At 40.0% G+C, this 71,831-nt stretch overlaps 5 protein-coding genes across 6 annotated transcripts; 3 read left to right on the top strand and 2 right to left on the bottom strand.

The window, feature by feature from the left end:
* Positions 1-25,792: 25,792 nt before the first annotated feature.
* On the bottom strand, positions 25,793-30,051 carry tmem53 (transmembrane protein 53). Its single transcript, XM_023272859.3, has 3 exons — positions 29,542-30,051; positions 29,247-29,350; positions 25,793-27,337 (listed from the first exon to the last, which is right to left on the bottom strand). The coding sequence occupies exons 1-3, from the start codon at positions 29,591-29,593 to the stop codon at positions 26,636-26,638; spliced, it is 858 nt and encodes a 285-aa protein (XP_023128627.1). The 5' UTR covers positions 29,594-30,051; the 3' UTR covers positions 25,793-26,635.
* Positions 30,052-31,571: 1,520 nt separating this feature from the next.
* On the bottom strand, positions 31,572-37,617 carry toe1 (target of EGR1, exonuclease). Its single transcript, XM_023272867.3, has 8 exons — positions 37,034-37,617; positions 36,861-36,901; positions 36,643-36,739; positions 36,326-36,484; positions 35,951-36,064; positions 35,094-35,242; positions 33,510-33,672; positions 31,572-33,303 (listed from the first exon to the last, which is right to left on the bottom strand). Exons 1-8 carry the CDS (start codon positions 37,145-37,147, stop codon positions 32,560-32,562), a joined length of 1,581 nt encoding a protein of 526 aa, XP_023128635.1. The 5' UTR covers positions 37,148-37,617; the 3' UTR covers positions 31,572-32,559.
* A 47-nt stretch (positions 37,618-37,664) lies between these two features.
* si:ch73-382f3.1 (uncharacterized protein LOC100151273 homolog) lies at positions 37,665-42,393 on the top strand. The gene is made up of 4 exons (XM_023272868.3): positions 37,665-38,043; positions 38,318-38,477; positions 39,523-39,698; positions 39,858-42,393. The coding sequence occupies exons 1-4, from the start codon at positions 37,894-37,896 to the stop codon at positions 40,239-40,241; spliced, it is 870 nt and encodes a 289-aa protein (XP_023128636.1). The 5' UTR covers positions 37,665-37,893; the 3' UTR covers positions 40,242-42,393.
* Positions 42,394-45,699: 3,306 nt separating this feature from the next.
* Positions 45,700-50,530, top strand: selenop2 (selenoprotein P2). The gene is made up of 5 exons (XM_023272882.2): positions 45,700-45,808; positions 46,647-46,881; positions 47,716-47,928; positions 48,802-48,910; positions 49,627-50,530. Exons 2-5 carry the CDS (start codon positions 46,664-46,666, stop codon positions 49,972-49,974), a joined length of 888 nt encoding a protein of 295 aa, XP_023128650.2. The 5' UTR covers positions 45,700-45,808; positions 46,647-46,663; the 3' UTR covers positions 49,975-50,530.
* Positions 50,531-50,669: 139 nt separating this feature from the next.
* Positions 50,670-61,749, top strand: elovl8a (ELOVL fatty acid elongase 8a). Of its 2 annotated transcripts, none has more exons than XM_035949370.2 (8): positions 50,670-50,967; positions 55,923-55,992; positions 56,116-56,303; positions 57,123-57,203; positions 57,586-57,642; positions 57,818-57,932; positions 58,064-58,191; positions 61,366-61,749. In XM_035949370.2, exons 1-8 carry the CDS (start codon positions 50,962-50,964, stop codon positions 61,534-61,536), a joined length of 816 nt encoding a protein of 271 aa, XP_035805263.2. In that variant the 5' UTR covers positions 50,670-50,961; the 3' UTR covers positions 61,537-61,749. The 2 variants fall into 2 exon arrangements, with proteins under 2 accessions (XP_035805263.2, XP_054870827.1); XM_055014852.1 differs by having other exon boundaries at positions 55,923-56,019.
* Positions 61,750-71,831: the final 10,082 nt, after the last annotated feature.

The raw sequence follows: 71,831 nt of genomic DNA, 5'->3' as shown, positions 1-71,831 counted from the left end.
TTAGGCTGAACTACATCTCACATCTATGAAGAATTCTACCTAGAATAAGTGCAACTACACATGCAGATGTTTGTTTTTGGTAAATGATGTGTCTTGCTGTAGGTAGCTGAATTGTACTGTGCTATGCGTTGAGCCAGGATCAACTTTTTTGCAGACGACACTGCCTTTTTTGTGTTAAAAGCGCCTTAAATGAATGATGAATTAATGATGAATGTCTGTTTCAAAATGACATTTTTAGCTATGCTGTGCAAACTCACAGACCTAGGGAGAGAAAAATAGAGTAAGTAGTAGAGAAGTCCATGCCAAGACACAAACCGCAGCTTTGATTAAGTTGGGCAGCTCTGATTTTCTCACCGCTGCTCCGATCAGTCTCTTCACTGACCAACCATTGACTTCCTGTACTCTGCTGCTGCTGCTGCTGGTGTTCAAACTATTCATCTCATCAACCCCGTCAACACACACACACACACACACACACACACACACACACACCACCACCACCACCATCTCCCTCTCTCCTTAATCAATACCCGTATTAATCATCCAAAATATCTGTGTGACAAACCAATTATTAATCTGCACTGTCAAGTCCAATACAGTGATAATGAATTTAGTGGGAATGCTGTGGACTCCATCCATTCATTAACTGCTGATGGCTGCTGTAATGACTGCTCAATGTCACCAGGATATTCTAGTGCTGTTGTCGAGACTGTGGCCTCACACATATTCAACACGTACAAACCTACATACACCCAAGGCATGTTTGCATAGAGTGAATATAGTTAGGCATTGAAGATCCACAACTAGAATTTAAAAGATTCATCCTTCAACATCTTCCCTCCAATCTTCCTCTGACTCAATCCTGTCGTCGTCGTCCTCCTCTCCTCCCTCTCTTCATATTGATGTCTTAGTTCCTCGCTCCAATAAGCGTCTAATCAACAGCAGAGGGGATCAGATCAGATCAGATCACAGCAGGATGATGGATCTGGGAATCATTTACTGAGGCTGGCCCATGCTTCTAAACCACAGGAATGTATTTTCAGGATGATAGCTTGATGAAATGATGACCTCTGCATTCCACGCCACCAGTCCACTGCTTGCACTAAATAAGAGCTGGAGAAACTTCAGGTTTGGGCTTCATTACCAAAGAAAAACATATTATTCATCGCTATTGACAAAATTACACACCCATAGCTTCAAATGGGATTCAACACTGTATGCTACTGATATGATATCACAATCATTTTATGTCCCTAACTTAAATTAATCATTATATGATTACTATAAACTTAAGAAACTGTAAACAGAACATCATTCTCAGACTTTTCTTTATCCCAACAGAGATTTTACCTTGTAATACTAGAAAAAAAACAAACATAATGGTCACTTTCTGTTCTGTCTCAGTAAACAATGCACAAAACTGACCCTCAATTGCAGGAAGTTAGTCAGTAAAGTTAAACAAACCATAACCTGGATTGATGCTTCATTCTTCAAGTATCTCTTCTTGTTTTCTAAAAGCCTCAACATATCCCAAAGCTACATGGTTGTGGACGCTTTGACACATAATGATAGAGGAAAATAATCTGTTGGTCCTCATATTAAACACAGATAAACACATGGCGGTCTTGCAGATATTTCTGAAAGGCTTGCCGTGATTTTGGAAGTGGTACAATCTTGTCTAAGCTTTGTCTAAATTGTCTAATGTGGAAGTAAAATCGATTATTAGCTTCTAGGTTGTCATTTATTATCTGTTTGTTCATTTTACATACATCTATCTTTGTTGTTGGGGACAGATTTCTGCTGGTAGAGTAACCTGGCAGCTCAGTTGTTGAAGAAGTGTCTAGAGTTCAGAAAGGTTAAGGTTTGATGCCATCCAGAGAAGATGTTTACACCGTGTAAAATATCCCCAACACTAACCTGGCAGGTTTTCTCTCTGTTTAACTGACAGGTTATTTTTGCATTTCCATGTACATTTACACATTTTTTTTCTAACTTGTAAATCAGCAGCTTGGACTCCCACTCCATTACCAAAAAGGCGTTTGAGTGTCCAGTATTTGCACAAGCAAAATAATGATGAATCATGTCATGCAGACTGCTTTGTGTGCGGGTCATCGTTCGGTATTTCTGCCCTCCATGTTGTCTGATGCCAGCTCCCCTCATCTCTCCCAGCAGCCACCACATTTGCATACAAATGAACATCTAAACGGGCTCAATGACATAATTGACTCGCAATTAGAAATTTTCTTGAGCTGGTCACTTTGCACTGGATGGACCGAGTGCACAAAATGAGGAACCACACACACACACACACACACACACACACACACACACACACACACACACACACACACACACACACACACACAGACACACACACACACACACACACACGCGCGCGCGCGCACATACACAGAAGGAGAGAAAAATGGCTGCTGTTTTGCATATTAATGAGAGTCATTAGCTGTCGCTTGGCAATGGCTGACAAGGGGACTTATTTATGCCCTGGCCCTCGATGCCTGACTGGGGGAAAGTGTCCACTTCAGCGACCAGCGCTAATTGTTTCTGAGCATGTTGTCCGGCTGATCATCATCATCATCATGGGAAATTAGGCCCGCTTCAAAAAGACGACTTGGCTGACGTTGAGCATGGCCTATTATGATAACTCTGTGTAAGCTTTTAACTTCTGGTGCACTACAAGAGCCAAGCTTTTAACTTGGGCCCATTAGGGGCCTTGTATCTTGCTGTTTCACTCCGTGTAACAACTATTGAATTCCAAAAAGCAGAAAGACGAGCCAAAATAGCAAGTGATTATGTTAATATTTTGATAGATGAAAGTGGGGAAGTTGTATTAGTTAGACTTTCATTGGAAAAACTGCTAATTTCTGTTCAGAAAGCAACTAGAATGAAAACAAATGTATTTACAGATTCTGTTTCAAAACAGATTACTACACAAAACCTCCCTAATAAACTCACTAAGCCCACCAGAATGAAATAATGTTGTGCATCTGTTGGTTGTGGGCATCCATGACAGCCAAACATAACTGTTCAATGCCAACTCAGCCACATTAACCAATAATCTGTCAGCCTCCAAATCTAGCTCTGCATATGCAATGACCAAGACCCAACATTTCTTTGAAGGCTAATTGTCATGGCCCTCATACAAAAGATTTTTCTTCATTGCTACTTGACATGAATGTTTCACTTCTAGTAATTGGTAGCAACCTGTCGATTAAACTGCAGCCATGCCTTAAAATATACCCTAATTTATCAAATATTTTCCTCTAACTGGGACCATATTCTTAAAAATAAACATTTTCCTATATTCAAAAAAAATGAGATTATAAACTAGTTTCGAAAATGTCTACTGATGTAACAGATCAAGTGAGAAGAGGAGTCATTTTCTTATAGATTTCTATACACTCACACGTCACTAAGCAACCGGGGGGTCGCCCCCTGCTGGCTGTCTGAAAGAATGCAGGTTACAGCACTTTTAAAACTTTTTAAAAGAACAAAATAAACATTTTCTGAGCTTTTCAGTAAGAGGAAATAAGCAGATGTTATTTTAAGAATTTTTAACAGACTCAGATTTATATTTTATAAGTCTGAAGAGCATTTTGCTGTGTTTTTAATTTGCAATCAAGTGGTGCTGAAATGATGAATTCATTCACAGATGAGTCAGTCAACCACATTTTTTGATAATGGAAAAATCTTTCAAAAATAATGAATCATCTAAAATGCCAAACATTCTCCAACTTGCAAATATGTTTTGGATTTTGCCTTGAAGATAAGTTTGTTTGGCAAATGTGTTTCCACTGAGCGCACCCTAAAATAAAGTAAATTAACTAATTGGTGAGACAAAATGCATGATCTGAACAATGTTAGTTTGGGTTCTTGGCATTTTCCTGTTTTATTCACACATCAAATGAGACACTGAGGCCCTTGGTGGTCTCGCAGATGCAGACAACATACAGAAACCTTCTTAGCTTGTCGTTGTGACTTTGTGCATTAGCTCATCTGTGTCTTGTTATCTGGCTGTTGCTCCACCATGTAGGCTTATAGGCTTCTTTACAGAAAAGGTCTCTCTCTTCTCCTCCGTCGCTCTCAGCTGGAGTGCCAGGCAAGCCACTCTGCAGCGATCCAGAGATGAGGAGTGTGACAACAAAGAGGTGGAGGACAAGGAGGTTTTAGTGCACACACACACACACACACACACACACACACACACACACACACTTGCAGCAGTGTGCAGTAGTAATGGCCTCGACAGCTTTAGCACCCCCATATTGTAAACAGAGGGGTGGTGACCGCCTCCCTGTGCTTGTTAACATCATCTCCGTCATTCAGCAGACGCGGCACTGTCAGCACCTCGCTGTGCCCCGACACAATCAACATTAAGCATGACACACACACACACACACACACACACACACACACTTGCACACACACTGACTATATGTACACTCATACAACAATACATTCAACTTTACACACACACACGCTTTCACCAGAAAATTTCATCCTGTGACAAATTTGCACACAAATATGCACACACATAAGGATTTACACACAGGTATAGATATATGTGCTAACACAGGCGCACACACACACACACACACACACACACACACACACACACACACACTACCGCATATCCTGGCAGCGCCCCATGCAATCAGCATTATCCATGTGAGCTCCTTAATGGGCACCTCGTAAAACAGACGACAGCTCTGCTACCGAGAACATCCACAGGGGGGGAGACAAACTACCTGCACTGACACACAAATGCTGAAGATACACAGGAACACAGTCACTAACATGAAAACGCTGCTTGCACACAAACAAATGTGAAGCTGATCGTTGAGTTGGCGAGTCTTTTCTGGTTTGTTCTCTTCCTGCATGAGCTGAAATGAAGAAGCACCTCAGCACTGTGCCGTATTTCTTGATTGGATAGGATAGGATGAAAAAGGATGCAGGATGATCAGTAACCAACTGGAAAATGAGTGGAAACACAGTTGTAGCAGCAACCAGGAGGTATAAAACAAATCAAAGTGCCACTAATTAGAGCCACGGTGGGCGTCATCCTAAAACAACAATAGAACACTACTTGTCCACTCTAGCTCTGAAAAACAGACGGGCAAGTGCTTCAGACTTGACACAAGAGTTAATCGTTTAAATCAGAGTTTCTGTGAAAGCTCAGACAGTGGATTATGACAACATCTATGGACAGTGCAAAAGAAAAAAAAACTTGCTTGTCGTTCAGTACAAAACTTTAAAAGTCTGAAACTTTTAGAGGTCACAAAAAGAAGTTTCATGTATAGTGGAAGCACTTTTTTTTTGGTCAGATGAGATCAAGATAAATTTGTTTGGCTCAGATTGGGTCCAGCATGTTTGGCAAGAACCAGGCCAGGACTGTCATAGTGAATGCATTATCCTGACAGTGAAGAGCAGATGTGGTAGTGTGAAGATATTGGGCTGGATGACTGCAAAAGTTGTTGGGGAGAAGAAATTTATAGCTATAAATGTGAATTTTCATGGTCTGTAACTTGCTATGTTAAGCGCTGTGACAAAACATGTTGTTAATTCACACAATTTAAATTAAATTTAAATTAAAATTGAATATGCCAGAAAAATGACTCACAGTCTGCAGAAGGTTGACAAAAGAGGAATACACCAGTATGATGATGAACCAAAGCACACTGCCAAAATCACACAACAAAAAGTGAAAACTTTGACCTGGACAAGTATGTCAACTTGTGGGGTATTTTAATCAGCTGAAAACCATTGTTACTAAAGAATGGCAGAACATCTTTCCCAAAGTTTGGGCAATAGTGGTATCCTACATGTGAAGGAGGATTCAGTCTGTCATCAAAAAAGGTGGAAATGAATCTCAGTAATGAGGGATTTTTGGTACATTCCTAATTTGAGGCCTGTATTTTAATATCAAAAATTAAATTGTGTAATTTTACATGAGCCAATACACTACAGTTCAACATTGGAAAAATGTGACAACTGCAAGGGGATTCAGTTTGAATCATTTGCCATTCAAATGATATTACGCAAGATGTACCTACTGAGGTTATATTTATATTTATGAATCTGACTAGTAGCTGAGCTCTGTCAACACAGCTGTTATTTACAGCATGATCCTATCTCATTTAAAACTTCTGACCACCACTCCTCTCTGAAACGATCTTTAGTTTTATTTAAAATGAAGTATTTTAGATCATTTAGATCTGCTATTGGCTTGTTTACAACCTGTCAGAATGTATGGCCACTTGACTGCCCAATCGGGCTTTAATATGTGCGTGTTGCCATGTCCCCAGATCTCCAGAACTACTTTGATGAGTACGAAACAGAAATGATGACCAAAATTACAAAGAGAAGACCCAGATTATAATAAACAGACACTATCCTTTAATAGCAGACACATCTGAAAGCCAAATTTAATTTGAAATTCTAAATGAAGACAAAAGAACCTTTCAAGGAAACTCAGGTTATCACGTATCACTACAAAGCCTTAATGAGCTTAAACAGGTAACAAAGCTGGTCAAACAGAGATTCAAGCAATCAGGGAAGACTCCGTGTTGATGATGTGCTGTGACATTCACATCACCTACCAGCCTGAAGAAAAAGCAGCAAAAAGGACTGAAAATCACCACAAAACTGCGATGCATTTCAAGGCTCAGTGGAGCTGCAGATGCTATCAGCTAAAGCTGGTGCGATGCCACCTGGTGTGTGTCCGCCTGTGTGTGAGTGGTGTCACTGGGACATAAAAAGGGAGCACGCCACCCATGTCAGATATGCTGCCCTTTCTGCTAACGGCTCCAGAGGCCACCGAGGCTAACTACCCCCGCTGCCCCCCACCTCTGCCACCCGCCGCCTCCGCCCTCCTCCCACATGCACGCTCACACGCCGAGGCGTGTGCACGGCTGCGGCACACACAGCCGTGGTCATTCTGTACGTCTCCAGCCAGCTAGCGGCGACGTTTTCGCCACAACTGCCAGTGCATTTGACCTTTCCCGTCCGGGCCTAATCGGATTGTGTCCCTCTTTATGAAATCAGACGCGAAAGGTCAGCAGGCTGTTTAACATGGGATGGAGGCCCAGAGCTATGGAATTTGCCTTGGCAGTAAATTACCTTTATTATGTTTGGTCCGTGTGATTCTATACCCTCCCAAAGGCCGAGGGGCTCTGGACGTGGTGATACATGGAGATGGGCTACATGGCTGCAGTTTTGCACAAAGGCCCAAAGAAAGTCTTCACTCCAGAAAAGCCAAAACTGAGTTTGAATGCTGCACAGCATTCTACATAGTTCATTCTTTGAACACAGAAACAGCAACTGAAACCTTGAGGACAGTTTAGGAGCTGTTTCGAATTGTAGAAGTTCAAATGTACACTTCCTTTCGGAGCTATTTCAGGACCTCCAGTTGAGGGATGCTGCCCTGTAGAAAAAACACCACCATCTGATGTTTTAGCCATTGTCCCAAAAGACATACAGCATGTTCACGTTCAACTGATGAAGTCCCCCATCATCTGTAGTTATTATGACGGGAGCAAAGAGCAAACATTAACAATGCTGGCTTTGGAAGGAGGTCTGGGGTCAGTGAAACATTAGACTGCAATATGGGAGATAGTTGAAATTGTAGCTTAGTGATAAAGACAGTCATAGTATAACCAGAAAACAAGTAATTTAGTTTGTCCAAAATATGTCTTTGATAATGTTTTATTTGTGATAAGATATGAAAGAGTGACATTAAGTTAATAATAAAGCAAATAGTTACAACTTATGAGCAATTTAGAAGAAATACTCAGATACCTTTTCAGAATTATATCTGATTGATTTATGTTGGAAGCACATCTTTGGTCAGATGAGACCAAGATAAATTAGTTTGGTTCAGATGGAGTCCAGCACAATTGGTGTGAACCCAACCAGGACTATCACAGTGAATGCATAGTCCCAACAGTGAAGCATGGGGATGAGAGTGTGATGAAATTAGGCTGGATGAGTGAAAAAAAAAATATTAGTCACATCTTCCACACAATTTAAAAGAGATTCTTTCATAGATTTTCAGAATTCCACGCATCCAAATAGCCCAAACATTCCATAAGCTGGAATAAAATATTTTCACAGTGAAACTTCTGATGTCCACATTTTCAACATTTTTGGGAAATCTTTGAACATTTTTTGGTGGAAAAAAGAAATGTTAAAAATGTTTCTTAAGAACATTGACAAAAATTCGCTGGATTTTGGTTAATTTTTATGTGAATGCTGTTAAAGAAAATATTAGAAGTTTTACTGATATATATGTAATCACTTTAGATATTTTTAGGAATTTTTGGGAAAATTTTTACTCATTTTCTGAAAATATTTACAAGAATTTCCTTGCCAAATTTGGGGGATTTTTTTTTTAAATAGAACTTTTAAGGAATTATTGGAATTTTCTTCCTGAAGGTTTTGCAAATTTTCAGAAATTTGGGGAATTTTTTTGCTGAATTTTGGGATTTTTTCAGACAAGGAAACAATATTATTGGTGCCCGTAAATGAAGACAACAGGAACATTAAAAAAAAAAGTCGAATCCGATTTTTTATGATGATGTATTTGCAGCTGATTCTTAACTCTCTTGCATGAAAACAAAGTTTATATGACTTGTGATATTACTGGCTGACTAAGATACGCCTAGTTTCTCAACAGAACACACGGCCCTTTGAAGATTTGCTTGGATGCATACATTTGTACTCAAAGACAGAGGCAGAGAAGTGGCAGAGATAAAGATGCATGCGGACAGAATGACCCGAGATGAAGAAAACACATCATCCTGGATACTGGACGCTGTCTATTTTGGAGGCTGATCTCTTTCTCTAATACACACATGGACACAAGCGCACACACACACACACACACACACATCATCTCTGATATGTCGTGTTGTCCATTTGAGGAATGTTCCTGTCAAGCAGAAAGTCCTCGCCTGGTTGTCATGTAAACCTTTGATCCATCACGCAAGCCAGTTCCTGATCCCTCACCCCTTCATACCTACTGATCGTCACTCACATGATACGCTCCCTACCTCACCATGGACATGTGTATATATATATCTGTGTGTGTGTGTGAGTGTGTGTGTGTTGCTAACCGACAGAACGGCTGCTGTATTCATGCTGACATCCATCGTGCTGCAGGCTACTAACAGAATGATGATGGAGATGAAACTGATACGTGCGGACAACAAAGACGAAAGCTCTTCAAGGCCCTTTACGCACTGTGAGTATCATCAAAGGGGGCAGTTGGTGATGAGCATTACTAAAGACAACAGCTGTTATGTGAAAAATCATTACCCTTATGTTCAATCGCTTGTTCAATTATGGTTTGACGTGAAACATTCTTTCCTATTATGCACAGATTTGCTATTTTATACACCGTGGTTGTATTTTAACACACTTATCGCACATTATTTGTTTTTTATATTTCTAAGGGTCACCTTCAAAACTATCCCTTCATGAAATCAGCTTGGATGAGTGAAAAAGAGTCATGAATCTCTGCAAGAAAAGGAAAGAAAGAGGAAGAAAGAAGGCAGACTGTGGCTTCTAATAGAATCTTAACTCATCTCTCACTAAAAGCCTCCTCCAGAAACAATTACAGATAAAAAATGAACATTGCCTATTTCAAACAGAACATGCTCACATTCATAACCCCCTAAACCAATTGTAAAAATGGCTCCTTCTCGGGATGAGCTGCAAATGTTTTCAGACTAATACCATTTCCCTCATCAATCGGCTGCTAATGACTGCGAGGTTTCAGAGTTGATGTGAGGGAAGGGTCGGTGGCACATAACTTTGTCTGGGGAACATTGTCTGCAAACTCTGGGGAGCGATGCTTTACAGTAAAGGTGAAGTCCGCACAGTTTACATATGTGCTTCCTGTGATCCAGCGCTCTTTAATCACTATCGACTAACTTTCTATCCGAGCTCGAGGAAGTAGAGCAGGCGTTTTTTGATTTGCGATGTAATTGAGGGGCACTTTGTCAGGTGGAAACATTGGAAATTGTAGTGGACTCCATGAACTTTCATGTGAAAACAAGAGCATGTAATAGAGTTACAAAGTGTCTTCCCTCTCTCTCTATTCCCATTTAAAATTCTTTTTTAAGTGTAGATCATATCAGATTATGCAAAAATCAGACATAAGATACAGATAAGGTTTCTCAAGACCATTAGCTTTAAAGATTACAGAATCTGAAGCTTGGCAAATAGATTTTTGACTGGTCACTGATCCACCCCCATGTTTTACTGTAGGGGCAGACAGTGTGGTTTGTAGCTTCTCCAGGCTTCCTCCTAACCAGTAAGTTGGCTGGAGTGAACATCAAGTGAAAATTGGATTCATCACTGAAGAGAATCTTAGCCCAATCATCAACAGTCCAATCCTTGTGATCCCAGCAAAGAGTAACCAGGCTTTCCTCTGCCTTTCCTTGATGAAGGGCTTCTTCCTGCCCTGTGTGACTTCAGACCAGCTTAAAGAAGTCGGTTTCCCACACCTTGATCTTTAGGGTTTGCACAGAGGTACAGTGATTAACACTGTTGATTTACAGCAAGAAGGTTCTGGGTTTCAACATGCCTGTCAGTTGGGGTCTTTCTGTGTTTGCATGTTGCCCCTGTCTTCACCACTTTACCACTGTGCCACCCTATTCTCCAGCACAGGAGGGTTAAATAAAGGAGGATGGTGCAACATGGCTAAAAAGCTACAATAACTGTCTCTATTTTGCTTTGTTTTACCTTGGTTTTTGATCTGTGGCATAAATTCAGTTGCTGAAGATGAACTTAGTACAAAAACTTTGCATATATTTACTTCACCCTCGTAAGCAAAAGTGCCAATTTCATCCAGTGATGAAAAAGTCAAAACCTTAAAAGTAAATACAGAGGATTACAAATCTACACACATTCTCCGTACTTCACAGTTTTCAATACTCTTTGCTACAGACGCATTTTGGTATGGCTTTCTTATTGGATTGTTCCGGATATTCAGAATTCTGGTCACTGCATAAACTAAATTCTCATTCTTTGTCTCAGCTAATCATAGTTTAGCTCTACTGTTCAAAAAAATCACAAGATCAGCATTGTCATGTTTTCTAGCTTTGATTTTCTTGATTTAATTAATGTGCAAAATCATGCAAAACCACAAAACCAGTGTTCAAAATGATCTTCCTGCACTGCTGAGCATGCATGGCTGCCTGACAGTTTGTCTCTGCTGTGCTGCTCAGTCTAAGTTTCATACCTGGACTGAGAAAATATCGACATTTCAAACTCAAATGGTCTGAAATGATGCTAGAGGATGTCTTTGGTAGTGATTTAATATTTTTTATTTTTGTCCTCCCTATTATCAACAGAGTTTGTAGAAGTACTCACAGCATTACTCTAAAATTTTCAGTAATTTACATTAAAAGACAAAAGAGAAATGAAAAGACAACCCAACAACAGGCTGGTGTAGCAAACAGCATCTGTGAGACGGAAGAAATTTGGCCAAACACAACAAAAACCCTCATTACTTGCTTCCACTCATAAAACCATAACACTCAAAGTTGCATTATAAAAAACTCATTAGCACATTAAACACTCCACACTTGTTAAGCTCAGACTCTGTTATCATTACAAAGTCCGCCACTTAAGCCCGCAACATAAATACAACTGCAGCCGGCTGTACAGTAAAGACTCTGGAGAGTGCACATACCTTCCATCAAAAATTAACTTGAGTAGCTTTGATAATTATACGAGGGTGTAAAATATTTATCAGCGAGTGGTGGGAGAGCCGTGCAGAGGAGCTGGAATGAACATCAACTTCATCCAGAACAATAACAATTACAAACTGCTGACTCTCTTGGCCACTGTGTTCCTCACTGTGTCTCACTTATTCTGCTCTGGCTCTCTCTCTCTCCATGCTTCTCTTTGAGCACGTCTCTTTCTGCACCTTTCTATTTGCATCCCTTTTTCTGCAGCGGAGGCGAGGAGGGAGGCGACGGGAAGGAGATGATTTAAGGTAATGAGAGGAGTAAAACATCATTAGTGCAAATTAACTTTTGTCAGCTGAGGTGATCTTGGTGGGGGCGCTTCTGCCACCGGCGGCAGCTCAGATAATGGCAATTTATGCATTAACGTGTGTTACAGTGTGTGTGTGTGTGTGTGTGTGTGTGTGTGTGTGTGAGTCTGGTGATGGCCACCAAGGACGCTTTCAGCCTTAAAGGGCAAGTCCAATCTTTTGAAAGGCCTTTTCTCAGACACCCTAAATGTTTTCATGCCGGCTAATCTAAATACAATAGCTCTGATATGAAGGTGGGAATGGCTTACCCTGAACTTAACTGTCTAAAGTAAATAAGAGGTTACTGCATCCTTAATGCTTGAGTTTCTTTGGCAAAGTTGAGATCAGTGCATGTTGTTCCCAAATACTGATACAAGGAGCAGTGTTCTGATGGGAACGGGGTCAGATCTGACAGCAACGACCATAATTTTAACTCCCGTTGCACCAAAACAAGTAGTTGTTTCCCCAAGAGAAGGAGTTGAAGTATCTCAGGATCTTGTTCACAAGTGATGGGAAAATGCAGCGAGAGATGAACAGGAAGATTGGTGCAGCGGCAGTAGTAACGTGGGCGCTGTATCGAACCGTCGTGGTAAAGAGCGAACTGAGCCGCAAGGTGAAGCTCTCAATTTACCAGTCGATCTATGTTCCAACCCTCACTTATGGTCATGAGCTCTGTGTAGTGACCAAAAGAACAAGATTGCGGGTACAAGCGGGCAAAATGAGCTTCCTCGTAGGGTGGCTGGGCTCAGCACATTGTCCTGGAGCAACAACACGTCAGCCCCAAGCTTTCCTGTCCTTTTTTTCTTTGATTGCTTTAAACATTTCAGTTGTTGTGGGCAGTCACAAAAGGCTTTATAGTATACAGTTTTGCCCCAAAATGGGAATTATGCCCCTAGTTTTCGGGTGAGGCTGAGAACTTTTTTTGAAGTACCCTCATACCTACTCTGAAGTTTGTACGTTTTCCTCCTGAGACCCCAAAAGAGGTTCTTCTTGGAAAGTTCTTGGAGTCAGAAATTTACACAAAGGTTCATGCTGGCCTAAGTTCTGCACAAGTTCTTCTTAAGCAGAAATCAGCTTAACTTTACTGTCACAGTCGGGGAAATATTGTTAAATCCCATTTTGTAACACCAGCATTCTTAAACGTACTTCTTTAAATCCTCCTCAATGATACTAAAAGTTTCGAGGTGTGAACTCCACTCCTACTTTTAGCAATAAAAATTTCTTGTGAATTATCTTTAGAGAAATAACTAAGGACTTAAATACAACATAGAACTTGATTTCTATGTTAAATCTTTCTCAACATTATCCATGCACACAATTCAACTTTAACTCTTTGATTGGATGTTTCTGAACAAAAAGCACTTTGCATAATTAATTTATTGTTTTTATATCCTTTTTATGTAACATCTTGCATTTTAAGTTTCTATCAGACCAGATGTTTTCCATTCTTTAGTACAGATTGAACCAGGAGAGTTTCCCCTGAGTTTCAAATGCAAGAATTAGCTGGGGCAAGTAACTGAAATAAGTCTATTGGATCTCTGAGATTGTTCTAAAATTGATGATAACTTTGAACTTATTTGTAATTTTGAAGTCATCCAAAATGTTACATGTGTAGACTGTTCTCTGTTCACAGTCTCTCTCTCTCTCTCTCTGCATCTCTCCATCTTCCTGGCTCTGGCAGCAGAAGGAGGCTCGGTCATGTTTAATGCATGTGGTTTGTGTTGCACTCAGCGCTGCAGAATGGGCTCCAGTCCATTAATTAGTAACAAATGGCAGTTGGAAACAAGACAGGCCCAGCACAGGTCAACCAGCTCCAAGGTCTGGAATGATGTGGACACTGATGTCTGCCCTGGGCCATCTACTGTCTGCAGCCGGGCTTCATACCGACGCTTAACTGATTCACGGCGGTTACAGCACTGGCCACATCCTGCCCTGAATTACTTATTTGGGCTGGTAGTCACTTGTGTTTACATGAGGTGGAGGGTTTAAAAAGAGAAGGACGTCGTGATTGGCTGTGTGATATTCAAGGAAACTGTAAATAATTAAGTAAATACCAGTGAGGTTGGATTACATTTAGTTTAAATAACGCATTTTTTATGTAACGTACATCAGGGGAGAGAGAGGGATGAAACAAAAAAATGTATTGTCAGTATCTTATTTACGTAGATGAACATAGTATCTGTTTATATTAATATCTACTGATCAAGCTTTTCCTGCTTAAATGTGCCACTTTATTAGATAAGATGTAGAATGAAGAATAAAAAAGCAATATTATATATAAAAATTGAAATATGCCACCTGAAAAACTAAATATTGCACATTACATTGACATACTGCACATGAAAATTAATAGAACACATGATACTGAAACTGATGTTGCACAAGCTATTAAGAAAAACATATTTTAGCTCCTCATAGAATCTATATTATTTCAAATTATCATTGAACATTTGTGTTAGCAGAGTTGGAATTTCTGTATCAACTTCACCTTCTTCCAAAGAAAATAGTCCTGGTGGTCAAACTTCAGATTCACTCACTGTATACAACTTTATTGAGACATCTGACGTCACAGTTTTTCACAATTAGAGACCAAAGAAAGATGCAAAAAAAAAAAAAGACATACAAGATAGAAGTAATAAAAAAAAGAAGTTGAAGGTTGACCCTGGACAGCCAAATTAGGCATATTTAGTTTTCTTGGCTTGAAGAAGGGTAAGAATGTGTTCAGTGCAGCTGGTCTTCCATCAGTTTGTTTTTCCTGCTGCCATCACATGTTGTACTACAATCATGACAGACAGGAGAAAGAAGAAACATGTTTTATGTTGAGGTGGAGATGGGTCAATATATAATTGTGGGACTTTTTGTAACATAGTTGACATTTTTACTGTTTTCAGGCCTAAAATCAACATGGCCGCCTATAACCAAACACCACATGGTATTTTTACAGGAAGATTCTTCTAAAATATTAAATGTACAATTGAGTAAAATTGAAATTGAAAGTTATTTATAAAGATATTGTAGTAAACCTGTTGACATGCGATAAATCCACACTTGACTCACACACTACTTTATATTAAATAACTCAGAAAGCCTTGAAGTCTTTTCTTCAGGAGGAAATGACATCATGTGGAGCAGGTCATGTGATCTGGAATTAACACACTTCCTTGAGAGGTGTTTTTGTAATGGGGAACTTAATTGAAAGTGATTTCTCAGACACAGATACAATTTATTGTTTTCTGTGTAAAATTTGATATATTGCCAATAAAGAAATATCTGTCATGATTATCCCAACTTAATAAAAAGAACAATTTCTGAATAAGCTCATTTTGTTATTGTTTAGCTAATTAGAAGGTGGTTGTTAATTATATATTGATCCAGACTATGATCTGTGAATTGTGTGGGGAAAAAACATTGCAACTGTTTGCCAGCAGCTGCTTATTAAATAGAGGCATGTTTTTTCTGATATGGGTGTCCTCTTTCTATTTTAGTCTGCTTAGGTTGACCACATTTGGTGAAATTAACCTCCCATCTTTCAGACTGACTGTCCTCTAGACCCCATTGGAGTGGGTCTGTCTTTTAAATATTAATTTATGCATGTTAGGCTTGATTAGGTTACGTGTGGAATCTGAAAGTTTGAAACAGCAGAACTGATAAAGAAGCAGAAAATTAAAAAAAAAACAAAAAACGAAACATTCAGACTTGTGCACGTGGGTGAATAGTTTTTTTAAACTGGGATTTACTCAGCGCTACACAAAAACGTCTCCTGTATTTTTAGGACTCTGTGCAAAGGGTATTGGTTAATTAAGCAGTAAGAATAAATTATTTGTAATTATCACCACAGGAGCATCGCACACAGAGCGAGAGGGAGAGAGAGAGAGAGAGAGAGAAAAGGGGGAGAAAGGGAGATAAAATCTTGTATGTTAATCAAGCCATGATGAATTGTCCATGTTCATACAAACACGACCTCTTCATGAGTCCCCTGTGCATTCCTCACACACAGCAGCACAACAGAGTGGGCGGAGAGGATGGAATTAATTCTATGAAGTGAGCTGGCAACGAGACACTGTATGTAGATAAGTCGCTGTGTGTGTGTGTGTGTGTGTGTGTGTGTGTGTGTGTGTGTGTGTGTGTGTGTGTGTGTGTGTGTGTGTGTGTGTGTGTGTGTGTGTGTGGGTGTGTGTGTGTGGGTGTGTGTGTGTTTGAGGAAGTCTGGGATTAACTGACCAACACTTTGTCCAGATGTGTTGTGCAGATCTTGTACACAACACACTCAGCAAGGTGTTGCATGTCAGTGTGTGTGTGTGTGTGTGCGTGTGTGTGAGAACATAAGTAGGTGTACTGTTGTCATCCTGGTCCCGGTGGCAATGACATATCTTAATCTACTTAGTTAGCGGCCAGGGGTCTTTAGCTAACGGATTATCAGCCAGATTTGAGTAATAGACTCCTCATTTAGCTTTAATGCGTTTTGCATAGAGAGCAACCTCCCCTCATCACTCTTTAAGATGAATCGGCTTCCCAGGCTACAAGATAAAGGGAAAAAAAAACTTCTAAAGATATTGCAGCAACTGCATAAATCATAACATTTTGCTAATGGAGGCAAAGTTAAAACACTAACACAGCCTCTGTAGGGTAACAGCATTATGATATGCACGCTTTAAGCGTGCAAACAAACATGCAGCGTACTGGTAATACTGCTGTATGAGCTCTGAAAATATCTTTCTTTTTTCTTTTTTAATAAGCTCATTTGCTTTCTTGCAGAGAGTTTGATGAGAAATTAAATACCACCTTTATACCTGGATGTAGCAGATTCAACTTGTGCTCATTTAGCTTAGTTTAGTATTAAGACTGCAAATGGAAAAACGTTAGCATGGCTCTGCTCAAAAGATTTTAAAGAAGTTGCTTACTAGAAGATCAACATCTGAAGTTGTAAACTGTTCAAAAAAGCATAATTTTACACCAAGTTGGTCGGTGTTTTGCACTTCTCCCACTCTTTATGTTAAGATAAGGTCATTTTATTTGTCAAGATGTGAATTTTTTGTGTCATTTTTGGGGGTTCAGGTTTCCAAGTTGACTTGTGTCTACTTTATACTAAGTCTAATAATACTCTGAGTAATTATCTTTTGATTTATTGTAATTAATAACATGATGATCAGGTGATCGGTGGGACTGGTTCTCAGTTTATTCAGGAAAACATCTAGAACTGGTCATCAGAACAGTCTTTGACCTCACATTAGACACAGAAATGTTTGCTCTCCTGCCTAAAATGAGAATAAATCGGCCAAATGAAGGCAACAGAATCAACGGCTATTGTGTTTGCATTTTTAAAACATGCGAGTCAAGAAGTGGATTCCTGTAAAAGCGGCACAGTGCCAAAGACATAAAAGGAAGAGGCCTTGACAGCCTGCCATCTGTTTCCATTTGGGTCCTTTCTATGGCACCAGTCATATCAGGCTGATTAATATTTTTTGTATTTACACCTTTAAATCTCTACAAGTATTTGTTGTAGGCATTTGATAGCTGAAAACTGGGAATGGACGACATAGCAGTCTCACAAATGCACGATTATTATTATGTGAATAATTCCCAGATGCCTAAACACAAAGAGGCAAAGATCAGAGTTAAATATGTAGAATGAACAAGATTTTTCTATTCTGTTAGACACTGCAGCTACTCAGATTTCTCTTACTTCCCCCTATGGAGTCTCAACCACTGACTTCCATCCATTGTCTATACACACTTTATCCTGTAGAGGGTCGCTGCTGACATTGGACAAGAGGTAGAAACACCCCGGACAGCTCACCGGTCTGAAAAAGAACAACGACATATGCTCACAATCACATATACGGCCAATGCACGATCACCAATCACCCCAGCATGTATGTGTACTATATCTTTATGGCAAAACCAATTTCTTAAATATGCGACAGCCAACAAAGTGCCCTGACCTTGGAGGATTTTTCTTGTCTTGTGAATCCTTTTAAGTGTTCAAACAGTATGTGAAGCTCCCACACACCACAAACACACAGTTGGAAATCCCATAAATGATGCAGAGTCCATACATAAAGCCTGTCTGTATATAAATCTGTGTGTGTCCACTACCTGCAGGAGATCTGCAGCTTTTGTTTGCAATGCAATCATCGTTTATCATGTGATATTCATTGCGGCCAGCTCCATGTTTTATAAAATGAAGCGCATTTGTTGTTTTTATATATTTTTCATTGAGGTCAGTAGATGATATTTGATTGGGATGTGTTTGTTTTCGGTTGTGCAAAGTAATAAATTGCTCATATTTTTGTATAATCATGTAAAATCATTCGAAGAGTCTTCAGTCTGTTGGGTGTGTGACAGAATATATTTCACTTTTAGACACACCTCAACACTGCATGGGTGTATTTATTTATTGCAAACAAGTAAAAAGTGCATGTAAAAAAAAAAGATGCCTGCTGCAAAATCCAAGTCTTTTTTTTTCTCTCACACACATGCACACACACACATTTTTACCACACACACAAACACAGACAAAGCAGCCCTATAGGCCTACCACCGCCATCATACACGGGACTTGGCCTGTCTGTGTGACACGCACAGTTTGTTTGGTACTTTTAATTTGACAGCGCTCTGAATAGAGCCTCTGAAACGCACACACACACACACACACACACGCACACACACTTCCTCAGACCTACACACACACACCTTTAATTTGACAGCGCTCTAACAAGAGCCTGCTGCTTGTCAAATGTTCTCCAGTGGCAGCAGGGATCCGCAGAGCCGAGGGGGTTCTGTTCAAGGACATCTGTGAAGAAACACACGCACACACATGCACACACACACACACACACACACACTACCTTCAGGAACACACACTCGCTTTGAATAGGCTGAGAGAGGCAGCCTGCTGCACTGTACAATGGGAGAGAGGCTGCACACATGCTGAGGGGTTTCTACACCGCTGTTCCTCTCACTCTCCATCTCCAGCTCCCCTCTGCATCTCCCCTGTCTTTTTCCCTGTCTTTATCTTACATTCCATCGCTTTTTTTTTTTTTTTTTTTTTTGCCTCTTTTGGTGTTAAGTAGAGGGCTGAGGGGCTGAGATAGACCAGGGGAGATTTTGATGACGGCTCCCTGTCTGGTCCAACAAGCCGATTCCCTTCCCAAACCACACATGCGTACGAGCAGACACACACACACACACACACACACACACACACACACACACACACACACACACACACACACACACCGGTTTTCTCTTCATTCTTCAAATCCAAACACCATGAGACCTTTTAAAGTTACTCAAAGGCAGACGGGACTTTGGTCCTAAACCTCTGGATTTCATCCCATTGAAGGTGTTTGTGTGCACTCATGAAGCATTTAGTCCTCTGTATGTGTGTGTGTGTGTGCGTGTGTGCGCGTGTGTGCGTGCGTGCGTGTGTGTGTTGGTGTGTGTGTGTGTGCGTGTGTGTTGGAGCTCCCATGCTGTCTCGGACCTGGCTTCCACGGGACACTTTGCTCATTAGAGGGAAGAGAGGGCGACTTGAGTGACTTCTCGTCGGCTCCCCGCTCAACTTGATCACAAGGCTGGTCCCGTGGAGCGAGAGGGAAAAGCGCGTGGAAAAGACAGCATGACACACCTGAGAGGACGTGATGGCGGATGTGTGAAAGAAGAGCCCAATAATCTATCAAAATAACTCAAAATTTAGCTTGAGAAAAGAAACGGTGAAGAAATATGAGCTCCCATTGCTGCAAATGTCGCACTTTCTCAACATGTTCTTGCAGCCCTGTGGGGGGAAAAAGAATAGAAAGTCATCATTATCATTGGCCAGAAAATCACAGTATGTCAGACGTAAAAAATCAAAATGTCAAACATTATACAAAATCAGTCCAAATCAGCAGACAGGAAGGCACAGAGATTTTGCCATTAGATAATATCTTCTACAGTGTGTGTGTGTGTGTGTGTGTGTGTGTGTTCCTGTCAGATAAAATACTGCACATCCCCATGCAATGATCTAGAAAGCAGGTTCACATGGCAGCAACCAAAATGTCAACATGTACATAAACACAAACATTTCCCTTCAATTCCAAGTGACATTAAACCGAAGGGAGAGAGAAGAAAAAACGTTGCCGGATTTCTGAGACAAAGTTCAGTTTTGTGGCTCTGCGTGATAACCAACATGAACCAGTTTTAAGGTGTTGATCGCATTTCCAGATAAAACCGGTATTGATGTGACTCCAGAGCGAAGACGCTCGAGGGGTCTTGTGATGATGAAAAGCCGCCCTGATTATTTGAATCCAGTAAATCACAGCTAAAAGTCAATGTGTAAAGCCAAGGTCTGTGAAACTATCAGCCCGGAATAGAGAACGTAGACGATATGTTACCGCATTGCCAAGTGCTACCACTTAATACCATTAATCTTGGTGCGCTCCCCCCCTCATCTCTCTCACTCCATCTCTGCGTTGGAGTGCTCAGCGTCCTCTAAAAGTATGGATCTTGACCGCAGCCATTTTCCGCGGAAGAAGGAAAGGCTAAAGAGAAAGCGCTGACCCCTCTTCGCCGCAATTTTCCCCTCATCAACTTGTGAGACTTCATTAACTTCCATGGGGTAATTTCTTCTTTCAGCGCGTTTCTGAAAAGGGGGGAGGATGTGTTATGACGTTTCGCTCTCATCCACTCGTTCCCAGCTATTCTCTCCTTTCTCTGGCCTTCACTTCCCACTATTGGCTGAAAAGACTTTTAATTTGGAGCTTTTATTTCCCCGTTTAGTCTCATTTGTAGCGCTGGAAATTTACAAGAACATAGGATGTAGGATTTTAGGAAACTGATGTCACCTGCAGAATTGTTTTTCTGGCACACAACTTTCCACTTTTTTCCAGTTTCCAGAAGTTCAGACATGGACACTGAGGTTCTTTTGGGAGCATCTCACAGCTTTTACCCCTCAGGAACCTAGAATAAAACACAGCTGAGCCTGGTCATAGTCTTCTTGATGTTCAGTTGAGGCCTCATTGAGAAGTTGCATGATGGAAACTGTGAGTCAATGCTGCCCTCTTCAGGAACATTATTGCCACTGTATGAATGGAGTCATGCCAGTGTTTGGATTTGCTTCCTGGATATTTGAAGGTTTACTATTCACACTCACACCACATTTGAATCATAGTGAATCTTTATTTGACCAGGTTTCTTCTGACTGGAAATAGATACGTAAGAAAAGACACAAAGGGAGAAACGTTTTTAACAATCTCTATGTTTTTCTTACATTTTTGCTAAAAAGCAGTGACACAGATAACCATACATTTTTTCAGTTATCAGAGAGAAAATGTATGATTATTTAGTACAGCTCTTATGAATGCTAATGAGCTCTTTGCATGTCTCCACTGGGATTTCATTCCACTCCTCCTTCTTGATGATCTCTGGGTCTTTAAGGTTGGATTCTTCTTTGCCATTGCTCTAGTCTTCAGTTCCTCCACAGATTTTCAAAAGAATTCACTTCTAGACTCTATTTTTCACCATTTTGACCGTATATTTCAGATCATTGTCTTGTCTGAAGATCTAATGCAGCCCAAGACCAAGTTTTCTTCAAACGGCCTGATGTTTTCCTACAGAATCTCATTGTGCTCCTCTTTTTTCATAACGTCATTTACTTTGACAAAGTTGTAATTCCACCCACCATGTTTGACCGAGATGCTGCTCTTCTCATTTGTTTGGCTGCGTCCACATCAGATGTTTATGAGCTCACAGTAACACAGTCGGCAACTGGTGTTGATGTGAATCAGTACGAGAGCAAACTCAAAGTTGGCAGCACCTCGAGAACACAAGAATACTGCAAAAAGTCATTCACACACATTTAGGCACATTTTTTACACTCGAGGTACAACTACACTCCCCACTCCGTCTTTTCTGGCATAAACCAAACACACACATTGTCATTCAACTAGTTAAAACCTATTTGTATAGATTTGTTTATATATACTGTTATACACTGTCCGGCCCAAAAAAGTCGCACACTATAATATTTTGTTGGACTGCCTTTAGCTTTGAGTATGCTGTGGTAAGGTTTTGATAAGCTTCTGCAATGTCACAGCATTTATTTCTGTCTACAGATGCATTCATTTTTCACAAAGATCTTATATTGATGATGGGAGAGTCAGACCGAAGCCCAAATTCTTCTCCTGCACATCTCCAAGATTCTCAGTGGGACTGAGGTCTGGACTCTGTGGAGGACAATCCATGTGTGAAAATGACGTCTCATGCTCCCTGATCCACTCATTCACAATGTGACCCCATGAATCCTGGCATCATCATCTTGGAACATGTCCATGACATCAGGGAAGAAAAACTCCATTGATGGAAAGACCTGGTCATTCAGTATCCTTCTGCATGTCCTGTTTGTTTTGTCTGGAAAATAACTGTGTTTTTAGTGCTACACTAGTATAAATAAAGTTGTTATCATTGATGGACTATGAGCAGGATCAGAGCTTCCTGTCTCATGAGCTCTCCAGTCAGCGATGTTCATCTGTCTGCAGCCGTACGTAAACTTTCCTCTTTCTCTCTTTCCTTCAAGCAGCTCTTCGTGATACATGAAGTGCCAGGACCAGGCCTGGCGAGGAGACAAATGCCAACCAGTCGCTCTTCCAAATGTCAAATCTGACATGTTTTAGACATTCACCGACCGTCGCTGCTGGACCACTTCAGATCTTCGCTCTTCAAACAGTCCCTGACGGCTCGTGATGGGAGCGCAGGCTGGATTTTATCTGATGTTTTCCCTTCACTGAGCCCTCTAGTGAGGAAGTTTATTAAAGCAATAAACATATTACTAAAAAAGCTATAAGGATAGTAATGTGGGATATAATGAGCACACTAATGTATTGTTTTCCAAAACAAATACTTTGAAATGTATGGGTTTAGTTACATTTATAACTGCACAAATAATATTCAAAGCCAACAATAAGTTACTCCCTGAGAACATACAGCAACTGTTCAGAAGCAACACTGGAAACTGCGATTATAATATTGTTACGTCCAGCGCCTCCTACCCCGGGTGTGTGTGTTAACTAAATGTTGTGGCTTATGCAAATAGGGCTGTGTGATCCCCACTCCCTGGTTGGACCACGACGACGGAGGCGTGGCTGCGGCCGGGAGTCCCAGTGATTGGTGCGGCGCTTACCAGGCTGTCCAACCGAAAACTGCCAACTCGTTTAAAAGAGTTGGCAGTTCCACTGAACGGGGCAGCTGACTTCCAGCGTGCCGTTTTGTGTTACTGTGTGGTCGAGGCAAGATTGTCTGTGTGTGCTAGGAATTGGGCCAGGCCTAGAATTAAAAACTGATACAGCCTCATTTCATTCCAGGTAGTTCCTTCTGTCTAGGTTTCACCAGGATTAGGGGTGCTGACTCCTGTGTAAGTTTTGTTTTGCCAGTTCCTCTTTAGTGAGCCTTTTTGTTCCGTTTTTCTTTTGTCCACCGCGATGGTAGCGTTAAGTTCTCCTTATGAGAACTCTTTTTGTGTTTTGATGTTTTCTTTGATTTGAGCAGCACCCACCAGCCCTCTTCCTCAGTTCCGCCTCAGTTTGTATAGTATTTTGCACATTTTCTGTTCAACCTTTTCTGTAATAAATAATTAGATTTTTACCATCCACAACTGTTTATGTTGCTTCCCTTCCCCCCCCCCCCCGAGCCGGGGTTGTAACAAATATTAAAAAGCCATGAAGAGTAGATGTTTATCAGTTTGTGGGGTTAACCTATGGAAGTCTGGATGATCGTCTCAAAATGAATACAGCTATAAAACAGTTTAACATTTGTTTGTTTTTAAAAAGATTGCTTGAAAAATAGATTAATGTGGAACAGTAAATGTGTTCTTGGGGTTTCTAAAGAGGTATAAGGTTTGATGCAAATAGGAAACAGTACGATATGAGACAGACATGTAGCTGGTAGGACCTTTGTACAAGTCTTTCCCTCACCAGTGATATATAAAAAGGTCATGACAGACAGCTAGAGTATACAAACCATACTGGAGTGTCTGTAATAGATTTCACTCAATCACTGAATATGGTGCTCTTTATTTGTACAGTTATCTTTTGTGTCACATCTCTTCTTAATTCATGTGCCTCAAATTAACGGACAGAAGTGTATGAGATCTCTAGAATTGAACCATATTGTGACCAGACTATAAAATGTTTAACAAATGGGTTAAAAATCCCAGTACATAGTATGTTGAATGTAGTATGTGAAAACAATAAGATGTTCTACTAAATCCATTGGCTATTTCGGCTGCTGAATGTAACATTTCTGAAAGATTAATAATTTTAGCACCACTGGACCACTAGAGGGCGCCATGGCACAACATAGGAGAACACTACTGCAATCAGAGGAGTATTCAGTTTGTTCAGTATACATCTTTCATCCCCATTTTTAGGACATTTAAGTATCACTCAATCGTATATCCAATGACTCGTAACCTGTATAACCATATTTTTCATAATGTTTTGGGGCAACAGTGAAGAAGAAGACTTTCTTTAACTCTGAAGACAAGCTCATCCATTTTAAAAGTGTAGTCCACACTAATAAGGATGATTTAAGATGTACATTTTTCCTATTTGTGTTTTCTAAAAGTTTGTTCACACGACCACCATTTTACAAAACATCTCCGTAAACACAAGGACACAGATAGGACCAGGAACATTCTAACAAGCTGGCCAGAATGAGTCATCATTAATTTAACTATAAACTTTGGGTACGATCAACCAAGTAATAACGACAACAGCAGATGCAAAGGCTTGTGTGCCGATGAACTAGTGCTACAATGCCAAGTTAAACTGTAAAGCCACTGGTGTCTGCCAGTCATTGCTGTTTCTAGCTCATCCATCCATCATCTGTACACCACTTAATCCTCATTAGGGTCACGGGGGCTGGAGTCTATCCCAGCTGACTTAGGGTGAAGACAGGGGACACCCTGGATACATCGCCAGTCTATCACAGGGCTACATACAGAGACAAACAACGCACTCACATTCACACCTACGGACAATTCAGTTACCAATTAACCTCAGCATGTTTCTGGACTTTGGGAGGAACCCGGAAAAACCCATGCATTCAACAGAACATGCAGAAAGAAAGAAAGAAAGATCCTGAGAAGGTTGGGACACGAACCGGGGATCTTCTAGCTACAAGCCTAAAGTGCTAACCATCAAATCACTGTGTAGCCTGTTTTCAGCTCATCCTCACAAATACAGAACAGACTGTGAGAATGTAGGTGTAACAGTTTTGGAAGATCTCTGTACACATCCACACAGATAAACATAAACCACAATACATTAAAAGCCTGGACTATCAAAGGCGTTTAGTTATCTCAGATTTAATGACCTACATAGCATGTAGATGAGAGGTCCCAAACAGTTAAATTAGTGTGGACAAGGGCTAAAGGAAGCTTTATGAAACAATGACTGTGTGTTGTGCTGCCACAGATGCCAAGTCTGGGCACAGTGTGTGGTGGAGCCACAACAAAACTGATGAACAAAGGTCAAATTATCAGGAATGTTCTGTTTTTTTTACTGTCACTTACACAACAAATAGCTTCTCTCCAAACCCACACTGTTAGTGCAGTGGTTTAAGACACACCACACCTCATGATTATGGCAACTAACTTTCTTTTATCTGAATGTTACATGATTTCAGTGATATGGTATCAACGATCTGGAATTTATACGGCAAGAAATGAACAATCGTGTCATAAAATAAGCGAGCTGACACTACAAGCATTCTGGTTTATTGAAGGCACATCAGTTAAAAAACATTAGTTGTGCTGGACATATACATTCATCGTCTACCCACTTCTTTGTTTTTTGAACTAAATCAATTTTGTATTACATAGCAGGGCTGAGCATTCTACAATTTTTGGACAGAGAAACAAAAAGGAATCAACTCTGTAAGGCAACACTTTTAGACCTCTAATAGAGAAGAAAATCATTAATTTTCATATTTGACAGCTGCCTTCTTTACAAGCTCCCTGGTAACCCTTGTTTTTTATAGAAAATCGTGGGATTAAAACCATAAATATATATATATATATATATTAAATTTATACATAGATACAGATTAACGAGCCTCATCAGTTTTAGAATCATCACTACTACTAACCTACAATGCATCACATTTCACAGCAATATTAAATACGATTTAAATTATCCTAAAGGACTTAAGATTCAAGTTCTTGTGGAGTATAGCGACTGTTTGTATTGGAATTGTTATATAATGTAGTTTCATGTGGTATAGAACTTGTAAAAACATTTCAGTAGGCAGGGTTAAGCCTTTCAATCACAAACTTCAGCAGGATGTGACTTCCAGTGTTTCATATGGTGGGTTTTAAAGACACAGATTCAGTGCATTACACCTCGACCACATCAGTGGAACTTTCCCTTTAAGTGACGAAAAAACATCGCAAAGATCTTGAACTGGATCACTGCAGAAACTGGCAAATTTTCATTCCCCATTTTCAGATCACTGCAGAATAAACAAGGAAGTTTGACTTCTGTCACCTTCTCTTCAGCATCTTAAAAGACTTAAAAATCTTGAGTTTCTCTTCAAGTTTCACTGCATTTGAACATGCTGTCTCTTTTTAATTTCAGTCCCTTCCGACTCCTTCATGCAGGAAACCAGGAATTCGCGGCACTTGAGAGCGTACTGCTCAGGGAAATCCCGGTAATGGCCCACATGGGGACTGGAAACAAAATCAAAACTGTCCACGGGGACGCCTTTCTGCTTTACAGCCTTCATGAAGAACTCGATGTCCCGGTGTCTGATCGTCAGGTCGGCTCTGGAGTACAGGAAGAAATGAGGCCAGGAGGGTGGCTTGTCCTGCACGGCGTCGTAGTGGTTCTTGTGGATGTACTTGGTCAGAGGGTATAAGACGATTCGCAGGAGGACGACAGTCACTGCAAAAAGCACTAGGAGGACATACCTTAAAACAGGACTTATTTTTGGCCCTAAGGTGGCCATCAGGGCACGCAGGGCCCCGCGGACATTCGCACTACCGGGGGCGCTGTCCACTACAGCCCCGATCACATGCAGTGAACTGAACTGTTTGTCGTTGTGCAGCAGCTCGACGATGTAACGGTACAGCATGAAGCCACCGTTACTGAATACATGAAAGAAAATGGGACTGTTCTCCACCTCGTAGTCGTAGAGGATCTCCAGCAGCTTGAGGGCGGTGCTGCTCAGCTCTTTGTAGCCAAAAGACTCCGAGATGAAGACGGTCTTTAATGGAGCTGTGTAGCGGATCGTGACACATCCCTAAAAGCAAAGAAAGTAAATACAGAAAGGAAAAAAATAAAGTGTAAATGTGTGAACTGCATTTATTCTACTACTACTATTCCACTGAGACCTGCTGTTTTTAACCATCTCAATAACATTAACCGTTGGATGGCTCAGAACCTTTGTCAACTAAACAAATCTAAATCTGAAGTATTACTCTTTAACCCTCCAAACCAAAACAGCAGTCTCACCGCCAACGTAAAGCCTGTTGCCTGGAACCTCAGCATTTTATTTGACCCTGACCTCAATTTCGCTCCCCAAATCAAAAAAAGTTGTCTAGTCTTGCTTCCTCCAAAGAATCTCTAAAGCCCTATTCGTACGGGACTAGTATTACCTCAGGACCAATGGTGATTTGGAATAATTGCAGAGGATGTCTGTGATCTTAATCCAGTGTGAATGCACCACGTCTGTAATTTGTAAAGTCAAAATTCCACCGCAAATTACCTACCATATTTCACCAAACACTGACGTCCTCTGATAGTACTAGTCCCATGTGAATTTGCATCCTGGTGACTGGGGGGTATTTTAGCTGGGGTTTTTTTTTTTTTTTTTTTTTTTGGTGCACCTTTTTCCCAGTTGAATTATGGAGGCTGTGGTGGAAATTATTGACAGCATTTTAGGTACAAATGCAGGAGTAGGCCTATACACAACAGGCCTATGGACCACTCACAGAAATGGCAAAATCAGATCAACAAGAAGAGGGAAATTTTGGAGGATATTGAGATGGATGACATGCGCAGCAGCATGTGTTAGAAAAATGTTTCTAGCCCCATCTTTCAACAGGCTTAATACAAACGCTCTGATGGCCCGTTATCCCGACAATACTGCCCACTGTTCTCCAGTCACATTGCTGCTTTGACATATTTACTGTTGCCGTGACTAATACAAACCAACAACACCACCAGATGTTGTGACATGCACAGATTTGACATCATACCCGGGCTGTAACGTCAGTAAACTCAAGTAAAATACAGACTTTGCTTATCCCGTGTAAATGCGCTGCAAGAAACACATACGTGGGGGATAATTCACAAATTACCAGAGATCCCCACGGAATACTAACCCTGTGTGAATAGTACATATGATAAAGTCGATGCTCTCATACCCAGACCTGGAAAAACTTGTCCATACATTTGTCCCTCCTTTCTGGCATTCCTGTAAAGCTCCTTTGTTGCTTCCAATTTCTCCAAAACACAGCAGCTAGGCTTCTTACTGGTTTTAACAGACACCACCACATCACACCTATTTTGTCATCCCTCCACTGGCTCCCTGCTGTTTTTAGAATAGATTTTACTGATCACTTTCAAAGCTCACCAGGGTCTTGCCCCAAGCTACATTTGGTGGATCCCTTTCGGTCGTCCCAAAGTCTCGGCTTAAATCTAAGGGTGACTGAGCGTTCTCCATCAGGACCCTCAACTTTGGAATGACCTGCGTGAGGAGATAAGGCTTGCAGAGTCAGTAACACTTTCAAAATCACTTCTTAAAACCCACTTTTATAGACTTGCTTTTATGTGAAGTTTACTTTGAGCTTTAATTAGTTGTAGTGTTTTATTCTATATTATGTCCTGTTTATTTTAGATGTTCTCTCATGTTTTATTTTACTTATAGCTGCCTGGTTCTTTGGTGTGATGTCGTCTCTCTAATTCTTTAATTCTCCACTTTTTTGACTTTTAATTTTAACCCTCAGTCTTGTCCTTTAACTTTCAAACTGCCTAGTCCTGTTGTTTGAGTTGCGTGCTAATCTAGCTAATTTTTCATTTAATTTATTGCCATTTTTACTATTTATTTTTAAACTGACTGCTCTGACTTGTCTCCTATAGCTTGTTGGACCGTCTCTTAAAGAGACAACACAGAAAGCTGATTAGACTGTGAAATGTGTGGTTAGAACCTGTTCGTTGTAGATGGAGCTGTATTTGGAGAGGTGTTTGTCTTTGCAGCCAGCCCAGCCCAACAGGATCACAACTGGCTCCTTTGTCCCCTGCCAGTGTCTCTCTGAAAACAAGGCACACGATACAGCAGGCGTTAGCACAGCAGCCACGTCCAGCTTGGCTAAACTAACTCAAACAGTTAAGCTAACAGTTAGCACAACTGCATTTTCCTCTGCGTCTCTGTGCGACTGAGTTAGCATAGTAGGCTAAGCTAACTGAGGTGTTAACATTCAGCACAATGAAATAAAGGCTCACCCGATGTCCCCGCATCTGGAAACACGATATTGTAGTCGATTTCATCTGCCATTTCTAAACGCTATCGGCTGTGGTGCTCTAACGGTGCTGTCTGATTCATTCGGCCGCTGTGAACAGTGATGATGACAGGGCTACGGAGCGCTGCATCAGTGGGGGCAAAGCCTGGAGGAAACAAACGGCTCACAACGAACAGGTCTGTGGACTGTCAGGAGCTGGAGCACCACTACACGGTGCTTCCTCCCGACCCGACGACTTCTTCTTTGTGTGGTTTAAACAGCGCCGAGCTTGTGAAGCATTACCGCCCCCTAGCGTATAACAGCCGCCATTTTTCCTTTTCCTCGGCAACCAACGGAACGGTGTATTTTCGCCATCCACTATAGGCGCCTTTCCGACCAAGCTGCTTCCAGTGCTAGTTCGAAGCCTGTGCTGACTTAGCACTAGTCCTTTGTGTTTCCACCACCTAAGAACCGACTCCAGGCTCCAAAAACTGGTGCTTTTCAGGTACCAACTCTTTGTTGGGCCAGAGTTAGGAAGTGAGTACGTCACGGGCTGGGGGCGGGGTTACGGTGACCAACGGTCAACGACGGAAACACAGAACCGTCATTTTCAAACAGCCGAACCAGTAGTAGTGATGGAGTGTGAACACAAATACATACAAAAATATACACTATAAATAATATAAAATAATGAAAACTCAGTGGTTTGATTCAGCCCAGTCTCCCTAATGCAATATAAGTGTGTACAGAAATAATTTGAGAATTCTCTTCAAACAGCTTGATTGTTATGATTTAATTTACTATTGAGGGGTCTGCAGGGCAAGAGGTTACCATATAATCATTGATGTTTATTAATTACCCTTACGACTCAACCGTTAGGGTCAGCTGGGTGTAACACAAATAACCAGATGTCATAAATTAGGAAAAGCAATTTATTGCTGAGTGACAAAGTTAACAAACATGACCAAACAAAGGAAAACTGGGCTGGTGGATGTTGCTAAATCCATGACCCAAATAAAACCAAACAAAGACTAACAGAGTCCTTAAACCAGCTAAACAAAAACAGAACTACTAAACTCCTTCATCAAATATAAACACAATAGCAACACTCACACCAAACAACAGAAACTAATGCAATACAAATGAGTGTCAAGTGCACATAATTAACTAAATAAAACTGGTGCCTCAAAATACACAATTCCAACAAGACATAACATGTAAATCACTACCCCTCAGTGGCTACAGGACACACACAAAACACAAGTAGCTTCAGAAGCCACAACCTTCACCAAGACTGGTAACTCTTCAACAGAAGCTATATTCCAGGTAGTCACTCCTCAGTGGCTGCAGAACCCACAAAAGACTCAAGAGGCGCCAGGACAAACTGGTCACATTAAATCCCAGCCCACCTGACTGAGCGTTTGGTTGCAGATTTACACAAAGGTGTGGTGATGGTTGGAATCTTGTGGGAGGAGTTGTAGTGGTGGACCAATCCAACAGGTCAGGAGGTGTGGAGAACCAGGGCTGAGAGCAGGTCTGGAGCTCCAGGTCAATCACGCCTGATGTCTGCCAGGTGGGACCTGGAACTTGGTCTTCAGCCACCTGCAAGCAACACCGTCTGAACAAGCCACCTGGACACACAGAGGCTGTACAAATCCAGGTCCAACCACATCGCCACCAGAGACTGTAACAATTACATAAAAATAATTTGAAAATCAAAATGGAAAAGTTTTGCGTACGGTACCAGAGAATTTTATTTTTAGCAATATACTGTATATGTATTCAATTGCTTTTCTATGAGGCACAGCATTTATTCTAATGTTCCCTGATTTTTCTCTGAGCAATATCTGGCAAAAGAATTTTCTTTGGGAATAATAAAGGTGTATCTTATGTTATTATACATTAAGCTTTCCATTCACATTGTCTATTGTGTCCCTCTTGATTTGTACTGAATACACAAAATTATAATTCTGGATGGTTTGATCATATGATTCCTTTGGACAAATTCAGCTGATGAAAAAACAACAACAAAAATCATTGTTGAAGAGCTTTTGTTTACTTTCCAGAGGAAACAGGCCATATACAAAATCTAGACTGTGCTATGAATGGATATCAAAAGTCACCTCACTTCCAGTGCAAAAGGAGTGGAGTAATTTAAAAGGGATGCCTCTGCATTGCAATTTATTGCTGAATATACAATTGTAAGTCATTCAAGCCAGTAATAATTCTCTTGTCAGTTATTACAGTTTGATCAGTGAGGCAAAAAAACCCTGCAATATAAAAACAATGTAGTAAAAATGGCATTATATTACTCTATGGCACCAAGCGGCATCATTATACAACCAACAGTCCAAATGCCCAAATTATTAGGGTTTCTATTCAGCTAGCTCTACAAAAGTAACATATTCTCACATTAAAGACTGACAACTATCAAATGTTGGGTTAAGTTTAATATTACCTCAACTATTACCTAATTATAGAAGTCATTGTGGAATACCTTTATTTCAATAATTAACAAATCTTACCACTGCAGAGTTTTCAGCTAAATGCTAACTTCAGCAAGCTAATATGCTCACAATGACGGTCTAATGTTTAGCACAGCATGTTTGACATCTTAGCTTAGCAGTTAGCATGCTAACATTGAATTAACACAAAATAAAGGTGAGGCTGGGTTGAGGATCATTAGTTCTGCAGGTGCTTTTCATTAACCAAACAAATGGTGAAAATATGAAAGGTCTACTCTAGTCACTACAAGTGATCCTGGTGTGGATAAAGACATAAATTTACAGAAATCTAACCAAGATATTACACAAAAACACAAATGTCAACCTCATGTGTAACCAGATTCAAAGTAAGTCGACCACAGGCATCATTTTGATTTACTCGCTGGTGACATGAATGCCAAAATTTCACAGCAATCCCTTTCAGAGTTGTTCAGTCTGTTGCCATGTTGTCAGTCTGGCTAAAAACTAAACTTTGAACCTGCATTTCTATCAACTGTAGCTTCCCTTCTGTGTCCAATTTACATTCTTCCACCCCACACCATCTCCATCTTCTGCGTGTGGGCCTTGGACGACTTGGAGAAGGTGCTTTTAACCACGTTCAGAGGAGCCGCTTTGCCGCTGAGATAGACTTTATTGAGGCAGGTAGGAAGCCACGACTGCTCATCCACCTTCTGCTCCTTCTCCTCTGCTGCTGCTGCTTCTTCTTTCTTGGTGAGCGTACAAGAGCAGGCAAAGATGTATCCGGTCATAAAGGCATCAAATCCTGCCCGATGTGTTCCTGCATCAACCTTCTTCTTCAGAGCGTCAGTGAACTTTTCTCTTGCTGCTTCTCCTGTTCTGTTTTCTGCACCATTCTTGGCGTTTGAGCCGTCATCACTTGTTGCAGAGTTTCTCGAGTCTGAATTGTCTTTGCGCATTTCGTTCTCGTCGTTGTCAGCCGTCATGCTTTCTCCTTCAGTCTGTTGGATGGTTCCATCACTATCCATTACTGCCGCGCTGTCAGGGCACGACTCAGCAGTTTCCTCATGGTGGTCACCTGATGTTTCTTCTTGATCCACGTCCATATGGGGTATCTTGTTTTGCGGGGCACCATGAAAGATGGAGGAACTCTCTGTTATCTCTCCTCCTCCTCCTTTCCTCTTATCTCTCTGTCTCTTCCTCTTTTTCCTTTTGTCCTCCTTTCCTTTCTCATCCTGAAGAATGATTAGGTCCGTGTCATGGGATAACGGACACTGAGTACCATTGGGACACCAACCAAATGCCTGCCAGACAGACAAACAGAAAAATATTTACACACAATTATGTACTATAGTTGGCTTCTCCATTCTAATGTGGAAGAATACATAAGACACAAAAGCAGACTGTGCTTGCATTTAGTTTATATAGTAGAACTTCATGCTAGGTAACTTTTAGTAAAAATAGAATTCCTCCTTTAGGTGAAGAAGATAAAAATAAAGTTGAGTCTTACAGAGAAGCGCTGGCAGATTTCAGTCTGTCTCTCAGAAGAGGCAACATCTGGACACTCTTTATAGTCCACATAGGTGGACATGTGACCAGCATACTGACAGAACTCAATGTGAACATGAGGTCCAGGTGCTCCGGAGGTCAAACTGCGGCTGTTATCCAGCTTACTGGAAGGAAAAAAAGGTATGAGTGAACAGAGAGGAACAATATGTCTGATAAAAACACTGTCACAGCTCTTGTTATTAAAGCAATCAAATAAACCCGTTAAAGCCCTCTGAGGAATCCTGACAGTATAATGGATACGACAGCCATTCTGTCTGGCTCTACATTTCAGCCCCTGTCATGACTTTCCTACATTGAATGTGTATTGTTGCTGCCATATTATAGATGGGTCAACATATAATTGAGGGACTTTTGAAGTCCATGGGATATAGTTTGCATAGATTTTTATTAAAGGTTAAAAAAAAGTTTTATGTTCATTATGATCATGTCTTTACAAATTCCACAATTATTTATTATAGAAACAATCACTTATTAATAAAAAGTGTCTGGATATCACTAAAATGTCAACTAAATAACGGTCGAAATTTAATAACAACCATCTTCTAATTAGCTAAACAATAATAAAATGAGCTTATTCAAAGAATGTTTTGATTGTGTTCTTTTTATTAATATGAGATAATCATGATAGATATTTAAGTTATCATGACCATTTATGTAGCCGACAGTGCAAGGACACAAGCCTGAAGCTTATTTAGAAACCCTACAGCTGCGGGAACAAATGATCTGAAGTATCTGTTGGATTTGACCCTCTTAGGGAAGGTAAACCTCTTTCCAGACGGCAAAAGTCAAAACTCTGCATACAGAGGGTGATGTCAGTCAGCTAAAATGACTTCTGCCCTTTGAATGGCTCTTGCTTGATAAACATTGTCAAGCTGCTGCAGGCTAGTGCCAGTGATATTTTGGCAAAGTTTGACAATGCTCCCCAGTCGATTTGTATTAGTGATGCTAAGGTTCCTGTACCAGCAAATCACTGCAAAAGTTAGGACAGACTGAATAAAGGATGAACAAAACACTTCTAAAAGTGAACTATCAACATTATTTCAACAATTTCTTGTTTTTTACTCAAATTTTTACATCATTGTTGCACTGGCTGCTCTACGTGCCTTTTTTTATTGGCCCCTGGGGACAAATAAAGTTTTCTGAATCTGAATCTGAATTAAAATCCCTCAGCTTCCTTAAAAAGAACAGTCTCTGGTTGGCTTTTTTTGCAGATATAGTCTGTGTTGGCTTCAAAAATCAGCTTGTCATCCAAGATGGTGCCCAAATACTTGTACAGGCTTGCAATCTCCACAGCTGTACTTTTAATGAAAATGAGTTTTGGGACAGGTGGATTTTTTTGAAAATCAATCATCATTTCTTTAGTTTTACTGACGTTTAGTTGTAAGCATGAATTATTGCACCATTCAATGAAACAGTCCATCGCAGGGACTGCAGGAGGCTGACAATAACAGAATCATCTGCAAATTTTACAATGAACCTTGAAATAAATTTAAAAGGCTACAGTGAAATACAAACCATTACTCACCATTTCTTAAAGGCGTACTCCAGATAGGAGGCAGTGAGTCGGAGCTCAAATTCAGTGACGTACTTGGTGTCATAAATACCAGCAGGAAACATCTCAGACAGGTCAGCTGTGAAGGTGGCCAAGCGCTCAGGCAGATGAGCATAAAAACACTGGCAAAAAAACAAAAAAAAGAAAGCATACAGCATGCTGTGAGAAGGCATGACTTTCAAAAGTTTATGTAATTATTTTATTATGAGACTGACGTCACGCAGTTTCTTGTTTATACTGCAGCTGATAATAGATACTTGCCAGATAGAAGCATCAAAATCCCATGATGCTTTGATATTAACTGTCATTAACTTGCTCATTAATGACTTGATGTCACTTAATTATAAAACTTTGCAATTTTAAAATTTTAAGATAAGATAAACTTTATTGATCCCACAGTGGGGAAACTTCACCGTTACAGCAGCTCCAAAAGAAAAAGTATAAAGGCAGTACAAGAATAAATAACAAAAAACAGAGAACATTATATATAGATGACTTATTTATTATTATTTTTTTAAATACTATATACAAGAGGATGAGGTATCAGTTATTGCACATTAGTAGGTGGAATGCATGTGTAAGGGGAAAACAGTGCAGCAGTAAACAGTACACAGTGAAGTTTACAACGTGGCATTGTACAATCTGACAGATGCTGGAATAAAGGACCTGCTGAAACGCTCCTTCTAACACTTAGGATTGTAACAGTCTGTTGTTTTAGTTAGTGTTTATTACCTGGTGAATGTGAATAAAAGCTATTTGGTGAGAATTTCTGAGACACACATTTAACATCATAGGAATTAAACTGAAAGAAAAAGAACAGCACTTCGTACCTGGTAAAGGAAGGCCATGTCAATGAGGCCGTTGTGGAGCACCAGAGGTTTTCTGGCTCGCAGCAGTTCAGTGAACAACGCTCGGATGTGGACCCCGCGGTCATCTGATCCTCCCTTGGAAAGAAGAAAGATACAGAAAGGACTATGAAAAACAAACATCTAAGGAAGGTCAATTACCCCATTGTAGTGTACTGACCGTGCAACAGTGTTTTGAAAAATACAATAAAAATCCATGCAAACTTCCTTCAGTTACAAAATCTTTAAGGATTTTCTTGCATGTGCTGCCTCTTGCATGTGCTGCCTCTTGCATGTGCTGCCCCCCCCCCCCCCCCCAAAAAAAAAACAACAACAACATTTCAATCATTTTGTAATTACCCTATTATTGCCCTTGCAGTAAGGGATCCCGTGTCCATACTGCTTGTTGAAATCAAATCCATGCTGCACCAGGAACTGAACTGACTGGGGCTCTATGATGTACTCCTCTGAACACAGCAGGGTGAGGTTGTACACCTGGACCAGGTATGTGTCTGCAACCTGTGGAAGGGACAAAAAGAGGTGGAGGCAGGCAATAAAGTTCACAAGCATATTACATGCAGTGGTAAATTCTCACACTAAATACGCATGAAATACATACTGATTATCTAAGTATGTTTGAGAACAAGTTAAGTGTTCAAGGCATCATCTTGTGTTACCTTCTGGTCCTGTTTCTTAAAGCAGGCGAATCCCAAAGAGAGGATGGAGCGAGAGCGAGCTGCATGGCATATAGCTTTATATCTGTCCTCTATAGATCTGAAACATGACAGCAGAGTCAGGGCATAAACAAGCATTTACAGAATAAATGGAACTTACTCAAAAGCGTGTATTAGTGGTGCAGTAAGAGAGGCTGAGGACCACAAATGTTTTTACTCACTCAGCCAGCAAGGCCTTCCTGTTTCCAAGACCACTCAGCTCCTAAAGCAACACAGGACTATGAATTTACTACTGCAGTAATACATTTTAGACAAAACAACACCATACACATACAAGTTCATTTCAGCCATGCCCATATTGAGTGAACAGATACACACAGATACTGGCACTTACCGTGTCCAGTGCTACGAAGGACGACGTTTTAATGGCCACTACCATAGCAGGCCAAAGCTCTTTAAAATTGTCATTCTGGACATCAATGACAGGAACTACCATTGGACTAGCCATGTTTGTTTTAATGTCAAGGCTGAAAAGTTTCCTGCCAAGTTACCGACAGCTAACTGAAATGTGGTGGTTAGCTTAAATTACTGCCTTACGAAAGTTTTCATCATCAGCTGCTCTATCCGAAGGCCTAGTTTGTTGCTCATTCGGTGTTTTACCATTAAAAAATTCAGTAATTAATTTTACAGTCGTCCAGCTAACAGCGATTCAACCGTAAACATTTCAACGTGCTTCTTAGGGTCCTGGCATAAAAATCCATAGTAGCTGGATTATTGCACGAATGCAAAAAAATAGAGTTCCTTTGTTAAATGGTTGTATAAAACGATAATAATTGATTAGTATAAAATTGTTGCAAAAAAATGTGTGATTTGGGTTTTATTTTACCTTCTATAGCTGACTGTTTTGCCTTTAATCACTATTTTCAAGCAGGCATTTCCAATAGCCACCCATAAATCGTACGTCACTGTACCCGACCACCGAGGTGAAGTGCGCCATTTTGGCTCAAACAAAGTCAGAAATATTTTATTCCTCAGAAAGAGTTTTAAATTATTTTCGTGAAATTTTACGTAAAAATTCTACCTGACCGAGGACCGGTTTCCTCGAGTTGATACTTGATGTAATAGCATTTTTTTCTTGTCATTACACCACGTAACCCGTTAGCTTAAAGTAATAATTTAAAAGCTGAGCTCCTTTGCCAGCCAGAAGCTAACTGAACGGTTTTGCCAGATTTCGCTGTGTTTTGACTGCGGGCGATGGGTGGCTGCTCCGCTCCGAACTGCTCCAACTCAACCAGCATCGGCAAACAGCTGTTCAGGTTCCCCAAAGACCCCGTACGGAAGAAGAAATGGGTGGTGAACTGTCGACGTGACTTTGAACCAACTCCTCACTCCAGACTGTGTCAAGTACGTTCACTGCAAACTGGCATATTTAGATCTTTAACTCTAGTTTATTAAGTATGAAGACGATCCAAAGTTAATGGATCACAACAATACTCCAACAAAATAAAATCAAAACTGTTTTTGTTAATTTTTTAATGGTATTTTGGCTTCCTATGTTTTAAATCCCCGTTGGCACAGCTAAGCTTTATGGCCGCTGTGTGCATGGATCTGTTGCTTTTGTATCATCATGGGTTGGATTAACTGCATGTCTTCTCTGTACCTGTCTTGTCTCCTCAAGGACCATTTTGAGCAGAGCCAGTTTGAGGAAATAGCCAGATCTCCGGCTGGGGGAAAGAAGCTGAAGCCTAATGCTATCCCCACCCTGTTCAGTGTTGGAGACCCTCCGTACCCCGCAGTCACCACCTCATACATCCTGATACCACTGAAACCTGAACCAGGTATTTCAATGTGAAGTACGGCTGAATAACAATAATGACAATAGGTTTCCAGTCAAAATCGCAGTTTGAAACAGCACAACTGCAAATTGCAAAGGTGTAAAATTAGGATATACATTATGCAGGAGATTATTATGACTTTTATTTAGCTTGATTGTAGAATGTGCAATACTGATGCTGCACCAGAGTCATGACTGTCAGAGTGTTTACAGAAAGGGTCCTATTGTTCTCCTACTGGGATTATTTTCTCTTATGTTGTACTTAGTTTATCTATTTACCACAATGCAGCAGCAGCTTTTGTAGTAACTCTGCTATCCCCTATTCCAATTTAAAAAATGTAGTTATAGTTCTATTGAACATTCATTCAGATGCAAGCAAGCCCTGGTTTCTTTTTCCTTTAATTATTTTTTTTTTGGTCTATTTTTCTTGCTCAATTTAGTTTAGATTTTTATTTTTATATATATATATATATATACACACACACACACACACACACACACACACACACACACACACACATATTGTGTGTGCATTTTTTTGTTAGTTTATTTATTGTTTTGCTTATTTTGTTTTCTATATTTTGGTGTTACGGAGTTAATCTTAAAGGTTAGCTGTCAAAACTGCTCAGTAAAGGAGTTTGTAGATAACAAACTAGAGATTAAAAAAGAGTCATTAATAGACTGTTCATCGTGTCGTTGCTGGATGTCTAAATGGGCCACCTTTTGGTAACATATATAAGAAATATTTATTAAAGAATTTGTGGCCGCCTGTCAGCTTATTTTGATGTTTTTCTGACCCCTTCTGGCCAAAAATTGAATAGTTTTTTTGCATATGGATGAAGCAGAAAAAGAATTAAAAATATATATGTTATTTTGTAAGTATTGAACAAAATGAAAACACAAGGGTTTTTTTTTTGCAGCAGCAGCTTAATAAGATATTTTGCATATACAGGACAAGTAAGGCATGTAAGCTGTGAGTGCCAGGTGCATTTTAAATATGTCAGATCCCAATGCTACAATGCTAGTGAGAGATTTCTTTGTGAATCTAGTGGAGAAGGAGCTGAACTTTGGGGACCACGGTTATGCCAGACGGACTCCTCTGCCCGGGCTGGAGGAGGAGGATGCAGACAGGACGGCTGAAGACCAGCAGCCCTGCACACAGTGTCAGCTACTGAAGAAACAGCTGGAGCAGGAGATGCAGCACACTGCAAGGCTGCAGAAAGAGGTAGGACATCTGCTGGTGTCTTTGTTTCTAATCACTGTTCTGGTATGTAGACACGGGACATTAGCCTAGTTATACCCCGGTTATGTAATTTTAAAATATAAATATCACGAAAGCAAAATCATATGTGTAAATGTGAGATGTCCTCTGTGTCTCTGTCAGGCAGAAGAGATGAAGAAGCGTCTGTATCGGCTCGACCGGATTGAGAAAGGTCTCCAAAACTTTCTGTACGAGGACCAGATCCGGGCCCTGTCCCTCACAAAACGTTCCCGTCGGGCCGTCTGGTCTCCAGAGACGATCCTGAAGGCCCGAAAGATCCGCTGTGCGGTCGGCACCAAAGGCTACGAGTACCTGAGAGAGATCGGTTATCCGTTACCCTCCTATAGGACTCTCTGTAACCGACTGGAGACTAAGATCATGGTGACGACTGACATGAGCTGCGAGGAGCTGGCAGAGCTCGGCCTCGGACTCATGGCCACGTGTGACAGTCCCACAGGAGCTGTTGGAGACAACGATGAGGAGGAACTGATCAGTGTTTTGTCCTGATCTGAGCAGTTTGCATGAATAACTGACTGAAGGGAGAGTTTGCCGTGTTAAACGTCTGCAGTGATAGAAGCTTCTCATGCTTCTCATCTCACCTTTGGAAGATTTAAGCATCAAATGTTTGCCTGTTATGACTGAGATGATGAGGTCACTGATCTAAAATGTCACCTGGTTGTGTTTGCAGTTTACACCATGAGATGTCTTTGCTCAGACTTGCGGTTTGGTTAGATTCATGCTTGTGGTGTTTGTTACCATGAAGAGCCACTATATGAGCTCGAACATGCGAGACAAGCATGCGCACCGTGTAGCCTACGATAATGCAGACTGTAATTTAGATGGATGGGACTGTGTGGACAAATAATTTGCACAAAACCAGCTGAATTTGTTGCTTGATTTTAAGTTTGTCACAGCTGATTCAGCAAGTATTTCACTGACTGTTTACATGCACAATTAAAGCTATTTTTGAGGATATTCAAGTGTACTGAGAACAGATCCACAGTAAAGTGTATTCTGACTCTTCCTGATACATTATGTAGACTTTGTTTTTCAGTAAAAACATTTATTACTTAGTGGCACAGTGTGTGTAAAGCAAAACTAGGGATATATGTCTGGGATGACATTTAACCCTCTGAACTCCAAGCAGTTTCTGAGCAGTTTTTTTTTTTACTCTTGGTGGGTTATTTTTCACTGCAATCTAAAGTTCTGCACCTCTGTGGAAACAGTGTCAAAGTATACCAAATTTATGATGCTGTAAGTCATAAATAAAAAAAGAAAGGTTACATTTTTTTTTAACTATTTATTTTACAACTTTCATAAAAAAAAAAAAAAACTGGCATCAACATGTGCAACATTTTTCTCAGTGTCCACAGCTGTCACTAACACTAGAAAAGAAAATGCAAGCTCTACATGTTAAAGATATTTTCCGACTTAGATTTATGAAGAAAATGTCCAACTTATCTCCTATCTGTTCTATGTAAACACAGCCTGCAGTTCAGCTGAATGTTCACTGAATTTTTGTTTTATGACTGTTGGTTATAGCTGAGTCATTTAGTGCTTCTCATGCTTTTGCTAAGGAGCTCAGATATTTTGTTTTTCGTCACAAGCTCTGGTGCGAATTTTAATTTTGATTAAAACATCCAGATTTTAAGCTTAGATTTCATTCGTTTTCCAGATGGAATCACTTTTGGCTCAAGGACAGACAACAGGTTTTGGGGTTCAGACGGTTAAATGTGAACTCTGGGTTTCAGGCTCAAGTCAGTTTCTTTAAATTACCTCTCTTTTTTATATACATATATTTAAATGTTATCAACAGAATTGGATTATCTGTAGCTTAATTTGGTCATATTTTCACAATGGAAACTTGCTGTTTTTAAAGAAGGTCCTAAAATCAATAGATAATGCTGGACTCACACTACAGGAGGTTCAGACTGATTTACCTCCGCTGCACTCTTCCTTCCTCGTTACTGACACTATTGTTATGATTATTTCATATTGGGATCAAAACTGTTTGATATTTATAAGTTAAAATTTTACAGCTTCATTTAGCAGACGCTTTTATCCAAAGCGACATGCATCTGAGAGTGGATACAATACATACATAATCAGGATAGTTACAATCATCACGCTCGGAGCAGTGGACAAACTGTAGCCCATGAAGCTAATGTTAGCTTCAGTTATAATATCTGTAGCTTACTTCCAGTTCTCAATGCACAAACCCTGTCCACCACATCTTTCCAAACATTTTCTCACCCAGACTAGTTTAGCCTTGTGCTTTTGTTTTGTCTAGTTTTTAATTCACTGCAAAGTATTATCAGTGTTACAACAAGTTGCACCGCCGTTTCCATTTTGTTTACATCTGTTTCCCCATGAGATCGCAGGAAGTGGTGCATCAATCCCTCTGAATTTTCAGAACTCCTGTAGTTTGAGCCCAGAATATGCAAGAAAAAAAGAAAAGAAAAAATCCTCTACTGGTAATTACCTGGTGTAATGCTACGATAAATAATCTGTAATTTCTGTGTCAATTGGTTCAGAATGTGACCCTTTGTCCTAATGTGATCAATTTTACGGTGTACTTGTAGTGACTGCAAAAGGTGTGGAAACAAAACTCAATATCCAAAACACAAGCATTGTGGGAAAATAAAGCGAAAGAATGACCTGTTTTTGTCATTGTGTGTTACTGTGTGAAATGGAGAAAGAGCATGAATGTTTCTCAGTCGCAGATGAACCTGCATTGTTGCCATTATTCTACTGGGTGCATTCGAACTGAAATGAAAGCAGCACAACTCCTCTAATACCACAGTAGTAACTAAATACTATCAGGTCACGTGTGTTGCTTCCCTCGGTGTTATCTGTACTCTGCATAAAACAAAGAGTTGCATTTAACTTTGGCCCAGGTTGGACTTTGAGCGAATCACTCGTGTGACAGATTAGATATTTGTTTTACTGCTGCCTTCTTACCCCAGTTGAACTGTGATGTAAAGACAGCATGAGATAAATGTTGACTTAAGGTTTGCAAAGATGTACAATGCTTAACAAATTTATCAGACCATCATCCAGTGTTGCTTGTTATTCTTGATTCATTTCTGGCTTCTCAGAGAATTCCAGTGTGCTGGCTCAAATTTGGGTAGAAAAGCGTGAATTCAGTTCAAAATGGTGAAGCGTAGGGAACTCCCTAAGAAAGACAGCTTGATTAAAACACTTCATGATGTTGGATGGTCTTTAAGACAAATAGGGCAAGACATAAAATGTTCTCACAGTGTGGTCAAGTATGCCTCGGACTCTATTGCAGACGCTGTTACTTACAAAATGTGCCAAGGAAGAGGCTGAAAACGAAAGCTAACTGAAGGAGATGTCAGATACTTCAAGATTTGAAGTACTGGGAATCCTCAACTGGTTGAGTGGGCGACCCATGAACAGGGGCTATAATTCCCAACGCAGGCCTGGGTTCGACTCTAGCTCATGGCCCTTTGCTGCAGGTCTTTCCCCCATTCTTCTCCCTACTTTCCTGTCCAATAAAGTCAAAAACAAAATAACTTCCAAAAAAGAGTTTTGAAGTCCTAGAGACAGAAGGAAGACCACTGCTAATCTTCAGGTAGAGATTAATGCTTCTATATCAGAATCTGAGGAAGTCTCCAGAATGACCATAAGCAGATGATTGAAGGAACAAGGCTTAAAGGGAAGAATAGCTGCTAAGAAGTCATTATTGAAGCCTGCAAACATCAAAAAATACCTAAAATTTGCGAGGGAGCACAAACACTGGACTGTAGATGACTGGAAGAAGGTACTCTGGGCAGACGAGTCCAAGTTTGAACTCTTCAGTCGGCATCGTCGTGTTTATATCCACAGAAAAGCTGGAGAACGTTTTGATACTAGATGCATTGCATCCACAATGAAACATGATGGAGATTCCATTATGGTATGAGGTTCCATTTGTGGAACCAGCAAATGAGTTCAAAAGGATGGCATCATGAACAAGAAGGTCTAAAACAACATCTTGGTGCATCATGGAATCCCTTCTGGATGGAACCTGATTGGTCATGGGTTCATATACCAAGAAGACAATGACCCCCAAGTAGATTTCAAAGCTGAGCAGAGATTACTGGACCAAGGAAAAGGAATCTGGAGTACTAGAACTGATGGACTAGCCAAGTCAAAGTCCTGACTTGAATTCTATTCAACAGGTCTGGAATTTATTGAATTCAAAAATAGATTGCACAAAAGTTTCATCCAATGCAAGTCTCTAGGAACAACTAGAAACTATTTGGAACTCATTAACAAAAGAGCCTCAAAAAGTACCTAAAAACAATGCCAGCAGGAATGCAAGCTGTTATCAGGGCCAAAGGAAATCATACAAAATATGAAGATTTTTGGTTAATGTATGTGATTAAGGACTATTTAGTTGTTCTGGTTCGTTATTTGCCTAAGAAATAACAATACAATTTTTAGTTTGAAGTACGTTTTTGGACAGATTTCTAAAATATTTGTGTTTTCAAGTTTTTATTTCAGGTGGTCTTATAAATTTATGAAGCACTGTACATAGTTTATAGTTTCTACAAGACACGTACACAGTAGAGTTTCCATTCCTGCTCCTTCAACTGATAACAGGCCTTTGCAGAACATCTACCACTGTGACCTTCTCCTACTGACTGTCATTGATTTTTGCCTCCTGTCAGAAATGGAGCTGTGGGTTTGTTTGCTACGGTGGCATTCACCTCTACACAGTCCAAAGCCTGGCTCATACAGTACAGTCAGTGTTATTCAGTAATACGATCAATAGCACATATAAACAAATGCAGGCACAGCATACAAACATACATAGGAGGTGGAATGTTTTAGCGTGTTCGCCAGGCTTATCGTAGTGTCTTAGCATGCTAACTTTTGATGATAAACACTAAAAGTAAAGTACAGTTGAGATGGAATGTGGTTTTGTTGAGTTTTACTGATAGTAGTTGATAAGCAAACATTGAGTTTATATAATTTTGATCGAATGATGACACTACATGAAAAGTTAAAGGTTATAATTGAAAACTACAAACTACTGGTGGTGGCAGCAGCAAAGTCAGATGGCTCAAAGTTCATCAAGGTTCATCCTCTGGGCACTACAAATGAATTTACCAGATAGCATGGTGGTCCATTCAGTACTTGGATAAACATTTCAGTTATTATCAAGAGAGCCAGCCACATGTTGCCACTAGAAGAAAGTCAGATGGTTCAAAGTTTGTAAAGGTTCATCCTCTGAGGACTACAAATACAACTATCAATTATCATGGTAGTCTGTTCAGGAGTTGGATAAATATTTCAGTCATAATCAAAAGAGTCAATCTCATGGCGCAACCAGAAGAAAAGCCAAATAGCTCAAAGTTTAAAAAGGTTCATCCTCTGGGGACCACGAATATAACTACAAACTATCATAGTGGTCCATTTAGTACTTGGCTAAATATTTCAGTCACAATCAAAAGAGTCAGCTTCATGGTGCCACTAGATGAACAGTCAGATGGCTCAAACTTTATCAAGGTTCATCCTCTGAGGACTACAAATATCATGACCAAATATCGTGATAGTTCATTCAGTAGTTGGATAAACATTTCAGTCAATATCAAAAGAGTCAATCTCATGGTACGACTAGAAGAAAAGTCAGACGACAACAAAAATTATTAGGATTCATCTCCTGAGGACCATGAATGCCTGTAAATATTTGGTGTCAATCCATCTACAGAAGAAACTATTGAGATATTTCACTAGAAAACAGACAAATATTGACAACATGGTGATACCAGATTCAAAGATAAGGGATTTTATTTTATTTTATTTTTTTACCAAAGTTGCATAAAATATGTGCTGAAAAAGGTCAATTAAACATTTTATGAGTCACTTTTTTTTAGCTCAGTTTGCACAGATGATTTAGACGCTTTCAAATTAAAGTCCTTTGCCACTGCAGATATCTCTCCCTCCCTTTCTCTCCCCCTCTCTCTTTCTGTTTGATTTGGGGGAAGTGCTTAGTGAACCTCAAAGGCTTTAAAAACAACAGGGGTTTACTGTCTGTGTAAGTCCAGGACGGAGGGAGGACAGAGGTAAGACTTTCTGTTTGGGCTCAAATTAGTGTTTCTATCCTCATAAATATCTGCCTTTATTTTGAATAGTAAACAGTAACCGATTGCTAGTTTTTCACTTTCAAATTCTTACATTTTTATATATGAGTTGTTGGGTGTTGCATAAGAAGTCTTATATTAAAAAAAAGTCTAAATGTGTACACTTGTAATTGTTGAATTCAGTAGGTAGCTGCTGCTTCTAGGAACACAAATTTGTGCTTTCATGTTGGCAAAACCTTAGCATTTGAGATTGGTTTTCAAACAATGGCATCCTGATCAAATCTGGATTTTAACAATAAAACACAAAGACAATTTGAAATACCAAAAAAGCCGCAATTTTCAGACAAACAGCGGTCCAGATTTTGTTGGTTCAGACAGTACAGTTTGTGTCTCAGCCTCTCTTTGTCTCGGTGGCTGCCAGCCTGTCTGTCCATTTGCCCCCGACATTCTTCTGTCTGTTGGCTGCCCACCCCATAATAAACTCTTTTCCCAGATTATCTCCACATGTGATGAGAGAGACAATGAGGGTTTACTCTTTTAATTATTTTGGGATCAGACCGACTGGCCATTTGGTTTTGAGGGTGGGCGGGGAGGGAAGACTGCCAATGATTGAATCCCAGACTGGTCAGTCTGCACGTGCTGCCTCCAGTCCACTGACTGCAAACAAAAACAATATAGAGGCTTTAGATCAGCTTTAATCCTCTCCTGTGCCACAAAGCCATAAAAATATCACACTGATAGCTACATGTTCTTGTCTGAAACATGCAAAGCGCTCTTTAGCCAAACTTACGAGGATTATTACACATATCTTTGTTGTCAGGTAGCCGAGGAGGGACGATGCGTTCTTTCTGGCTGTTCGCGGCCCTGCCAGGTCTGCTGTGGGCCTCACAAGTCACTCTGTTAGTGGAGGGAGACAATGATGCCTCCAGGATCTGCAAACCTGCCCCCCACTGGGACATCAAGGGATATGCACCCATGCAAGAGCTGCTGGGAAATGTGGTGGTGGTGGCGCTGTTGAAGGCCAGCTGACAGTTCTGCCTCACTCAGGCCTCCAAGTAAGAAAAGACTCTAATAGTTAAACTGTGATGCAATTAGTATTAAAGGGTCGATATATAATTGCGACACTTTTTGCAACATAATTGACATTTTTGCAGTTTTCAGGCCTAAAATCAACATGGCCGCCTATAACCAAACACCACATGACATTTTCAAGGAAAGATTCTTCTAAACATTATATATACAGTTGAGTAAAATTGAAATTGAAAGTTATTTATAAAGATATTGTAGTAAACCTGTTGACATGTGATAAATCCACATGTCAACATTTCATGATTAAAGATCACAAAAGCATAACCCTTGTAGCATATAAATGATAAAACTCACAGCAGTTTTTACAGCTCGGTTCTAAGTTTGGATAAAAACACAAAATAGTGCATTTTATAACTCACAAAGGACAAAGTCGCTGCTTGGAGAAAGACACCCAAAGGCAGCATTACTGGTGTTGCACAATCAGTGTAGAAATAATGTATGTGCGGAATGTGATGTGACAATTTTATCTGGATTTCTGGATTTTTTCCATTACATTTTTTTGAGTTAAGACTGTTGCAATTTAATGCCTAACAAATTTGGTTACATCAATAAACTTTGTCTTTTACACTCTTTTATTTCTTTAAAATGCAAAGTAAAAAAAATTAAACTACAGATCTGTGAGGTGTAAGTGGATTTGCAAACTCTCACTAACACAAACTGTGAATCACAAATTATCCCGACGTGAAATCTCATCCAGTTTAAAGCACCACTGGTTTACAATACTAAAGTCCTAAAGTCAGTGTCTTTATTTTCCTGTCTGGATCAGCAGTGAGGTGACATGGTTCTGCTTCCACCCGTAGGATCGGAGGCCTGCGTGAAAAGCTGAACCGCAGCAACATGACAGAAGTATCCTTCATGATAGTGAACGAGCGCGAGGCTACTTCCAGAGCCATGTACTGGGAGCTGAAGAGGAGAGCGCCCCCTGGAATTCCTGTGTATCAGCAGGCTCCTCTGCAAAGTGACGTGTGGGAGGCTCTGGATGGAGATAAAGATGACTTCCTGGTCTATGACAGGTAAAGTTGGCCTCATTTTCAGAACTTTTAGATTAACCCTTGTGTTGTCCTGCGGGTCAAAATTGGCCCATTTTAAAGTTTGAAAATGTGGGGAAAAAAATATATTTTCACAGTGAAACTTCTGATGTCCATATTTTCCACATTTTTGGGAAATCTTTAAACATTTTTTGGTGGAAAAAAGAAATGTTAAAAAATTTCTGGAGAACATTAAAAAAAAAAAAAAATAAATCCAGCAAATTGTGTGGATTTTGGTAGATTTTTTTGTGAATGTTCTTAAAGAAAATATTAGAAGTTTTACTGATATATATGTAATCACTTTAGATATTTTTAGGATTTTTTGGAAGATTTTTAATCATTTTTTGAAAAATATTTACAAGAATTTTCTTGACAAATTTTTATTATTTTTTTTTAAATAAAACTTTCAAGGGAAACTTTTAAGGAATTATTGGAATTTATTTTCTTCCTGAAGGTTTTGCAAATTTTCAGAAATTTGGAGAATTTTTTTGCTGAATTTTTGGATTTTTTTTCAGACAAGGAAACAATATTTTTGGTGCCTGTAAATGAGGACAACAGGACGGTTAAATGAAACGAGGATTTCAGCTCTTTGATAAGCAAAATAATGCATATATTTTAATAACACCTATCCAACCACCAATGTCTTGATTATAAGATAATTTTCAGTCTGTTGCATGCATAACTAGGGCTTATCTCACTATGTAAATGTGCTTCTCAGTAACAATCTTGAAATCTGATAGGTAAAAACCAAACCATGCCATGTCCATGTGCATCATTTTACAAAAAATAAGGAAGGAGACAACAGAATTGCAGTGATTTCTATCTCTTTGATTCTTTCTCTCTCTCCTTTTCCTCCAGGTGTGGTCTCCTCACCTTCCACATCGTGCTGCCCTACAGTTTCCTGCATTTCCCCTACGTCGAGGCTGCAATCAGAGCCACTTACCTGAAGAACATCTGCAATTGCACTGTGAGTAATTACACTAAAGACGCACCAACTCACAGGAGTGGTTTTGAATAGCAACACCTCAGATTTTCAGGGTTTACTATGAATTCCTGGTTATACTCCTTAGAATTAACCCTCCTACTGTCCTAATTTACAGGCACCAAAAAATATTGTTTCCTTGTCTGAAAAAAAAACACAAAAATTCTGCAAAAAAATTCCCCAAATTTCTGTAAATTTGCAAAACCTTAAGGAAGAAATTTCCAATAATTCCTTAAAAGTTTCCCTTTAAAGTTTTATTTTAAAGAAATCCCCCAAATTTGGTAAGAATATTCTTGTACATATTTCAAAAAATGAGTAAAAATCTTCCAAAAAAATCCTAAGAATATCTAAAGTGATTATATATATATCAACAATAAAACTTCTAATATTTTCTTTAAGAACATTCACATAAAAATCAACCAAAATCCAGTGAAATTTGCAGGATTTTGGTAGATTTTTTTGTGAATGTTCTGAAAGAAACAATTTTAACATTTCTTTTTTTCCACCAAAAAATGTTCAAAGGTTTCCCAAAAATGTTGAAAATGTGGACATCAGAAGTTTCACTGTGAAAATATATTTTTTTCCCACATTTTCAAACTTAAAACGGGTCAATTTTGACCCGCAGGACGACATGAGGGTTAAAGCTGTTCTCGTGGACCGCTTTAGGTATGAAGATAGTTCCACTGTATTTATCTTTTCAGTCCAATTCAACTTCCTGGAGCGGCGGGAACAACATCACAAGGAACGGCACGGTTCAGTTTAACCAGACAACAACGGCACCCACCGAGGATCCAGACTTGGGAGACACAGCGAGGAAGGGGGCTCATCGCCACAAAAGCCATCACGACAGTCATCATCACCCTCATAATCACCACCAGCACCAACATCCCAGCAGCCAGAATCAGCCTCAACGCCAGCGTGACGCGAGTCAGAGTAAAACCCGTCAACCTGGTCATCATCAGCATCACCACTCCCATCCTCAGCATCATCATGATCACCATCATCAGCATCATCAGCATCAGCCCGCTAACCACACTGATAATAAATAAGATCCCAGTTCAGTTTCTTTAATTTGCTTCTTTGGTTAGTTTTGGATTTAGAATAATGCAGTTTGCAAAGCAGCTGAATCTCTTCTAAGCTGTAATCAGATTGTGGTTTCTCCGCCGCCGTTTCTACACTTCATGCATCTCCGTGTGGATAAATTAACCAGGTCTGCCTGTCTTCTCCCATTAATGAAGTCTGCAGTGTAAAACCTGCCTGCAGGAGGCTGTAGATGGATGTGTGAGGAGAGACGGGACGATCTACGGTTATTTTCATCCACGCTGAGATGCAGAATAGTGTTCATGGCTGCTGAGCAAACCTTAGTCTGGTTCCTGTTTACAGTGGATTCAGCTCTCATTTTATTTCGTGAACGGTTTTGCAGCACTAACACACACTATTAATCACTTTTGCATGTTTTCTGTGTTGCTCATTTTTCTTCTCATGAACTCTTTAAATGTAGAATAAACTTCTAGACTGTTATTTTGGTTTTAACAGCAGATACATGTAAACTGCGATTGTATCACATTTCACCTCTAAAAACATTAAAGCTGATATTAACTTTTACGTCTGTAGCCTGCGTAGTTAAATAACTCAGGAGGTTATGTGCCCTCTTTTCCATTATAACAACGAATCAACACTTCTTTTTTATTTTATTATAACTTAATTCAATTATTTTTCACTCCTATGTTTGAGGGACTCTCAATTTTCACAACAAAATCAGCATTCAACCTGAATGTATCATCAAATAATTCAAATGTCTCCATTACATGATCAGGAATTTCCTATCGTTTCAGTTGTTTGTACTCTAAATAACACTATTAGTTGGGATTTGGCTGCTAAGTCCACGCTGCCATATGTCAAGCCAAACAGAGCGGCACGCTTACACAAGAAGAATAAGAAGATCACCTCAGTGCTGCTTAAGACATGACCGAGATGCAACATGTTCTGACTGAGGAGAGATCCGAGGAGAAAAATCACAACCATCCGCCATCAGAATGAAGGTAACATTCAATTATTATCAATACAATTAAGAAATTACAATGCATTACAGTTCGTCTGGTGAGTGTAATGCAGATTCTCTTTATGTGTTGCAGATAGCTGTGGTTAATGTCTGTTGTTCTAACTATACTATTAACTGCTACACTGGTTCACAGGGTGCACTGTTGTAATTTTAAACAGTTGTTATGTTTCTGGTCTTAAAAATATATATTTACATTATTTTCCATTGAGTATTATTCTTATATGATAAGCTGCCAGCTGTACCAGAGGAGGACATTAGGAGGAGTACAGGGACATGATCAGGGACTATTAACTGGTGCAACCTCTACCACCTTATGGGTCAATATATAATTGAGGGACTTCTGAAGTCCATGGGATATATCTTGCATACGTTTTTATTAAAAGTTAAAAAAAAAGTTTTTTATGTTCATTATGATCATGTCTTTACAAATTCCAGGATTATTTGTTATGGAAACAATCACTTAATAAAAAAATGACTGGCTATCACTAAAATGTCAACTAAATAACCATCCGAATTTAATAACAACCACCTTCTAATTAGCTAAATAATAATAAAATGAGCTTATTCAGAAATTATTTTGATTGTGTTCTTTTTATCTTTTTTGGCAATATATCAGATTTTATATGGAAAATAACTAATTGTATCTGTGTCCCAGAAATCACTTTCAACTAAATTCCCCATTACAAAAACACCTCTCAAGGAAGTGTGTTAATTCCAGATCACATGACCTGCTCCACATGATGTCATTTCCTCCTGAAGAAGACTGGCAAGACTCCAAGGCTTTCTGAGTTATTTAGTATAAACTAGTGGATTTATCACATGTCAACAGGTTTACTGCAATATCTTTATAAATAACTTTCAATTTCAATTTTACTCAATTGTATATATAATATTTAGGAGAATCTTTCTATAAAAATGCCATGTGGTGTTTGGTTGTAGGCGGCCATGTTGATTTTAGGCCTGAAAACAGCAAAAATATCAGCTATGATACCTGTCAACTATGTTACAAAAAGTCCCGCAATTATATATTGACCTTTCTACTGAACACCTCTAAAACCAAGGAAATGGTGACTGACTTCAGGAAGAAGTCCACACAGCTTTAGGTACCTGGGATTGCAGCTGGATGATAAGCTGGACCGGTCCAGACACATGGAGGCAGTGTACAGACTTTACTTCCTGTGAAGGTTAAGGTCTTTTAACACCAGCAGGCCTCTTCTATGTACATTTTACCAGACTGTGGTGGCTGGTGCTTTATTCTTTGGGGTTGTGAGTTGGGGGGAGGGGACTCGCTCCAGGGACAGAAACCGGCTGAATAAGCTGATCAAGAAGGCGAGCTCCACAACTGGTGTTGAGATGGAATAAGTCCAACAGGTGGCTGGAGTGAGAACGCTCAGGAAACTAAACTCTATCATAAACAATGATTCTCACCCACTATACAGTCTGAAGGTGTATATGGTCATATTGATGACTATTAGTGTTGGTGTTCTGTTGGGTTTGTGGGTTGTCTGCGTGTTAACATGCTGCTGTTACAAGTAATTTCCCATAAAGCACCAATAAAGTATTATTCTATTCTATTTATTTAAAAGCTCAGCAGGGTGTAGGAGTCTTGCCCTGTTGGGGACATTTTCCTTATTTAAATCCTACTAAGACTACAGGTGAGGCTTAACTGCTCAGCTCTGTCCCCATAACAGCCGACTTTTATGTAATCTCAAAGCACTCCACGTGGTAAAGTCTTTACAAAATTATGGAGAGTAATTCAGCGAAAGGAAAGATTCCTTTAGAGCAAACAGTTTGAATCTGACACTTTTGAATGAAGCGAGATGGAACATGTTCTAGCGTGGAGAGGAGGTGTTATCCAGCTTGTTAGATTATTCATGACAAGAAAAAGACAGACTGAAGTCAAAAGAGGGGACAGAAAATTTTAGGTGATTTTATTTAAAACTGAATAAATGGTTGAGTCTAAAGAGCAGGGGGGAAGTTTAATGCACATATTTTCTCTTTTGAAAAGTACAGCTTTATCCAAGACCAAGCTGGTTCTCCACAAGTGGGAGCTCAAGTCCTAATAAAAGTGTGCAAATGTACAATCTCAACTCTATCTGAAACATAAAGGAAGATATAGTAGAGTATAGACCTGTTGTGTGCAAATCTTTCCTCCTCACACACTAGATGGCAGCACCGTTATATGTTAATCATATTTGAAAATTCATCACCCTGCCGTCCACATCAGGCAGCCATTCATCAAGAGGCTTATTAGTTATTATCCATTATCAACAGATACGTTTGGATTAGTCAGCGTAATCCTTGAATTATAATCCAGATCATCTCCGGATGGCTTAATCAAATTTGCAGTTGGGTGTTTTTTACGCAGCACCTTTGAGGAGGGCACAGTTTATGGACACACAGAACGCCACATGCTGCAATAAAGTCAGCTATTTAAGTCTTACATGTTTTTTTCTGTTTCTATTAAGCGCTTTAACTTGCTCTTTGATAAATTTTAAACAAGACTTTTCTCAGACTTACCTTCTGGTTGTGACGAAGGTTCTCTTTGAAGGATACCTTTCAATTTAAATGCAATAGTAATTGATTATTGTAACAAAACATGGGGGCAGAACTGTCAAAAACAGAAATAATGTAGAACAGCATATAAATAATATGTAAATGAATATGATCAAGTAACAAACAGGAGCAAGCAAAAGTAAAATAAAGTGCATAAAAATCTAAGTAAAATGAGATAAGGTAATGGAAACCCTAGTCTTCATTATATTTCCTTCCCCCTTCTCCTAAGACTAGAGGACCTCAGTCTTCATATGTGCAAAACACCATCAGTTATCAGGTTACACTTCCATCCAATACTGTTCTCTGAAGTCTCTGGGTTGCAAAACGTACCATGTTGCAATATGCACATTGGGTCAGTCATATGGTGTACCTACTCAAGTGCACTATGATCTATCTCAAGGACAAAGCGTCGACCCAAGAGATAGTATCACAATGACTCCACAGCCTTCTTCATTGCAAGATGCTCCTTTTCCGTAGTAGTGTCCAGCTGAGGAGAACCACTGGAAGGCTTATTCTATCTGCATCCTGCCTCATTGTTCACTCCAGAGACCTCTAGCTGCTGTGTGAATGCCTGAGTGAAGACAGGAAAATCAAGGACAGTCACTTCAGATGGCTACCTTCAACTCATTGGAGATGCTGTCATAGCCTTCAGTCTGACCAACCTTATTTGGTACCAACATTTTCACCAAGTCAGTGGCAGATGCTGCCCTCTCAGTGCTTACTGATTATTCCCAAGTGTAGTCTTTCATCTCGGTTGCGGATGTACACGGATTGCCTCCACTTTACCCCAACTGAGGGTTGACTAGTTCATGTTTAGGAACATAGCCCATGTTATCCACTGGTCTCAGTACATACATTTGTAAGCAATGATGGTCAAGGTCGGCAATTTGATCAGATAATTCATGTAAGATTATCTGATCTAACTCTAACACCTCCATCAACATCAGATGCATGAGAAGCTGGAATGTCACTTGGTTCTTGGTGGTCTGTTGTTCATGTATCGCCATTGCCAAAGCTGTTGTCTAGTAAACTTCACTCGGATCAAGACAGGTGATGAACAGGCAATTTCTCCACTTTCTCAAAGAACTCACTGATGCAATAAAAAAAAGAAAAAAAAGGAATATGGATCAAACCTGGAGACAGCATTGAGATATACTCAAGAATTCCTAGCATCAACATCAGCTCTTTGTTTAGCTGTGAACCCAGATGTTTAGAAATTCTGTTAAACTTCCTGTAAGGTTGAGCATTGTCTCTAATCTGGACTTTGTGCTGTACCAGGGTGGTGAAACTAGGATTTTCATGAAACAAATCTGAATCTAGGAGAAGTCTAATCTTTCATGCTGGGAGAGTTGCAAAAAAATTTTAGGTTTCAGGCAAACAGTTGTAGCTAACCTTTGGAAATGCTGCCGCAAATCTGCAGCAAGATTGTATTTCCATATGTGTATTAGAGAGGTGTCAGTGAACTTCTGGCTAACTTTCTGGAAAACCTGTGGCAAACAAGTGATTTTTTTTTTGGCGAGTTTCTTGGAATGTTTACTATTTTATTCATTCTTGTATATATTGTACATATTATTGTTATTATAATTATTATCATTACTGTACATATGGTTAGTGCTGCTGTGAAAGATGTTTGCTGCTGTATCATTGGAAATTTCCCCTGACGTGGGGAGTAATAAAGGATTATCTTATTTGCAGCAAATTAATATTTTATGTGGTTCTGGCAAATATTTCTGTGAGACTAAGTTTAGATTCCAAAGATTGTCCATCCATCCATCAGCCTTAAACACTTCATCAATTTAGAAGAATCATTTGACTCACGATGCACGTTGTTGCATTGTTGAAGTTGCCAGAGCACCCAAAGGAAACCAATGCAGGGACACGGAGAACAGCTGAGCAACAGATACAAACCTTCAACTGTTTTAACACAACAGTACAAGCCAAATATAACTGTAGAAATTGCAATACAGCTACTCTGAAAAACCATGAATAGTACCATTATTGCCAGAAATGCTGCCATTGGCCAACACAATTGATATTTCTGTTTGCCACAAATGGCAAACTTGTTACCAAATTGCTACTACATGTTCAGCACTACTGGCAAACTGTGGTGCCACAAACATTTTTTCTTTTGTAAGATGGCAGAGAACCAATCTCTAAAATGTTTGTAGAGAAATTATATAATACCAATGCACCATTGAAGGTAATGGAGCCCCTGGTTTCCATTACTCTAAAATTGAATTGGGTATTTTGCCACTTTTCTGTACTTGAGAGACTTATCATATCAGCCATTTCTTAAATTGTACGACTCTCAAGCTACTGGGTTTGGCTCAGTTTTGCACTTACTAGATAATGAAAGTTTTTTTGAACACGTCTTCCCAGGTCCAGGTTCCAGTTCTCACCATGTGGCAGAAAGTCCAATTATTCTACCAGGGGATTCTGGAAAATGGAGGAAAGTCTTTATTTTTAGCACATAGATGTAATTATCACGGCGTTTAAACTTCGTATATGATGTTAGACACTTGTGTTGCAATTTTTCTATAATCTCTACCTTTCTCCCGGTTCTTCTCTGTAGACAAAAGGACGGACAGCTGGCTGCTGGTCTACTCTCCTGTGCCAATTAGCTGCATCTTCCTGAGCTACCTGATCATTATATGGGTTGGGCCAAAGCTGATGGCCAACAGGCAGCCAGTCAACCTTAAACTACTGCTCATAGTTTACAACTTTGCCATGGTCTGCCTGTCTGCCTACATGTTCTATGAGGTAACTGTTGAACTGCATGAAGGAACTTTTGTCGGGGAGGAAGATGGACAGCTGAATGTCAAAACAGCTGAAGCAAACTAGTGTAAGGCAATGGTTTCCAATATTTGCATGTCAGCAAGTTCCAAACAGTTGTCAACTCAAAGTGTGAGGAGATGTAATGCATGGAACATCACGTCTTTAGTTTTTTTTCTTTAATGCTGATCTGATTAACAACAAAAAAAAACAGCTACACTTAATGTCAAAGAGGTCAGTCATCATGAGTAACCAGCTGAAAATTATCGCTGGACTTTTACAGCTTCTTTTAAGATATTGTTATGGTTTGCAAACCGCAATTTTCGTGTTTTGGTTGAGTCTCTGAGCTCTCATAGCTTTGTTTTAATTACAGGAGGTATGGAAATGCTCTAAAACCCGCAGTGCACCACTTGTCCAGCAGCAAATGCCAGAAATTAACAAATATATGGTGAACATAGTGTGACTTCAAGAAGCTAGAAAGGTCGCCAAACAATGTAACTCACAGAAAGATGACTTAAACTAGAAAATAGGCCTGCTAATGAATGCTAGTGAACCTTCTAACGGGTTCACTATCAACTGTGTTCATAGCTTGTTCATACTGCCCCCAAGTGGCTAAAATAATCAGTCATGTACAACTGTTCCAATCGGTTTTTATGAGTCCTGTCCCTTGTGAGAGTCATCAGCTGAAAAGGGAAATGGTTTCACTCATTCACAGCCAATTTGTGTTGGACAAAATAGGATGAAAGGTTCTTCTGCTTAGCGAGAGAAAAACCAAAGCAGAGATAAAAGCAGCTTCTGTCTTTCCAGTTCACAGCCTCGTCCTGGTTGGCCAAATACAGTCTGCTGTGCCAGCCAGTCAACTACAGCGACAGCCCACTGGCCATGAGGGTAAACCTGCTTTTCTATATGCTTCCTTATGCAACACTTTCTTCATGAGAACCCATTTTAAAGTTCAGTTTTCTCTCCACACTTATAGAACTAGACTTTGATGACTATGCAACTGCAACCTTGTGCTAGCTCAAAGGCGATCTTTGAATTTGTTGGGTTTTGCTGTTTAATTTGTAGGTCCTTAACTTTAATTTTTTAATGAATCAGGTAATTGGTTATAGCATGGTATATTGCAGGGTCTTAAGATTGATATTTAAACATGTGAGGTATAGCTGCAATCTTACTTGGCACTAAATGTACAGTAATTTATGGGTACACATCACATGATTTTCAATCCACAACTTGAAACACAGTCTTTTTTTTTCTTTATCGCTTTGGACAGATGGCCAGAGTCTGCTGGTGGTTCTACTTCTCCAAAGTTATCGAGCTCAGTGACACTGTGAGTACAAAAGCAGTGAGAAAGAAGATCTGAATTTTAAGTGTCCCATTTGTTATTTGAAACTAGAACGAGCTCTATTCTGTGCAGTAGTTTCAAAATAAACTTGCATGCCCACTTATGCATGTATTCCAGTGCTGCAAGATCTTTCAGCGTGCCTTCCTCTTGTGCATTTCAGATTTTTTTCATCCTGAGGAAGAAGAACAGTCAGTTGACCTTTCTGCACATCTACCATCACGCCACCATGATCTTCAACTGGTGGGCCGGGGTTAAATATGTGGCTGGGGGCCAGTGTGAGTGCAACCCACCAGCGCAGTTTCACAAAATGTCATGAAAATTGTGCAAATTGAGTCATATGGCTGGAAATATAATGAACACAAACTGTGCGTGCATGAGTTTAACATGTCATCCTGTCTATCTGTAGCTTTCCTGATAGGTCTGATTAACTCCCTCGTCCATGTGGTGATGTATCTGTACTACGGTTTGGCAGCTCTGGGACCAAGTATGACCAAATATTTGTGGTGGAAACGATACCTCACCTCCCTGCAGCTGGTCAGTATGAACCGCTGAATATGGGTGTTATGTGCAATTTTTCTGTCAGGAAATTTCTGTCAGAGAATATATTTTTTACCATTTTTATATGATAAGAGATAAGATAAGCCTTTATTAATCCCACAGAGGGGAATTTGCACTGTTCCAGCAGCAAAAGCTATAGTGTAAAAATATAGTCCTAAAACAACAAATACACATCATTTTTAAAACAATACTGGTGATGTTTTGCAGATTCTTCCATATGTACAAGTTCAAATATTGCACTGATTCCACTGAGTGTGGAAAGCAATGGTATTGTTATTCTATATATTATTCTATATGTAGGAAAATAGTGATATTGCACAGAATTATTAAGTAGATGCATTATTGCACATATAGAAAATGTACTCTTTTTTTCAATGTACAAAATATTCATAACACACAAGTTTGAATGCCTCGATGTAGCATCAGAGTGAAATATGTCAGTTTTTCTATCTGTAGTCTACTGGCAGCAGTGTAATATATGTGGCAAAACATTAACAAACAACCTCTTTTTGTAATTTTAATAGTCCATTTTCTTTTATTACTGAACATAAATCTGTTTGGATGCTTGTTCAGCAAAGAGTCTGTTGTTCTTTCTGTAGCATAAAGACCGTAAACATCTTGGCTCTGCTTTGGCATCCTTTAGGGAGCCTGTATTCTTGTCCAATGGCAAATCTTTTCCTCTTTTGTGTACATTTCCACTGTGAGGGACTGGTGACCTGTACAAGATGTACCATGTCTTTTCCCCTGAGTCAGCTGGGATCGGAACAACCAACCCAGTGACCCTACACACGATAAACCTGTGTATAGATAATGGATGGATGGTGGATATGTCCAAAAAACTCTAAATCTTCGGCTGTAATGAGTTTAAGATGAAGGCCTCCCAGGTGGTTTGTCATTGTTCTGAATGGCTGCTGCCATAACTAGATGGATTAGCGGCAATGATGCTCCTTAGCTAACTACCAGACCATCTGTTTTCTACTTGTAGAGACAAAGCTGTAGTGTTTTATTCTCCTGTCTGTTCGGCTGCAGCTTATGTAGGTCAGTATGGTGCCTGACATTCTGTCATTCTGTAACAATAATTGTAATGACCTCAGAGCTGACCCCCAAGCCTTCATTAACAGCTGACTTCACAATTTAGCCAAGTGAAGCTGAGATGGTTGATATGATGTGATTGTACTTCTGTGTGTGTGTGCGGGGGTTTCTATTGTGCTATTTTATTAATATTTACACTGAAAGGGGAGGTGGGTGTGTGCTGGAGTGAGATGAACATTTAGATGCACAACGTTCATTATCGTAGGAGCTTCAGTGCAATTCTACAATTTACACTATTTCATTTAGCAGGTACTTTTATCCAAAGCAACGTACATCTGAGAGTAGATACATAGTAAAGATCAAAGATCAGCCGACTTCTCTTGCAGGTTCTTGAAGACATTTCACCTCTCATCCATGAGGCTTCTTCAGTTCTCAGTTCTCAAAACTGAGGAAGAGTCTTGGATGAGAAGTAAAACATCTTCAAGAACTTACAAGAGAAGTCTAATTGATCTCTACTGAAGTTCCTATGATTACCATGACCTGGATGACTGAGAATCCACACAGACAAACGTTCATTATGTTCTTTCCTACCCAGATCCTGCCTGAGTCCTGGATACTATTGCAACTCTGTGGATATATATCTATGAGAATACAGATCAGTCTGCAGGATGTTACCACAGTGGAACTTTAAAAAATACAAAATTAGTGTCTGTCTGTGTTCAGAAGAACCAGTTTTCTTCAAAACTATATTAATTTCTATAAAATGTGTTACTTTGACACAAGAGCTTACATACAAAGAGCGACTCTCTCTTTGGACTTGAAAACTGAGAAAGAATCCTCCCAACCTGTAAGACAACTAGGAACTATTACTGCATCGTTGTTGCTATTATACTAGATGTCAAACTCACAGTATAATTTCATTGGTTTTCCATAAATGTCTACCTTAGAACTGTATTGGAGTTGTATTACTGCTGAGGATTTAGGGGTACAGTATGTTTAGTGCAGGGAATAAATAAACGGTCTTTATATGTTTTTGATTGCCTTTGATGTAACTTCTGACTTGTAGGTTGTAGCTGGTCCTCAAGGATCTCCACTTTGTCTCAAACAAAAATCTAATCTGCTCTATTTACATTGTTGGAATTGGTTTGAGTGAGTACAATATTAAAAATAATGCTGTGCAAGCTTTCCACTGTACCTGTAATGATTCAAATAAAACCCCACAGCAAATAAACAATATGCAGATGACTATATATCTTATATCAGAAGATCTTACAGGTGAAAAACTCTCAGTGAACCCCTATTAACTCATAAGAAGTGTTATCTGTGAGTACGCAAGTGTCCGGGAGGGTCTGACAGATCCTTCTGTGGATGTCTGCAGAACACAATGTGGTTATCAAACCCTTTTTTTCCCACCAGTTTGACTCCCTGGATACAGACTGCAGGCATAAGCCTAGTATTGGCTGCACATTTTATGCGGCTTCCTCCTCCCACTTTGCTATCTGCACATTACTGTTTTCAAAATCCACTTTACTACAGGAAACCTCTGAGCTGTAACCTACTACCCCAAAATTTTAAAGTTCTGCTAAGGAATTGGACCATGCAGTAAGGCAGCCTGACTATTTTTTATTTATTTTAGATTAATGAACCATTTTAATTACATTTATCTCCTCTCTGCATGCAAAATATTTCCCCCCATCACTATGTAGAGGGAACACGTGTTTGGTTTAAAGTAATACAAACAGACCAAGGCGTTTTTTGCGCTCACACCAAAACAATAATGAAGCAACCAACCCATTTTGTGCCGCAAAATGGATGGCCTGCTCTTCCAGTTAAAGATAACTATCATCATATTTGCTTAGTTTGGCTGTTTTGCGTATGAATGCCATTTCTATGAGTCAGTTCAGTTTAAGCATTTATAGATAGATGTTTAAAAATGATTTTGCTTCCCTCTGACCTGGAACCCTATACAGGTTTTTATTTTGGTAAATACATAGACTTATTTCGGTGGTATTTAGGTCAATCAGTTTATATTTTTGCAACATTTTCTCAAGTGTGTGGTCATCTAAAATGCCTACGTAATCAGTCCCTTTCTATTCTCTCTTTCTCTGTCTCTTACAGCTCCAGTTTTTCATAGTTACCATCCACACCACCTACAACCTGTTTGCAGACTGCGACTTCCCCGACTCCATGAACATCGTCGTGTTCGCCTATTCTCTCAGTCTCATCGCGCTCTTCAGTAACTTCTACTATCGTAGCTACCTTGTCCAGAAGAGGACCAAAGAAACTTAGAGATGCAAAAGAGGAAGAAGAAAAGTGGAAAGAGAAGCTGTGAGATAAAGGGTTGAAATCCAGGGAAGTAGGACAGAAAGTGTGGACAGCAACTCCTGCTTTTATGTTATGTTAATTACTATGTAAAAAAAAAAATTAACATACATTTGATGTGAAAACAGACAAATGGAGCAAATTTCTCATTTTCAATAAACATTTTTCTATGTGCATGTATTTGTGCCTCGATTTCAACATCCATTTGCTGCATCTATTCATGCAACAAAACCCCAAACCGGTCTGCAGAAAGTATTAATTGTGTTTCATCAGTCCCCTCCCCCAGCTGCTATTAGACAATAGTTACTAATCACCACTGGAGTCACTTTATTCTCCTCCTACGCCCATTGGACGGCAGGAACAGCCAATCAGCTGCAGTCTGCCTGCAGCTTCGTACCCCACGTTCTCCACACATTGCTCCCACTTTTCTAAATCAGCATTTGCCTCCCCAATTTGAAGCATTTAATCCCCCCTAACAGTGGGGGAGACCCAATCTCACCCCTCCCTCACCCCATCTGTCATGGTGTGCAGATATAATTGTACAGACAGCTCGGTCGGACACTTCAATCTGCCCCGCCTAGTGGACAGAAATGAAAGAACTGTTAAAGGAGTGATTAAATTAACCAGATCTGCTTCCCCTTACATTGTCCTCCCCCACCGTCATCAATTATTCCCACCCTCTTTCTCTACTAGAAGCATATTGGTTTTGACTATCCTCTGTTCCAGACTCAACAGGGGGCAGATAATGAACATGAAAAACGACTTTGAAGCAACAAAATCAAAGTTGCAGCGGCAGCATCTCAGAGTAGTCGTTTTAATAGCGGCGAGGCAACTCGACAAGGTCAGAAAATCTCCTCCTTTCATGTGCGTTTTTCAAAGCAATGTAAAACAACTCACAGCGAAAACAGAAGCTGTAGTCGTGTCTGCCAAGGTGATCACATAGGAAAATTTCAAAACTGTCAGCATGTAGGTGGAGTTGCTACTTGTCCAAAAACACCACATTAGATTAGAGGTTTTGCATGGTTTAGTGAACGCATTAAAGCAACAGGATGACAATTAATGGTGCTATTGCTTCTACCTGTGCTTTTGCTCTCATGCCACTTCAAAATGTCCACCACAAAAGGCCCTATTATGAGCTTTAAATATATAGTTAAGCAATTTAATGCCTATTTAGTTCTACGTAATAGGCAAATTTCCCACTCTGGCAAGTCCAGTGATCAAATATTATCATCTGATGAGCTGTTATCTTCCTCTTTCCTACAGTTGCATAAGCTTATCTTTGGAGAAAGTACGTGATGCAAACTTGCTGAGTTGATTTTCTTGTTGGATAAAGTTGAAGGAATATGAGATTGTTTAAAAGCTGCCCATGCCCTACTGAGCAAGTTCAGCATTAGAGTGGCAGCATGAATTAAAACTTCTTCCATTTTTCAATCAGCCCATCGAAACTTTCGCTGAAGCACTGTGGGAAGTACGGTAGATAACCCCTTGATCCTTCAAAGGCGTGGAGGCTTTTCCTCCTGGGTAAAGACGCACACACACATTTCTAGACAGCAAAGACCAGACAGATAGCGAAAAGGTTGAACTTGGATTTTCGTGCCACGTAGTGCAGTGTTTTTGGCAAAAACCCTGCATTGGCCCATCAGACATTTGCATGCATAGCTTTCGAACAAGAATTCTGTATTCCTTCTGTTCACCTTTCAATTGCTTGATAAGAGATAACACGAAGTTGTAAAATTCCGACTCCTACCTATCAGAAGAATTGTGCAGTATTGTGGCAACTGAAAAGCCTTTTAAACTCGTGGATCTGGATTTCCTAGGTCATATTTCACCATCTTCCTGATACTAAATAAGCCACTATCCCAACAACATCATCTTGCATGTTTCTTTCTTTAACCCTTTGATGCGCAACATGGGTCAAAAGTGACCCAAAACCAATGGAAAATGGGTATCTCCTGACCCACACCATGCATCAAAGGGTTAATTATGCTCTCTGTTGTGCTTTTCCCTGCTAGTTTCAGTCAGGAAGTCAGAAGCTGAAATTACAAAGTCTGAAGTCCAAGTTTAGGGTCTCAGTAACCTTGTCAGACACCAAAACCCTGCACTTTCGTTTTGTTTTTTAGAAATTTTGAAATAATCATGGTGGCAATACCTGTATGTTACTGTTGATCTGAACACAGCCTCAATCCAAATTCACTTCAAAGTCTGAAGTTATAGATTAGCTGGAGTTCTATGGAGTAATATTAGACAAAGACCAAAGACACGGGCCCAATCCAAATCCTCATCATATACTGCATGTAAAAAATGAATGAAGTGTCTGGGACTGAAAAGTGAACCCAACGAGGAAGTGATTTAAACCTGCATTCTTTTGAAAAAATGTAAGGAGAATTGACCTTACTTACACCTTGATGTGTTACTTCAGTAATCATTTTCCTAGTTCATGGTAAAACTAGTGAGAAGCCTTCTTTCTCATTTACAACCACTGGAAAAGGAGCAACTGAACATGTATTTCTGAGCATCACAAACCCTCTGATATGACTCAGTGTGTTATCAAAGTTTGACCCATTTGGGTAGAAGAGTAGTGGGAGTCTTGGATGTGCATCTTCTCACCCAGCAAAAAACAGAAAGTGAAGCTTAAGGTTGATGGAAAGATAAGACATTATTAAACCCACAGTGGGTAAATTTGCAACATTTTTGGCAATAGTGTGACATCCAACTGCATGCATTCTGTTGATCGTGTATGCACCTGTGAGTGCTAACAGTGCTGTATGGCCGGTACTAAAATAACACAGGACACACTCGTGTAGCATTATAAGTCATATTTTTGCTGCTGGCAAGTACTTAATCTGCTCTCCATCTCAACACGAGTGTGTTACAAGCACACACACACACACACACACACACACATACAGCTGATTGCCAGAAGCCCATTTAAAGACTGATGTCCCTCAGCCTCGCCGCAGGCACAGCTCCAGGTTGATTACTGCTGAGTGCCGAACAGCTCAGGCATGACTGACTTTCTGGCACACAGACGCTTTGATCAACTTACAGTTTTGCAACCAGATGACGGGTTTCATCTTGAGTGTTTAGAGAGTTGTGGGGCTTTTGAGATGATGCCAAACTAGCGAGAGGTGTCAACTAGACATTAAGAGTTTTCACTTCGATATCACGCGATCGGATAACTTCTGATCGGCATGCATGTTGATTAAAACGCTTTAACGATGCAGGCATGAATAGACCAAGAAACCGAGCGACTGCTGTGCTGTGGCTTAAATCTACTGAATCTTGTTTGTGAATGACTTTGTTTCAGTCTCCTTGGTAACTGTGCCAGACAGTGTTTGGGCTGCGGTCAGCTCGAGGCAGACTGTAATTAATAATCAGGTTAGAGGGAGAGGATATTGGAGCACTCTCCGAGCTGATGCTGCTAACTTCCTATCCAGTGAGAAGGGACAGAGATACACACTCGCACAGGACGACACTCAAACACACATGCGCATGGACATAATTGTCGATGGCGAGAGAGGTTTGGGGACAAGAGGCCGATAAGTGTGCTTGAAGGTGAGCCGCTGGGTTGTTTCATACAACGAGGGTTAACAAGAGGCTGCAGCAATCTCAGCATGATGGGAACACACTCAACCACAGGCAAGCTAGTGTTAATCAGCCAACCAACCAGCAAGTAGCTCCCTGTCAAGTGTGTGTCTGTGTGTGTGTAATTAACTAGCTCGAAGAAGTCAACGCTTGGAGAGGAGAGTGGGTCTTTTTTCCTGATCTCTCTGCAACGTCAAGAATAAATCTCATCTTCTAAAAAAGCACCTATCAGTCACTTTGTCGTCACTTATGTCCATATGTGTGTGTGTCTTTGTTCTCAACAAGAGAAACCCCATCTGTTGGTGACACCGTCCCCATTTATGGACAATGGGATGAACCCGGCACCACCTGTATCTGTGTTATCAGCGTTATATGGGGGGGATGTGCCATTTATCTTGACAGGCAGATAGCTTGATTTATGGCTTATATTGTTTGTTGTGGGTCAGACAATCTAGAACAGGGAGAGATTTATTTCAGCGGTAACACAAGCCCACGGGGTATTATATGATTTGATTCATATTTGCATCAACCTGATCCTGTAAATTTACCTTGTTAGAACAAATTGATTTCTGGTGGCGCTGTCAGTTTTTCTTCTAAATCCGGCTATCCTCTCTCCCACATTCAAATGTGAGAAAGGTAGTGGATAAGGGATTCGAATTTCAATTCAAAATTCATCATCTATGAGGACACCTTGAACTCTGGTGGGCAGTGTTCTTAAAATACACTGTCCATTTGGTGGAAGACGTATTTACACCCTTTGCTGTCAGTGTGACTCATTGCATGCTATTGCCCTCAATAAATTAGATTATTACAAATCTCTTCATAAATTAAGGTGTAGTGATGTAGCAATCCATACAAAAAACACAATTAACTAATAACTGGGAAGTGGTTTGGATTTGACACCATAATCATGGATGAAACTGGAAACTTTTCAGTCACCCACCCCCACTAACCTGCAACTACCAACAACCAGACTGTATAGAACATGGACATAGTCTCCGGTTCTACAATAATTTCATCTAGCAGACGCTTTTATCCAAAGCAATGTACATCTGAGATTAGATACAACACAAGTAAGGATCTAGTCAGGAGAAAACAACCTGGATAAGTGCCTTAAAACAGGTTCAATTGTGATAATAGGACTGTGGTGTCTACAGGCAGTGCAGACGTAATAGGAAGTTATTATTAATTTTTGTTTGTTTTTTTTGGCAGTTTGTCATGTGCAAAGGTGTTCAGTGAAGAGTTAGGTTTTTAGTGTTTTCTTAAAGACTGAGAGGGACTCTGCAGATCAAGTCAGCATGAAAGTGCCTTTAACCTGTATTATGTCAAACAGCCGGCAGGGGGCGATTCCTCTGGTTGAATAGAAGTCTGCGAGAAAATGGGTCTACTTCTGACTTGATTTGTTACCTCAGTAACATTTTCATAATGAGTTTATTGTCTCAATCACTAGTTTCAAGTCTGTTAATTTAGGAAATTATGGTCCCATATAAAGACAAATCCCCTATTGGCCATTTCAGCCTTTCTGTTTTAATAGCAGTATAGGATCCACAAGCTTTGACCACGATGTTGACCAGTCTGTTCATTTTTACAAGCCAAACTGGGTTTCAGAGTAAAATGTGGCTCTTTAATGCAGGTAGGAGGCCATGATGAGTGGCATCAACACTGGTCACAGCCAACCCACATTAGTGCCACTCATCATGGCCTTCTGGATGCAGTAATGATCCATAATGATCTATTAGCATTTATCTGGTGAGTGTTCCTCCCCACCAAAAAAACATGAACATGACATAACTACTAGTGTGGAACATAAATCCTTCTGCCTTCTTTGAAAAAACACGTTTTATGATAAATCTTTTATAAATGTGTCTGAACAACCACAAATCAATACAACAAACCAATCAGCTTTTGTGTTCTCTGTGTTTAGTCAGTCAGTATCCGGACTTGCACAGCAGCGTTTCAGGGCAGAGAGGGCACTTTTTCCACCCCTGAATGAGGTTCTACAGGGACGGTTGCTGTCATGGGACCACGTTCAAAAGTTCAGAAAATAACCCACAAGTACTCATGCTTTCAAAACAATAGTCCATGAACTAATGCTTGACACAGTTGTTAAGTCCATTTTTTATATACAATGTATGCCAACAATACAGGACGTGGGATGGTCGACAAATAAATTGGAAAAATGTTCTTGGTTTAATTCCTGGCTATTAGCAGTAACATTAGCAACACGTCAACCACTAACAGCCTGGGTTCCAATCTGGCCAATCTGAAATAGAAATTCTGATCTCAATGTGATGAAAAAAGGTAGAATAAAACCGCCAGTTGTATCAATAAGTTGGCAGGTTTTGTTGCTTGCTAATCTAGAAGGAATAATGCCATCTGAATGTTGTTTTTAAATCCTCCCAATTTCCTGGACCTCTCTCTGAGTGAAGGCTCAGCCATGGTTCACTCTTGTTTTACTTCGTTTTTTTTTTTTTTTTTTTATCCCTTTTCCTCTTTGCCTTCTTTTCCTCTTCTTATAATGGGCTTCTTTTCCTTCTGAAAAAAAAAGATTCCACAATTATTCTGTGCTATTATTCTGGAAATTTTGGACACGGTGAAAGAGAGGCTTATAGGGAACCAATCCAAACTCCAATAGTGTCATTTTTATGGCCAATACATTGTAGAATCAACACTTAGTTCAGAATGATAGAAAGTTAATGCAAAAAACCTGACGGCTGCTTCTTTAAGGAAAATCCTGGATTAAGCTATTTGGGTTATGTTCAGATTTAAACTGATTATGCTTCTGTTCAAACTCAAAGTGCCCTGGTGTTATGTGGGTTGTCTGATCTGATTGAAAACATTCTTTCCGCAAAGGAAATGATGAGACTAAGCTTGAAAGCAAAATAAATATATATTTTAACCTCCACTCCACAACAAAGGGACAAAGCAAGCTGTAAACAAGTTCCATTTGTATTTTTAGGCATTTCCTGCTGACACCATTTGTTGTCAGTTTGTCAATGTCACCAAAGACGTCAGCAACCAGAATATAAAAGAGCTTATGGGTTTTTTTTCTTTGCATCATTACGAATATATCTTCTTTGTTTAGTTTCAGCAAATGCAGCAGGTCAGATAACAGCCTTCAGAATGAAAATTACTATCCATTGCAGCACAAATCCAACATTTTAGGACACTTGAAAGCCTTCAGCCAATTACCAAACCAATTACTGTGTCTAAACTATTCTCTCTTCACATCTACTCACATTGACAGTGAAAAAGTTTTCTCCTTTTTAACCTTATAGCAAATATTTAGGGCTACAGGAAGTGGGTGCCACACACAACTTCCAACATGCAGCATGAGCAGCTTGACCTTTTTTCTAACTGAGCATTCACTGTGGTCTCTAGCAAAGTGGCCTCCAACAGCGAAGCAAATTTAGAAGATTCATTCAGAATTCAGTCAGAATTCTGCTATAAAAAATGAATAATGAAGATAGCTAAAAAGTCAGCAAGACAGATAAACCTTTGAGATACATTCACTGCATGTTAATAGCAATGGGGTTTAGGGAGTTTTAATAATTTAAACACTAAAGTTGTTCAGCAGGTAAGGAATGGTCTGTCAAAAGAGGCTTTAATAGACTGATGTGAAAAACAGTTATTTAACTTTTTTTTAACTTTCTGAAAACACTTTAATGGATTAAGACTGGTCAGGCATGGTATCAGGTTTTTACTGCAAAATGACAATAGCTAAAACAATTCACTTAACTGTATGTTGCTGTTATGCTGGAATGTCAACCAGATAGTTCCTGGTGCAAGATTATTTACAGTATTAACACAGGTGTATTATCAACACGATATGAATATTGCATTTTTGAAAACATTGCCAAGTGTTAAGGTAAGTGTGGCACCTGTATGACTCCTTTCTAAAGTGTCTTGATTGCGAAACTTCATTCTTCTTCAGAGAGACTTGTTGGGTCACATTGACAAAATCATGATGTGCTGCAGACACACAGACAAAGAAAGACGAAAAGAAACTAAAATATGTCTGCTGATTTCATCCATCCATCCATTATCTATACACCGCTTAATCCTCACTAGGGTCGCGGGGGGGGGCTGGAGCCTATCCCAGCTGACTCGGGCGAAGGCAGGGGACACCCTGGACAGGTCGCCAGTCTGTCGCAGGGCTACATATACAGACAAACAAGCACTCTCACATTCACACCTACGGGCAATTTAGAATAATCAATTAACCTCAGCATATTTTTGGACTGTGGGAGGAAGCCGGAGTACCCGGAGAGAACCCACGCATGCACAGGGAGAACATGCAAACTCCATGCAGAAAGATCCCGGGAAAGCCGGGACGCGAACCAGGGACCTTCTTGCTGCAAGGCGAAAGTGCTAACCACTACGCCACTGTGCAGCCTCTGCTGATTTCAATTGTAGGAAATTTTAGTAGCGTGTTTCTCTTAGTTTAACCAAAAAGGATTTATAGGAACTTACAGACCGCACCAGTCGAAATCGATTTTTTTGGCACGTCTGTATGCACGGTTTCTAGCATAAAGAAACCTTGTGGTTTCTAGAAACCTTGTCATTTCTATATGTTAGGGACTTCATTGATCTGCACTTTCCAGAAGAAGTAAAGGTGTAGACGAACATCTAAGCCACTTTATGGCAGGAAGGGATACTAATCCCGGAATAAACTTGTAAATATGTAACTTTAATCAACAAACATGAGATTTTAGGGGTTTAATCAATATGAAGAGAGGGAATTTACGAATTTAGGGCATTTTAAAATTGACATGATTGAATCATGTGATAAATGACACATGGTTGTCTCCTATAGCAGCAGACTTTCACCAGTTTTGGTGATTTGGTAGTGGTATTATTTGCTACTGGATCACAATCTAATTTTGACAGCTCCCCCATGTAATTACAATGGGAGCGCAGGGGGACATGAGGTGGTGTAGTTAAAATACCAATACTACATATGGGAGAAGGTCAGGGTAGATGGGTAGGTCAACATTTGTCACTGGCTTCGACCAGCTCCACATGGTGTGTTCAAGCTGCAGCAAGTGGAGAAGTTTGAGAGAAGAAAGAGCAAGTAACTTCTTAGATGAGCACATTCTAGAGGAAGCAGCAGTATAGAGTTACATCTAGGCCATTTAAATGGACAAAACTTCTAAATATGTAACTTTGATACATTTAAATCAGTTTTAAGAAGTCCAAATGAATGGAGAGGTATTTTAAAAGTTGGCATGATGGATGGATGGATGGATGGATGGATGGATGGATGGATGGATGGATGGATGGATAGACAGATAGATAGATAGATAGATAGATAGACAGACAGACAGACAGACAGACAGACAGACAGACAGATAGATAGATAGATAGGTAGATTTCGGTATCCTCTATTCTATCTATATAGAAATAAAAACTTTACTTTTATGCAATGGGCACCTGCCTTTGGAGCTACAGAAAGACAAACACTTTCTCTACCGGCTAAGCTCATTTTTAGGGTTTTCTGAGTTGGTCTTTCTGAAGATATGACATTTCTTTTTTTTTCTGTGATAGGACGTCAGCTGACTATAACCAGACCTTCATGGTGACCTTCATGGTTGTCCTTATCGTGGTATTTCATCTTTTTCATATTTTACTGAACCAAATCCAGGCGCTACTACCAGTCTTTGTGGTAACCTGTTCCAGTTGTGTCCTACCTGCATTAATTCTAAATATCCTGGCAAGAAATGTCAAAAAAATATACATCAAAATCATTGAAATATATTTCTCTTTCAATATAATTGTTCTTTCTCTTAAGCAAATACTGGCCGTTGGCAAAGCTCTTTGTCCTTTGCTCAGCCCAGCGTGAATCTTCACCTCTTTACATTATTTAAAGCACTAAGGTATTCCTCCGCCACCCCTTTCTTCTCCTCCTTTTCCTCTTTCCCTTTACTTTTTTCCTTCCCTCTACTTGCCTTTCATCTATTCTCCTGATCTCTTATCTCAACACTCTGAGAGACTTTCATGTCTTCATGCTTCTCTCTGCCTCATCTTTTGCTCTCATCTGTTTTTTCTCTCGTCTGTTTCACTTTCCTCACCTGGTCTCTCCTCCCTCGGCTCTCCCCTCCTCGTCTGACTTCTCATCCTCCTCTTCCTCCCTCGTCTCCTTCCCGCCATCGCCTTCCTCTCGCCCTCACCCCTCCTCCCACCACCTCGGCTCACCCTCTGATGATTGCCGAGCACATTTCATTTGACATAAAGACAAAGGGCTGAGTACACATGTGGTTTCTCCAGTGTAATATGAAATATTAATGCGGGCATAATTTGGCTCCCTGGATGAGGGGTGGAGGTGGGGGTGGCGGGCTCTTTATAATCACCAGTGACTGCCGTTTCCTTCCCCAAAGGATGGTAAGGCTGTCAGGAAGGATTGAGAAACAGTGAAGATAACAACAACAGAACGCTTACTGTTGGCGGCTACTGTGGCCTATTTCTGTCTCGGTGTTTAATGGTTATATTGGCTCATTGCCCGAGTTACTGAGGCAGCTCTCCCTGTCAGGCTTTTCAAAGTTAAAGGTGCTACATGCAGCATTTTCAGCCATCAGTGGTCATGCTGAAATTAGTTGTGATAGACCAGGATAATTACCATAAACAATTGGTGGCCTGTCTTGAGTGTGTCACATTTGACCCAAAGTACTTTCTATTCA

This window comes from Amphiprion ocellaris, chromosome 10, assembly GCF_022539595.1.
Source record: "Amphiprion ocellaris isolate individual 3 ecotype Okinawa chromosome 10, ASM2253959v1, whole genome shotgun sequence".
NCBI lineage: Eukaryota > Metazoa > Chordata > Actinopteri > Pomacentridae > Amphiprion > Amphiprion ocellaris.
This window is presented reverse-complemented; position numbering and strand designations above follow the sequence as displayed.

Coding starts and splice junctions, on each gene's coding strand:
- tmem53 (XM_023272859.3), bottom strand. CDS start 29,593: ATGGCAGATGAAATCGACTACAATATCGTGTTTCCAGATGCGGGGACA. Junction 29,351..29,541: donor TCCAGATGCGGGGACATCGG/GTGAGCCTTTAT, acceptor CCTTGTTTTCAG/AGAGACACTGGCAGGGGACA. Junction 27,338..29,246: donor GCTCCATCTACAACGAACAG/GTTCTAACCACA, acceptor CTTTGCTTTTAG/GGATGTGTCACGATCCGCTA.
- toe1 (XM_023272867.3), bottom strand. CDS start 37,147: ATGGCTAGTCCAATGGTAGTTCCTGTCATTGATGTCCAGAATGACAAT. Junction 36,065..36,325: donor ACTGCAAGGGCAATAATAGG/GTAATTACAAAA, acceptor CTTCTTTCCAAG/GGAGGATCAGATGACCGCGG. Junction 35,243..35,950: donor ACATGGCCTTCCTTTACCAG/GTACGAAGTGCT, acceptor TTTTTTTGCCAG/TGTTTTTATGCTCATCTGCC.
- si:ch73-382f3.1 (XM_023272868.3), top strand. CDS start 37,894: ATGGGTGGCTGCTCCGCTCCGAACTGCTCCAACTCAACCAGCATCGGC. Junction 38,478..39,522: donor ACCACTGAAACCTGAACCAG/GTATTTCAATGT, acceptor TTGTGAATCTAG/TGGAGAAGGAGCTGAACTTT. Junction 39,699..39,857: donor CTGCAAGGCTGCAGAAAGAG/GTAGGACATCTG, acceptor TGTCTCTGTCAG/GCAGAAGAGATGAAGAAGCG.
- elovl8a (XM_055014852.1), top strand. Junction 56,304..57,122: donor CTGCCTACATGTTCTATGAG/GTAACTGTTGAA, acceptor CTGTCTTTCCAG/TTCACAGCCTCGTCCTGGTT. Junction 57,933..58,063: donor ATATGTGGCTGGGGGCCAGT/GTGAGTGCAACC, acceptor GTCTATCTGTAG/CTTTCCTGATAGGTCTGATT.